The sequence below is a fragment of the Hipposideros armiger genome, unplaced genomic scaffold, assembly GCF_001890085.2.
Source record: "Hipposideros armiger isolate ML-2016 unplaced genomic scaffold, ASM189008v1 scaffold_150, whole genome shotgun sequence".
In the NCBI taxonomy this organism is placed as follows: domain Eukaryota; kingdom Metazoa; phylum Chordata; class Mammalia; order Chiroptera; family Hipposideridae; genus Hipposideros; species Hipposideros armiger.
Window position 1 is genome coordinate 2199004 of NW_017731500.1, and position 72089 is coordinate 2271092.

Below are 72089 nucleotides of genomic sequence, written 5' to 3' on the forward strand. Positions count from 1 at the left end.
TGGGATGAAACCAGGCACAGCAGGGGCTGGGGGGTGCGGGACCCCCGTCTGAACGCCCAGCTCCCAAGGTTCTCTTTATGACCCTGGTTCAACCTGCCTTGATATTCCACAGGGAAGCCGAAGTGGAAATTAGTCTTTTGGAAAGGGACTTTCAAAGTAGACTTCACTCAAACTTGGCAAATAATTAACTTTTCATCTTCTCATAAAATTGCGACTGTGGCTGGTTCAAAGCCCAGGACCCCGGGCCTTAATTGAATTAACTCGGTTTTCCATCCTTGGGAAGGATCATTCCAAATCATAACATTTAGCAAGGGCTGCCCTTCCTGGTGAGAACATAGCGCCCATTGAGACGAGGCCCGCGAGTCAGGACAGTGGCACGCAAATTGGGCCTGAGTGGAAAACGGGACGTTTTCGACGGGGACAAAACCCTTTCTGTTTCCTACACTTGAAAGTTCAGTTTAAATGCATCTCCACGCAACTTCATCTCCGCCAAGGCAAAGAGAGCAGCCCGTCCAGTCCACCTGGCCGACCAGCCGCGGCACACACCTGGCTCACTCTGACTTCGTGACTTTTCATCTATTATTTTCTTCACTTGGAACGAACGCTTTGGCCTCTCTTCGGCCCACCGCGGGCTGCCCATTACCTCCTTTCAGATCCAGCTTGCTCCCTCTCCTCAGCTCTGGCTCCTTGAGTCTGGCTTCCACACGTGTCCCCTGTGCTGCACTTGTGACCCTGGCCTTCTGAGAGGCACAGACTTCGCCGGCTTTAGACGGAGAACAGCTGTTCCATGCACAGGAAGTCCTAAAGGCCAGTGACCTACGTCATTCCGTAAGATGGAAGCAGTGGGAGGAGGTCATTCTTCTGTTAGTTGATTGGGTGTCAAACGACTATACGTAGAGAGTAGCTAAAATAATCAAAGGCAGCACGTGAAACGAGGGGCCCCTGATTAAACTGTAAGTCCCCTGAGGGCAGCGAGCTGTCTCCCCTTCACTGTGTCCCCCAGGGGCCTTTCCACACTGCTATGTAGGACCCAAGTGCTCTATAAATACTTGGCTGATGACACACTGTCTGCAAGACAAGAATAAGACGGCTCCCATGCCTGCAACCTGGCAGAGTTTAGATGTGAAAATATGGCTTTAAGTAATTTTAAATTCTCGAAAGCTAAATTATAAGGCACTTGAAAGTGTTTTTCTTTTCTTTCGAAATCTTTCTGGTCTTGCACGGAGAGGCTTTTGCCTTTGAGGTAATCCCTTAAAGGGCACTAAAATCTACTCAACCACAGAACACTCAGGCACGCTGAACCCTGGAATCAGTGATCCGCCGAAGGAAATGTAGAATTAAATTCTAATATTGAAGCTGACACTTCGGCTTCATCTCTGGGGCTGTGCAGGGAGAGGTCTTTCTGTGTGGGATATGAGCTATAATTTGTGATTCAAGGTCAGTGGAGGAAAACCCCTGGGTTTATTTTATTTGGATTGTGTTTCCACCATGTCAGTGCCGATCTGAATTTTTTTATGTGCTCCAGCTTATGTGGTCTATCTCGGTGAACCCCGTTTTGAAAGACACTGTTTTGATCTAGGAAGCCTTTGGAGGTGATTCTTCAGTTCGTACAAGTGTAATCAGAAGGGCTATGTTTGTGGATTTCTAATAGTGTGTTTTGTGTCAAAGTGGAGTGCCTTTCTAGGGCAGGACGGGCTCACACATGGAAACTCGGCAGGGCATTCACGGTATCAGGCCCCTTTCCCTGTTCTGGCCTGCATGCAGCCTTCTCCCCAGCCGCTGCCCCTTCTTCTATGTAAGTCTCTCACTGTTACCCCATGTAAAACACCTTTACTGTGCACTCTGGTTCTGAAGAACTGTATGTTGCCAGGCTCCATTTTTGCCTGCCGCCCCCTCCCCCCCAAAAAAATTTTCTTCAACAGTTCATCAGTTTAAAGAAAAAGTAGATGAAAATAGAAAGAGTATGTTGAAGACGGCAACCTGACGCTGTATAGAGAGAAAAGAGATGTTTATAAGAGATGGTACCTCTGTGTAAATCCCAGATAGCCGAATGTGGGTGGCTGGCACTCCCAGGTAGGAGCTGTTCATTGTTTTCATGGAGAAAAGAAATTAGAGTTGAGACTAGCTAGAGTTTCAGGATCCTGTTCTCTCTGCTTCTGCTTCCGACGAGAGAGTGGGGAAAATAAGTCCGCTAGCTGTTGGTCACATCTGAAAGCAAGCGGGAAAGCCAGTTCTCGCCTGCTCACCGTGAGCATGTCCTGCCGACTCTGCAGAAATAAGAGGGTGTGAGTCTTAGATGGAGGAGGCAGGTGGAGAGGCGTATCATGGGTTCTAGGAGGAGGGCTGAAAGGTCATGATGATGGTGACAACTGTCCTATGCTGAGTCCTTTCAATAAGCCAAGCTCTTTCACATGCTTTGTCTCATTAAATCCAGACAACAACCCTTGGCAATAGGTTCTTACCCCAACTTCACGGATAAAGAGGAAAGTGCTTTTGTCCAAATTCCAGAGCCTGGGTTCACACTTCAGTCTGGCTGACTCTAGAGCTTACATTCTTACCTAGGATGAAATTTAGGGAGCCCACGACAACACTCTATCCTCTCACTTTCTGCTTCAAGTTTTTCTCATTCTTTTTTTTTTTTTTTTGCATACCTTCCTACCTGAACCTGACTGGAGTCTTTGGGAATAAATATGATTAGAGTAAAACTGGAAAGTGTAGGGAGTGTCTGATGGCGCAGGCAGTCCTTTCCCGGGAACAGGGGTAGAAAGGCCACGCCTGCAACCAGCCTGGCTCTAAGGAGGGGCGGGCATGGCTGCAGGCATTCCCTTCCTGAGCTTCACAATGTTTGGAAAGCCGCCATCTTAGAATGTTAACCCTCCCACCCTGGACATTGCTGTGGGAAACGCTCCTCCCCATTCTGGTTAGCTACTATCCTCTCCACCTGAGATGGACATTAATAGAGCCCAAGGCTATTTCTTGATTTTTCCACTAAGAGAAATAGACTGCCCTGGGACAAACACCCCATCTTTCCTGACTTTCTAAGAGGGTGCAGCTGCATTGGGAGTGGCTGTGTTTGCCGTCATGGAGTTCAAATCCTCGTTTCAAATCTTATCTTCTCCGAGCCTTGGTTTATGCCTGACTCCATAAGCTAGGAGTAATACTAACTACTTCAAAGGGTTCTTGGGAGGACTTAAGGAGATTTCTTTATTTGAAACATCTCTATGTAAGTTCCTGGCCTATCTATCATAGGCACTCAATGAATGTTACATGCTATTACCATTATTATTATTATTATAGTTGTTATTAAAGCTAATTTTAGCCAAGGTTAAAGATACCATGTGGGGCCATGGGCTACTGTGACGGTTCTCTAACTAAGGTGACCCACCTGGATCATCAGTTTAATCCAGAAATAGGAATGCTCAGGTGCCCCCACAACTGCGAGATTTCCCCTCTGAGAAGCAGCTCTGAGTAACCTGCCTGGCTGCCGTGCAGTCGCAACCCCAGCCTTCAGATGACAAATGGCGTCTGCAGACCAATGGTAAGTGACCAAATCCTTACCCCACGCGCTGATCCCAACTCAAGGAAATAACTGCAGTTCTGCCCTTGAACCTCTTGTTAATCCTCGGCATGTACCCAATTTTAACTTTTCCTAGGACTTTTATTTTCCGAGATTGATTCTTTTCAGCAGATGGATGGGGTGTGTGTGGCAAGGCGTTGCTCGTGGAACCCACAGCTCATATTTCATTAGATAAATACACTGCATGGTGTAATCCAGGATTCTGCTGGGTACCGGGTCCTGGGAGAAGCTTGGAGGATAGAAGCCAATCAAGTCTGAGGGAGGAAGGGAGGGATACAGACACTGGATTTAGTGTCGTGAATGCACACAGTGCTGGCCGGCTCCTCTGTTTATTTACTCAGATATTAGACATGTGGAGAGTCAGGCTACCCACTTAGCTACACGTCTGCTCTGAGATACTATTAAGTCTACATGGGAATAACGTCCGGAGAGAAAGAAAGCATAGCATTCACTTTGTATATAGTCAAGGACAGATTGTGGAAAGAAGGCGAATTACGGATGCAAATATTTTTGTATCTTGACAATTTTCTTCAAATGGGCACACATTTTTTTCTTCTTCTTTCAAATGTAGTTCTGATGTCTTTTTTTTTTCAGGTAGTATGGGGTTTCTCAGGATGGAAAGCTACATTGCCTAGATGTCACTCCTGAAATTCATGACCTGACTAATGTAGGGTCCGAGAGGTCTGCCATGACCGTGTTTTATCACATTCAGCTGCCGCATCTCCGGTGCTAGCATTGTGGAGAGAGAAGGAATGATAAATGCAGACAAACAAGCGTGTATGTTAAATACACACACATGTGTATTAAGGCTGTATGTAGGTGCCGTAGGTAGAAGGTAAGACCAGGTGTGTCAGCAAATTAAAAGGAATGCATGGCCTCATTTGCAACAGATAAACAGTGCCAACACTTATAGATCTTGATACATAAGAGATCTTAAACAAATCCACAAACAAAACCCCAAGTGGTAGAAATATAGACAAAGAAAATGAACAATTCACAAAAAGAAAAATACACATGACCAAGAAACACATGAAAAAGGTTCAGTCTGAATAGCAATTAAAGAAATGAAAATGAGTGGTTGAAAGCTTCAGGATTCTATTCCAACATGGCCTAAGCCCACTCTCCAAACAAGACCACAGCAAGGAATGATAGACGGAGCTGCACCAAATTCACAGAAGCCCAGTAGAAAATCAATGGAATATGAGGAGGCAGACAGACACAAGGCCTCACACAGCCTTACTAACAGAGCCTGGCTCCACAATTTAGCAGATGTCAAGGAAAATGAAAATACACTTATTCATATCTATTTTAAGTCATTGCAGATAGCAGTATTGACTGATTCAGGCAAAAATCAATGGATGTGTGATACTGTGATTTATAAGAAATATACGTTTGCTCCTCATGTACAGAGCCAAAGCTCTTGGAATTTCCTGTGATGAGAGCAATAAAATGATGCGTGTTATGTTAAAGAAAAGAAAAAAGGAATGAAAATTAACATGGCATTCTGTTTTCACTTATCACTGGAGGTTTTAAATGATTTTTTTAACTTCGAATTTCAGTGCAGGCTGACTAGAATGAGATGGCTGGTTGTCTACTCTTGCACTAGCACCAGTTTTAAAACTTGTTATGGCTTAACCATGCACTTTGTTATCTGGTAGTTCTCTAATCCAAGCTGCTTGTATTTTTCCCCAGAGGTATATCGGTTACTCTTTGTACCTTTTCTCCCCACCCCCAGATAAACTTTAGGACCACACTTTCAAGTTTTAAAGTGTCACTTTGGTGTTTTCATTGCACAAGCATTAATCATGTATGTTAATTATAGGTTCATTTAGAGAGAAATGACACATGTACAGTTTTGTCCTCCATCTTTAAAGCACCCACATTGCTGGTCTGAGCACTGCTTGGTCCCCCATCTCCTCACCCACTCCAGAGCGAGGGGAACCTTAGCATTAGGGGCATTATAGGTCCAGCTGCTGTGGACTGACACATCACAGCACATAAATAGTTGTTGAATAAATCAATTCACTCATAAATGAAGGCATGATGCAAGCAGCAACAGCAGTGACAAAAAAAAACCAAACCTGAGTTCATCTCACATGTCTCACCCTCGAGCTTCTGCCTGTCCACCAGGGATCCAGGCACCCTGGGACCCCTCTGTCCCTGGCACATGTCACGTCTTCCTTCGCGCCTACCTGCTGTCCTCTTTGGCAGAGTCACGTCCCTCTACGCGCTCCACCTGCAGCGAACTTCGCCTGTCTGTTTCCTATGTGACTGTCAGGCCTCCGCTTAGAGTTACTTCCGCCAGGGAGCAGTTACTGATCCTCCCCTTGAAATTAAATGAGGCACCCACCCCACACCATCAGTATTTCCCTGTGATTAAACAGGCAACCCCTCCTCTCGCCCAAGCACACACACTGTTTTCTAAACGACAGCCAGGTTGCCTGGGTGCACAGCAGCTCTATCACGTGCTGGCCATGACCTAGGAGGAAAAGGCTTCGTCTCTCCCATTTGGAATTCAGCAGGGGTAATACAAGTACCTTCTACATAGGGTCATGATGGGATCAAATACGTTAATATACCTAAGAGGTTTAGAACAAAGCCTGGCACATAGCAGAAGTGTTTGCTCTCATTGTTACTTACTTATTCTTATCCAAGCTATTCTTACAGAAGCTGCCAGAGCAGTCTATTTTATTCACTGTTTTATCCTCAATGACTACAGCAGTGCTAGGTATATAATAAGTACTCAATAAACATTTGTTAAACTAACGACTTAGTATATTAGATCTGCTTTGGCTCTGCTCCTCTTTGAGGCAATGTTTTATTGATTTAAGAGACAATTTCTTTATTTGACCGTTCTGGTAAAATGCTATGCTCTATTCTTGGGAACTTGTTTAGACTTTACATTGAAGGTAGGTTGGAGGCGTTTTTTAGGCCCTTCTGGGTTGCAGCTTTAAAAACTTAACGCTGTCTAACGGGCTGTTTAGGAGGGAGTGAGACCCTCCTCACTAGAGGCATGTAAGTACCTGATAAGGGGTTAGCCTGATGACTTTTCCAAATCTGTGATTCTATATCCTTTGTTCTCTGGGCACTTAATAAGGGCAGTTAAGTGGAACACTTAGCCTAACTGGTTTTCCACCTAGAGCTTGTATTAGGTTAAATGCATTTCGCACATGTTTAAGATGCCTCTTACAATGGTAAATACAATCTTACCATTTTCCTAACTCTCCCAGGGGATTCTGTGACGTCATGTACTGGAAATGCATTTAGCCGCCTTCCCCCCAACCCCCAAGCAATCGTTTGGGTGACTTCCCACATATTTTACCAGTCATTTAACTTGGTCAATTTTTAATAATACAAATACATTGTATAAAGCGACATTGCAATTTAAACAAGGGCACATACTATTTTGCAAACCTCAAATTTGGAAAAGAGAAAGTGCATTCCCCCCCCCCACCCCTGCTACCCACAGATATCAAAATAAAGGCTTTGGGAAGGATTCTGGGCAAGAAATCAGGAAAACTGAGTTCTAGCCTTGGTTTTCTTATTGATAAGATGGGAAGAGGGCTTAATAGTTCTTCTGCACATGGAAATTCAAAGTGCAAAGTAGCCTCTGTGAATTATTAGGATCTAAGAGCCACCTGGAGCTGGGCCCCTCTGGCATAACGTCACTCACAGCAGACCTCCGATGCATCAGGGGGCCACTAAAATAGTTCCCAGCCCAGCTCAGAGACCCAGGACTGGAAGAAACATTCTTCCTTGGTCTGGCTATGAGTTCAGAGCTGGGAAAAAAACAGGATGTGGGCTCCTGAGAACCGAAATGAAGACCGAAAGCGTTTGTCTCAGCATCGGGTTTCTGGGTGAGGTTCTGCTTGTCTGTCACCTGGGTCCCTGCACCGTGACATGTACACAGGGAATTCTTCCCATCTCATGGCATGAATACAGTGACAATTTAGATACCTCGTTTTGACTTCCAGTGCAAGTCGTCTCCATCTGCTCTCTCGCCGCTGATTCTGTTTTCTGCAAAGAATCCTGCATCCCGTTCATCTAGAGAGAGAGAGAGAGAGAGAGAGAGAGAGAGAGAAAAGTTCTTTCACAGGACAAAAATGAAAAATCCAAGGAAGCAGTCAGCCTCCACTCCCCCCGCTCACTCAGTGGTCTTGTGCACCACACCTATGTGAGTTTGAGTCTCATGGAAAACAAGATTTTTGCAACCGCATTGCCAGACCTTTGCTGAGACCTTGGCCCACCCCCTTTATCTGAATGAGGCCCCCACCCCAACCCCACCCCTTTTATGCTTGCATGACACTCAGTACTTTCTTTCTTTTGCACTTGACACAGTTTGGGTGATTATTTGCTAACTGGCTCTCTCTCCTGCTAGATATAAAATCCCTAAAACCAATGAGCGTGTATGTCTTGTTCACCAACTTTTACCCCCCTGGCAGCGAGCACTCTCCTTGGGACAGTAGGCACCCAGGATCTACCTGGCTCAGACATTTATTCGGGTTTCTGTTTTGGTTCAGCACATAGCAGTACTGGGTTAGGTGGGGGTGGTGTGGGCATCTGACCCTGAGAAAGTTCTGATTGAAATAAGACTTCGCATTTCTCTCATTGACGTACTGGTATCAATCACGCGCCAATTTTCTTGGAATTCGTCTTGCAAGTTTTCTGCCAATGTGAATATGGGCACAGAAGTTTTTAACTATTGGACAGTTAAACGCATTGAGGGGGAAAAAATGTACAATGCCTGACCCTGACATTCTCCTGAAATGCAGCAGGTTTCAAGAGTGATCAAGCCTGTTTGTTTCCTCAGGATCACCTACGAAAATGAAAAGTATTGGGGGTTTAGTCTGAATCAAGCAGAAGAGAGCACAGAATGGGTTTTTCCATCCCTCTTAGGTTCAACTCATGGTGCTGCAGGTAGCTGGGGTTTGATCTGGGGTACGGTCATTCATTGGTCATGTTGTGGAGGGGCTGTGCTTAAGCCACACACATTGCATTATGGTTAGCGAAGGGATCAGGTTGGGAATTTCTTGACAGTCATTGGTGGGAATACCTTGCTTCTTTCCTGTATCATAATGTAATTTTTCTCTTTTCTTTTCTCCTTCCCCTTCTCCTCCTCCTTCTGTGTTGTCATTTTCTGGCTCTATAAGACACGTTTTCTGAGATGTCCCGCAATGAAGAGACTTGACCAAATCCATTTTGGTCATTTTCGGTCAGGATGGAGGGGGTTTGATTTTCCAAAGCAGATGGCATTAACAGGCAAATGTATGTGGAGTCCATTCAATTCCTTGTTAAAGAGCCAGAAACAGGCAGCAGGCAGTTAGAGCTTTCCTTTATTCTGTTCAAGTGACTGCAACCACCACGCTAAACTAATTATATCATTTCCTAATTTATTTGGAATGTGTATTTGTAGAGCTATACATGTATACGTAGCTCTCTATACTTTTGAGGAAAATGAAGTCAATAGTTACCATTTTTTTTCAAAGTCAAATAATTCCAAATGCATCGGACGTTTTCCAAATGAGCAAGAACTCGAGAAGGGAGGATTTGTGTGCTCCGAGGGGTTGATTTTATAGCTCGCTTACTTCACTCTACCTCCATCTCCCGGCTGGGATTGTACCTGATAAGGCGCTCGGGCAATTGGTTCTGGTTTCAACTTAAGTCTTACAGTCCTGCTTTATTTATTTAGATTGTTTTGGTTAAATATTAGAGTCCTTGCTAATGCCAAATTCCAAGATGAGATTTATATTTTCCAGGTTTGCTGCCTTTCTGTTTCTGTGGTTTGCAGATTGATAGGGAAGAGTTATCCTGAAATAGGGACTGTTGGTCCCACTGGCAGATACACTGATACACGCAAAATAGAGCTTGTCATGAATCATTTGATCATAAGACCTTAAGGCATAACCATTGTCTCCAATTGGTCTAGCCGGCAGGATTCTGTTAGCATTCTTTTCCAGGTTCGAGGCATTCAATAGTCTGATGGGTACAAATGAGGTTCCTATGGCATTTTATAAAGAAGGGTTTATTTTTTGGATAGGAATCAAAATAGTCCTGCTTGTGTTGAACTCAGCTTCATATAAGTTTATTATTATTATTATTATTATTATTATTATTATTATTATTTTAAAAAAGCTAAGCAGTATTGGGTCTTTATTGTCTCTCTATATTTGAAATCATGGGTAAATCAAGAAAGAGTTTAATTCAAATTCCAATTCTTCGTAGGAAATATCCCACTTTCAAAGGGGGTTGGGCAGAATGTAATGCCCCTAAGAGCCTGTGTTCTCATATTCCCCCCAGGCCTCCCTGTCTCCCTTCTTCCCTGCCTCCTTCCATCCCTCCCTCTATCTCTGTTATCTCTCCTTCCTCTCTTTTCTTTTTTTCCTTTCTGTCCCTACAAAAATGAGGAAGAAGGAGAAAAAAGTCATTTGGCTAGAACAGACTGGAACCGAGTAAAGTTGAACAGCCATGATTCCTCCACAATGAAATGTAAATTTGTCTACGCAATGATGCCAAGTATCATTTTTTTTCCTTCCCAATGGTAGCAATAACAGAGGAGCATATTGGCCCAGCCATCGGGAGGGAACCTTGCCCAACTCCTGGTCTTAATGAAACAGAGCCTTAAAAACAACAGCAAGCTTCTCGCAAACTGGCCGGCGTTCAGCATCTCAATCAGGGCAAGGCTGAGTTAACCTCTCCCCACCCTCCACTTTCTGCTTCCTCCTCCGATTCTTGTTCCCAGTCCTCTCCTTTCTCTTCCTCCCTCCTTTCTATCCCATCTTCCAGCCCCCTCCCCCTACTGTTCCCTTACTGTTTTCTGGGTGAAATTTGCTTGATATTGATATTTCTCAGTGAGGTGATCATTTTGACATTAGAGCACATCAGATCCCAAGTAGAAAGAATGGTGCCTGCTGGTCAAATTCACCTTCCTAAGGTTACCAAAGGGTAAGTAAGGACAGAGAGCCTGCATCCTGACGACTTGAACTTCATCTGTGTACTCCCCATCACCTCCATGCAGGACATAAACTGAGACTTTTGATTTGAATAAAATGAGGTTTTGGCATCCTGATGAGATGCCATCGGTCAACACACCTGGCTGACACCCAGAGGTCTGCACCCCTGGCCTACACATCCCACTGTGGCCACTGTGTTGGGTTTGCTTGCGTCCCCTGGGCTTGGCTATGAGAAGATCCTATGACCTAGATGTTGGTGGGGAAATAGAGCAGGTATTTTGCTTGTTCCTAACATCAGTTAGAATGTCCAGTGACATGAGGCCCCTGGTGATTTGATTAAGGAACAGAAGGCATTGATATCCAAAGGCAGTGCCACTGGTTTTCAACGTTTCTGAAGTGGTAGGTCCCTCAGCTGCGTTTCCTAAGCTCCAAAACACCAAAGTCTAGCGGGTAGATGTGGGTAGGTGATAGAACAGAAATGAACACCTTCATTGTAAATTAACCTGAAAGACCTTTGATATGAAATTCAAAGAATCTCAGAAAATAAAGCCTCATTCTGGCCATCCTCATCTGCTTAGTGAGAAGTTTACCCCAGTCATTATATTTGAACAATTATTTACTTTTCTTTAAAAACAGTTCTGGAAAAAAAATGTGGGGAAATAGTTTGAACAGATTTCTTTGGAAATTTCTTCTGACATTTGCCTTTTGTAGTATTTTTTTTTTAACTGGAGTATCTCATGCTTTAACGCATTATTTTTCCCCTTGAAATTGGCTTATTACAGCTGATGAATTGGCCTTCCAAAATGTTAATTCAACCTCACCCCTGTTTCTTCCAGCCATCAGTCAAGCTGAATTATATTTTCCCAGTTGATAATTTCCAGTTCCAGTTCTGTGGATCCAGTCTTCTCAACTTGTCATCACCTAAAATATTAGTTTTAAATTGGATAATAAAGATGCATTACATCTCTATCAAATGCAGATAAAATAGTATGGCACCTAATATTTTTGTAGTCTTCTACATGAAATGACATTAGGGAACTTTTCAAGACTACCTTTTCTCTAAAATATAGATGCTATGAGTCATTAGAGATCACCTGAGTCATCCTTAATAAAGTGAACTATGTCCGAGTTTCTGGGTCTCTGTTTATATATTGGATAGGCATCTTTAGTCTGTATGAAATCTGTAGCCCGATCCCTACCCACCCCACCCAACAAGCAGAAATTTCAAAATAGAAACTTTCTTATACTGTATTAATGGCTCCTCCTTTTTCTAGCCTGTCTTCTCTTCTGGGGCAGAGGGCTGAGGGAGGATTTACTTGCTGAGCTCTTAAATTTGGGGCATAATTCCACTGGGAGTTTCCTTCTGTACGTGGCTGCCACCATTTTGGAAAGCCATTTCCAATGTTGGCTAAGAGTTACATGGGGGAGAAGGTTGTAGAAGCAGGGAAACTTGAAGGGTTCTGTTCAAGAACAGAATTGGCTGGTCGAGGAAGAGAGCTGAGGCATAGATGACCAGGAAGAAGGCATTTACCTCCTGAAGCAAAGCTATGGAGTCAGCATAGATGAATACATGGCATCATTCTTTTGAGATGCTGTGTAACTGAATAAGTTAGAGGACCAGCTTTGGAGCCAGGCTGCCTGGTTGCAAGTTCCAATAATACTTAACAGCTGTGTGATCTTGATCAACTTACTTTACTTCTCTGTGCTTACTTTGCTCATCTATGAGAGGATTACGCTTGTAGGGTTTTGTGATAATGAAATGTTGATATGAATATATATTGGCTCATAGTGAACATTTGACAAATGTTAGCTACCCATGGTCAAATGGACCTTCTTAGTTTCCCCTCCAGGAGAGTAATTCACTCCAAGTCAGGTACCGAACTATAGAAACTAACGATGGTATTAAATACCATAGTTATTTAATACCACACTGACATTTATTTCCTCAAATAACTTCAATTTGAACATTTTATGTAAGAAAATGGACCTTATAAGAATTAATGATTTGAGTTATATTAGTAATCCATAATCTGTTCATCCAATAAACATGAGTAGATGATTTACTCTGTTCCCAGGCCCCAAGGGGAAATAAAGATCAAAAGAACAAAGTGCCCATGAAGAAGTCAAGGCAATGAAGATGAGTGGATAATGAGGGGATTGCCAGATAAAATCCAGGAAAGCCAGTTAAATCTTAAATTCAGATAAACAATTAATCATTTTTGAGTGCATGTGTGTCTCACATATACTTTTGGGTGATTTGATGAGTCCTACTGCCTGCTCCCTCTCCTCTTTGATCGCTAAAGACACCATGGACACTCATAAGACTGGGAAGGCTGGATGTACTTTAATAACTGAAGCCTCAGACCAGTTCTGTTCCTCATGACAGAAGATGAGTAAATCGAGAACGCCTTAAAGAAGTTCTACGAATTATAGACCAAAACTCTGTAGGTGGCAGAGATACTTTCCTGTCTACAAAATCTGCTGTCTATCACTCCTTTCACACTCAAAAATATTTTCAACCAGCAACACTTTCAATCAAAATGAACATCTTCCTAAAATGAAAGTATTTCTAAGCTTTCCACGAGTTCCCTGTGGGAATCCATGGGGAATCTATGCAGCGAGCACCAAGACATGTAAAACATGTTTTCAATGCACCCCTCATGTATTGACGTACATGTATATACATACATATATACTCATATATACATGTATGATATATATACAATCTATACATGTATATACACAGCAGTGTTTGTCCCTTGGAGACACGGTGGCTGCTTGTTCACTTCCAGCCATGGTTGGGGATGCACCGAGACCTCTCTTGCTGCCTCGCAGGTCTTGTACCTGAGTGAGTGTGTGTGCTCTTTGGGGATCTTAACCGGATCCTCCCAGACTGGGTGGTTTCCTGTCTGGGTTGAGCTCGCAAAACAAGGGAGCTGCCGGAGCTGAAAATAGCACTTGGCCTGATGGCTCAGGCATTGACTGAACCTGGAACAGTTCTGGATTTGGGGGGGACGAGAACACCCCAACATCAACAAAGCACTGAATGAACTGAATAATGATGTCACAATCCTAGGGAATGGGAGGTAGGATTTCTCTGTTGAGCTGCTTCCCTGATTTTACAGAGGCTCCATGATTTAGTTCCTTGTTTTATCCTGCGGTTCTTATACCTCCCACACCCAGCTCTGTCAACACCCACTGCCGGCAATGCTATGCTGTGGCACTGCTATTAAAAAATACTTGAACTGACAATTTCAGGAAATGTGATGACTGACATACAGCTGATGTTCAACAAACGTCGGATGAACTGTCCACTAAAGAGTTCACCACTATTGCCGCTCTATGTTGGTCGAAGTTGGCTACTATGAGTGCGAAAATTACCATTACATGTCCTAAAACTACGTGGGAAGAGTCTCACTAAATCCACGCCCCCCCCCCAGAAGATGAGCTTGTGATAACATACGGCACATCTGTCAGATTTAGTCTGCCACTTCCCTAAGTACCTTAAACAAAGGGAAGGTCTTTCCTGACAAAGTGCCTCAGTGGCCTTTATCTGTTGTAAAAGTTCTTAGGAGATTTCCATGTCCCAGAACTCTCCCCAAAATGTTACATCCTAAGAAATAACGAGGTTCAGCAAGGCTCTGATACAATATGGGGTGCAACTGCCTTAGGTGTGTGTTGTGGGTCCTAATTAATTGTCACTTGTAAAATAATTTGCGGTCTGGACAAGAGATTCCATGAGGATATATTTTTTTTCCCTTCCACAAAATTTTCCACTGAATAATGACTAACCTTTTTATTTCAGTGGAGCCACTGGTAACTGATGAAATGGGAAGCCAGGCTCAGCAGCCTAGATTTTGGTGCTATGGTCTTGAGCTGTTTCCACATCCTTTTTAGAAACATCAGGCCTCAAACTTTTTTCGTCTGCTGAAAAACTCTGGTTTGTTATTTCTTCTTTCACCACTTCTGGGTTATTTTTTCTTGTCCACAACTGAAACTTTTTCATACTAGGCTATGCTAGAGGCGATCAAGTATTTAAATGAGAGAGAAGAACAACAGATAATTTTTGAACAGTAAAGCGAGTGACAGGTTGTAATTTGGGGAGTTATAATATAATAGATGAAATGATTACTGAATATTAAGAGGTCCTTAAGTCTTCACACACTTATGATAACTTATCAGTAAGATCCTTTCTGTGTACTTATTAATATGAAGAATAGCTAGATGTCAGTGGACCCAAAGATAAGCTGAGTCTCAAAACTCTTGCTAAGGACAGATAATAACAAGGGTTGGTGAGGATGTGGAGACACTGGAAGCCTTCTGCATTGTTGATGGGAACGTAACATGGTGCAGCCATTTTGGAAAATAAGTTGATAGTTTCTTACAGATAAATATACCATATGATCCAATAATTCCACTTGTGAATATTTACCCAAGAGAAATGGAAACAGATGCACACACATACTTATATGTGAATGTCCAAAAATGCATTATTCATAATGGCCAAAACATAAAAACAGTCTAGATTTCCATGAATTGATTAACAGATAAACATACTATGCAGTATTCCACATAATGGAATACTATCCGGCATTAAAAAGAAACAAAGTCCTCATGTATAACATGGATGAATCTTTATTATGCTGAACGAAATAAGTCCTATGCAAAAGACATATAGAATCATCAATATATCATTCTATTCATGTAAAATGTCAAAAAGGCTAATGTATAAAGACATAAAGCAGGCTATTGGCTGTGCATGCTATTACTTCTATAACCCTGGCATAATTCTCTGTTGGAGTTCACCAGCCAGCAGGATTCAATTAGCTCTCTAAATTAATGAGATTCTTTGGGTTTCCATGTGTTTGAAAGCTTTAGTGGGGAAACTCTTAATAACCCAATTTGCTTTGCATACCTAGGTCTTGATGAGATTTGCCAAGTGGAATGAAAAAAGAAAATGCCACTCTGCTATACACTTTCATAAACAAATAGACCTTATTATGATCTGACTGGCTTTGGGTCTCCTCCTGATGGACAGGTTGCTTGGGTGATGTGGTCCCTCCCTACAGCCAGCGGATGCTCAGCCTATCAGGAATGGCAGCTGGCAGGTTTTCCTAGGGGCTTTCAGGCAGTGCTCCATCACCAGCTATGGCATTTTTCACTGGGGGTACTCAGGGGACGTCCTTCTTTGGAATAAATTTGTAGAAAGTTGGATTCATTAGGACAAGGTTGCTAAAACAATGCAAGATGAATGCTCCATTTATCTAGGAATTTGTGGAAAAGTAGTCAAGGACCCTATTTACTTCATTTGTATTGTGTGAACTTGATCTATGCTCTTAGTATCTTCCTGGTCATTGTATTTTATATATTATGCCTTATAAGATAGTTGGGGAGCGACATAGTGGGACCCAAGGGATAGGTCTGCTTTACTGACATGCTTTCACTGTCACAATGTCTTGTAGTAGTTTTCTGTGGTCACCGTGGGACCTCTTGATGAATGGTCTGAGTGTCTCTGCTTCAGCAGGTGGGAGACACCGAGGGGATCAGACAGCCCTATGCTAATCATGGATCCTCATAGAAAGGTACATCCTGAGACCTTTTTTTCTGATCATTGTACAGTGCTGTGTGCTCCTGGTTTTCATCTTCTGTCCAATTCAAGTACCCCTTAAAATAGTCGATGACGCTTCCTTGAATTGAAGGTTTAAAAATAGAATTCATGGAGAAGTTTGAGTTCTTCAAAGTTCAAAATTCAGCCTTGCTTCCAGGATGGTTATCATTTCATCTGCCTTTTCCTTCTTACAGATGAGGGTCCAGAAGGCCAAGCATGGTATGTGAGTTACCCCAACTCACTCAGCAAACGCCTAGAAGAAACAGGGCTTGAACGTAAACTCTTTGGCCTAATTCAGTTTTCTTTTTGCTGAAAACATGGCCTCCTAATCTTGAAAGTTATGGCAGTAATTATTTTGTTTAATTTCAGAGCTTTGGGACATTTTTGTTTCTCAGAGATAGCTGCTTGATGACATTTTTCCTTAAGCATAAACTTCCAAGGATCTGCTTTTTTACCAATAATCCAGTTAGTGCTTCTCAATCTCACTTAAAGACTGGGTATGCTTTTCAGTAACAGAAAATCAGGTGTCACGGTTTTGTTCGTAAATGCTAACTGAAGAATCTCATTGAAGACTGAATTCCTACATACAAGATCTTTAACCTGTACTGTAAAGATCAATCATTTTCTGGAAAATTAAGAACTCTGTCTTTCCAGGCTTACAGCATTCATAATTGTCAATCTCCTAACTTAAGTTTCTAGTTTTTTTATAGCTATGGTTTCTGAGGTTGGAATCCTGTATTAGATAACAGCATTTTACATGTTGACTGCAATACACTATTTGAGTGGTCTGAAAAGAGCTTTAGAAATTCTACACTTGAAGTTCAGGTTGTCAGGGATATCTTGTGTTTCCAAGTCAACAAGCATCAAAACCAAAACAGGTAGGTGCTAACTTAGAACAATTAGTTGTAACATTCCTTGAGGTTTAACCATACCCTATCTACCACAATGTGATCCATTTTACACCAGTTTTGTCTGGAAAGCCACAGGATGCTCAGTGGTTGCCAAGCAGAATAAAGGCTTAGTTTATTCTTATTTGCAAAAAGCAACTGGAGAATAAAATCTTTCCTGAGCTGGGAAAGAATCCTTAGGATGGCACACTTGCAAAGAAGGAAAGGGAATGAGGAACTAAGTTGAGACAAAATCAAAGAGGTCCTGCTGATTTGACAGTGGTCCAAAGAGCAGGGAACAAGGGAGTCATGACAATCTTCATCATACATGCTGGTTTCTGGGAGACTGGGCTCAGAAATGGGGTTCACTCAACAGTTCCTGAGAGCCATTTAGATCTGAAACTATGCTCCATCTCTTGGCAGTTACAAGAACGGGGAAGACTGGGTACCTATCCTAAAGGAACACACAGTTCCTGGGGCAGGTTGTAAGGCCCCCTGGGGAAGCATGAAAGTATATACCTGCTATGGGCTGAATTGTATCCCCCTAAATTCATATGTTGAAGTCCTAACCTTCAGTAGCTCAGAATATGACTGTTTCTGGGTCTTTAAAGAGATAATTAAGTTAAAATGAGCTCTTTAGAGTGGACCCTGATTCAAGGGCCCGAGTGTCCTTGTAAGGAGATTTGGACACAGACACACACAGAGAAGAAAGACCACGTGAAGACACAAGGAGAAAATGGCCATCTCTGAGCCAAAAAGAGAGGCCTCTGAAGAGACCAACTCTACCAATGCCTCAATCTCTAACATCTAGCCTTCAGAATTGTGTGAAATTCCTGTTCTTTAAGCTACCTGGTCTGGGGTACTTTGTGGCACCCCTTTCACACTCAAACAGTCCCCCAAATAACAAAATGGAAGGGCCATACTGGGAACATAAGTCATCAGCCGAGGTAAGAGGGGAACAGGTTATATTCCTTTTTGAAAGTCAAAAAAGAGCTTCATAGAGCAGAACACATCACAACTGGAAAGATAAATGAAATTTGAAATGAGCAGATTTACCGAGTGGATATTCTAAGCAAAAGAAACAAGATAAGTACAGCTTATACAATCCTGTAGGGTATTTGGGGTGACTGAGAACAATCCACATTAGCTGAAATCTGTTTGTTCAAGAGGAAAACCAAAAAAAAGAAAAAAAAGGGGGCGGGAGTGGGAAGAAGATGAAACTGAGAGGTAGATTAGACTAGACTGTGTTTGGCCTTGGACTCTAGGCTGAGGAACAGGGAGCATATATAGCTTTACACAGTGGATGACCAAAGGCTTATTTTGAATTAATTACTTAATTCCACAAAGATTGTTAAAATGCCTATGTTGTGCCAGGCACTGCCCCAAATAAGCTTGGAGTATTTTAATAGGCGAAATAAAACACACGACACCTCTGCCCTTGTGAAACAGACAGGTCATAGGTCGTACATATAATAAATGACATGTGTTATGTCAATGTAATATATTACTTCAATCACAATTATATTTAATTACAGTAGACTCTATAGTGTGTTGGGAAGATAAATCCTATGGAAAAGTGTGGAGCAGCCATGGAGTATCAGCAATGCTGAGGGGGGAGGGTTGGGTTGTGATGTGAATACAATAGTTAGAGAAGGCCTTATTGAGAAGATGGCTTTGAACAAATCTTGAAGGAGAGAAGGAAGTTAGCAATGATGCTACAGGGCAGAAGAACATTCTAGGCAGAGTGAACAGTCAGTGCAAAGCTGGGAGCATAGCTGTTGCATAATGGGGCCGGGTATGCATGTAGGGGAAATTATACACTTTCCCATCGACAGAATACAGGGATGTTGAAACTGGTATCAGAATGATGACAGCAATTCGGATATTAATGCCTAAACTGCATTCATTTCTACTTCTAAACACTTTTAAACTGACAGTCTTAACATTTTGCCCTTAAAAGCACCCTCTGAAGGTGGGAGGAGCAGACAGAATGATTCCTGTTTTATAGATGGTGAAGTAGAGTCCCAAGACTTGATGTGATTTTGCCCAAGGTCAAACGTGAGGCCTGGGAGTCGCCACACTCGGGGGAGAACAAGAACTCTCTGTTGGTGTGTGAAGCCTCTTCAGCAGGGGGTGTAACGAAGTTCTCAGACATGGAGGGGGAGGACCCCTGTGAAAAACAGGCCTGTGACGTCGACACTTCAGCAAATGCCACCCCACCCCATTCCATGTACTGCGTGGGGATTAGGGAACGACTGCTGTTGTTCCCCTGAGGAACTTCAAGTGCCAATGCTGGCATCTTCAATGCAATTCAAAATCCCGGCTTCCTACTGCTTGATAGGTGGTGGAAGGCATGAATGAAACTCTCTCTTCCTTGAACATTGGTGTTTTCTTGGGCTTGGGGCAAAACGTTAGATACCAAAGATGGTGAATCCTGTTCTTATCTGAGTAAGGAACTTTTATCTGATAATCCTCCTGCTATACCTAAGGGAGAAACAGGAAATCTGCAAGAATGTGTAATGACAAAGGTAAGCCACCTGGAAATACACATGCTCCCCTGGGGGAAGTGCTACCCTGGTTTTGACATTGGGAAAGTCCACACCTACCTCACCGCCTTGGGGGGCAGACTTCTCCTAAAAATGGCAAGTCATGTGCTCTGTGCTTTGGTCAGCAGGAGCTGTGGACAACTAAAGCTAAGTGAAAACGGAATCAGATCCCGGACTTCCAAATGAATCACAGAACATACACTGCCTTTTCTTGTGCTGTAACCCTAAAGCTGTGTTTGCTGCCCTTCACCATAATTTAATTATTACTTATAAGGGCTCTTCAGTGACAAGAAACAAAATACTTCCATTTCACTGTTTTCTGTAACTCTTTTAGCCAAGTTGGCTAGTGATAAAGACGAAAAAAAAAAAAAGCATTGTGTACATACTAACAACTTGATTCTGAAAAAGGATCTTCTTTTTGTGTCTTGCGCCCACCCCCCATGCCTCGCCTGGCTACTGGTGCCAAGTGCATTGCCAAGTGTCCACAGTGCAGCTTTCTTGTGAGGGGTGTGTAAAAGGAGAAGCAAAGCAAATTCCTCCACCTTTTTTTTTTTTTTTATCTTCTTCACAAAGACAGGCCCAAATCCCTTAGTTCCGCTTTAATCATCTATCTCATGACAAGTCTGTGGATTCCCCAAATAACTGTGTCAAATCAGATTAAAACTTTGATTCTGGTGATCTGAGTCCCTTCTCACTCTCTATTCTGAAGACACCTCCTGTGACCCCAATTCAAGGATCGGTGGCTGGATTAGAGAAACAAGATGGAAAACGGTTGTTGTAAAGGTGTCAACTGCTTGGAACGCTGCCGGCAACAGCACGCTGAAGTTGGTCATGGTGCTTGCGGGGAACAATGTGCTTGCACTCGGCGAAAGCATGGCCAGAGGAGCCACCCTGTCTGTGCTGAAACGGAGTTTCTTCCAGAAGACTGGGTTGCTGGGCTGGCTTCCTCTGCAGGGTTCTCTCAATAGACCAGAGGGCGGATGGCATTGGATTGGTCCAGGGTCACCCTTTTCCTTTGTATTAAAGCGTGGTCACCGTTGAGCTTCCCAGCAGGTTGTTGACACTGTGTTAACAATTGAGTCTCTCTCTCTACCTACCCACTCTCTCCCACTCGGCCTCCAAATTCTCAGGGTTACCTGTCCAACCACCCACTATCCTCCATAACCCGCTCTCTAAATGCCTGGGAGGGTGGCCCAAGGACAGAGTAGGATGCAAATAAGGGGTGCTATCACAAGGTAGAAAAGGGGTCACAGATGAAACAGGAAGAGATGTGTGGGCTAAAAGAAGTTCCTGTGTGCTCATCAGAACTCAAGGCTTTCTGAAAGCAGCTGCGTGTCTGTTAAGGTGCAAGCTACCTGATCGGAGCCGGGGTTCTGCGAGGGGGTTCTCAAGTATGCAGGTGAGGGCTGCCAGATGTAGCAAATAGAAACAAATGCTACCCAGTTAATTCTGAATTTCAGAGAAGCCACGAGTCTTTTTTTTTTTAATTGTAAGTATGTCCCACGCAATATCTGGGACGTATTTTTTTTTCCCCTGTATGTGTTTCATGGAACATGTGGGACACTCTTACATTTTAAATATTTATGTGTTGTTTATTTCAAATTCAAATTTAATTGGGCATCCTGTATTTTATTTGGTAAGCCTGATCCAGGCCCTGTATTAACAATATAATACAGTTCAATTAAAAAGTTAAAGAAAAATATTGTAGTATTAACTGCTACTGTATAGACTGCTCCCTTCTTTCCACCTCATGCAAAACAACAAGAAAAGAAAATGCTCTTCATCCTATTTTGTCTAACCCCGACTGTTTTCTTTTTCTGCAACTTGAGTGAGCATTCAGAGTCATTATCCATAACAGTGTAAATGTGTTTAAATAGTTCTCATTTAAATTCATGGAAACATTTCACATTCAGTTATGCAATCTTCCACCCCTTTCTACTTCCCCTCTCCACAGTGGGAACTTTGGCTACCTTTCCGTGGTGCTAATTAAAACCAAGGCCTGGGTTTAATCCTTGCTTGGGCTATTTGGATTTCACGGGGAAATTTTTTTGATCTGAATCCCGGTCAATCCTCTTGGAAACTCATCAGAGAAAGAATACGCAAGACTCAGTGCAATGGTTCTGCTGGAAAGCAGCTAAAAAGTGAACTTGTCCCGGGGGTGTTGGTGGCGGTGGAAGGGAGCAGGCGCACAGACAAGAACGGCACACATTCTTGACCCAATAGGCTTGGTACCACGTGCTTCCCACCAGGCAGGGGAGAAAACATGTCCTCCTCAGCCTCACCCCCAAGGCCGGGCATGTCCTCAGGCTTTGTCCCCCAATCTCATGTTGTGTCACATCTTTGACTAGAAACTTATTCTTATGTTTGATAACATGATGCTTTGAGTCTTCCCTTGTTCCTTAGTCTAGTGTGGGATGTACCATTCATTCACTCATTCATTCATTCACACACGAATTTCCTCCAACAACTATTGATTTAGTCTCTCTCAGGCCTGGGTCTAGAGGATGCGTCAACAAATGAAAAAGATACAGCTGACATTGTCAGGAGCCTCACATGTAGCCGAAAGAGACAAACAATAAATACATGAGCCCATGCAAATATACTCAGCAGATGGGGATAAATGCCCATGAAGACATGTCCATCCGAGAAAGAGAGTGAGGCCAGGAAGGGCAGGGCGCTATGCAGGAAGAAGTGTAGTGTCTGGGTGAGGGCCTAAGTTTCACTTCTGTCTCAGCATCCACAGATATGTGACCTTAGCTGAGTGGATTAGCTAGCCTGTGCCCTTGTTACGCTATCTATTAACAATGGAGCTTTTGATAATGCTACCTCATTGGTTTCTTGTGAGATTTAAATGAGTAAATATATGCCGAGAAGTTAGAATCTTGCCTGGCCCTGTGAGTGTTGGCTGTTCCTGACTCCCTCTGTCCTGAACTCACACCCCTTTGCCTGACGATGGCTGCAGAGTTCCTGCCTGATTCCCACATAATCTCCACATGCCCATAACTGACTTGTTCTTCCCTGAAATAAAATTCACTTCACATGCCTAGTGAGGAAAAGAAATTACTTCTAAGATGTCACCAATGCTAGGGTTTAACTCTGAAGATTCTCTTTCACAGATAATTTGGGAGGGAAGGGGAGATACTTAAAATTTTCTGTTCAGTTTTCTTTTTCATATGGTGCTATTATACTCAACCATGTAAAATTGTTCATGTTCATTGTTGACCTATAAACTCAGCAATTTCACATAGTTACTAAACAAGCAGATATTAGGCTGGATTCCTTTTTTGTGTGTCCAACTCAACATCTCACAGCATCGAACAGGTTTATTTATTTACTCATTTTTGATAAATAAGTGCCCACTGACCCTTTTCAGGGTTTCATGCCATGGCTCATGAGTGAAGTTAGGTTCAGTTGCTTTTGTGAAATCACTTTTTAAAAGTTCTCTAAGTGTGCATGATGCATTTTTCTCAATGTAATTATTTTTCATCTTTAAGTTACACTTAAACTTCGTTAGGTAACCATTCGTTTATTTCCAAGTATAGGTAAGGCTGTCAGAAATAAAATGTGATTAGTATCATTGACCATAGGAAGAAACATGAGTATAACTTTTTTATCTCATAAATAAAAACTACACACACACACACACACACACACACACACACACACACATATACATACATATATGCATATGGACAGGAGTTTTGTCACATCTATAACTTCCATTCCCGACTTTATTATCCTAATATTTAACTCTTATTTCTTATAATCTTTTAAAATCCTTAATAATAAAGGAAAGTTATGTTAGTCTAGAATTAATCATTTAAACAAGATGACTAAGAAAGTGTGAAAGATGGTTTCTACATATGCTTACATACATCTAGATAGACTTTATGAATATTTCTTTGTTTAATGACAGTTTACTCTTTGTGTTTATGTGACTGTGTGTGTGTGTGTGTGTGTGTGTGTGTGTGTGTGAGAGAGAGAGAGAGAGAGAGAGAGAGAGAGAGAGAGAGAGAGAGACTTCAGTGAAAGTCTAGAAACTTCTATCCCAGATAACTGCCTTTAGCTCTTTGTCTCTGGTTCTGGGTCTCTCAGGATCTCTTCCTCTTTGTCAGTGTTTCTGTGCCTCTCCTGCCCTCCTCAAAATTCCTGACCAGAAAACCCAAAAGGTTAGAGACCTGTGGATGGGCAGTTGATGTGACACGTAAGCATCTCAGAGTCAGAGTGGCAGGAAGTGTGACCAAACAATTTATTAACCATGTGTTTTCTATCTCAGGGGTTAGATGGGTTACCTGCCAGCCCCTAATTATCGGGTGTGAAATATCTTTGTTACCTCAGGCTAGTGGGCTAAAGTTAAGACTTCATTCTTACTAGTGATTGATGGAAAAAAGAAGGTCCGGAGGAACAGCATAGCTTAGGGAGAGGAGACAGCTGTAGTGGAATCTTCCTCCGACAGTCACACAAATATTTCTGTATCTGGAAACAGCCTGTGTATCTCACTAAAACAGAGCCAAACCTGAGACTAAAATTGCCTCAAAACTGCCTACTATTTTGACCAAGTCCACACCCTTAAAACCAAACCCTTTTTCTTTAAGTTAGCCTTATTAAAATTAGGAAAAGGTAAGAATTTAGCTTCTTTAGGAGGATTCTTTTTTCTCCATTTGGGCTTTTTAGATCATTATTAAAAAGAAATTATTTAAATTGTTAAGAAGACCTACCCTTACATATTTTAAATAACCAACTGATTTAAAAAACCCCGCCTCATTCGGCAGGTATTTACTGCATTCTCTTTGGGGGCAATGTGCCAGGGCCCTCTAGATGATGTCATCACTGGGTTTTCTTTTTGTTGTTTGGCTGGTTTAAGTCTGTACATCCCTATCTCACTGTCAACAATAAATGTGCTCCTGAAAAAGTATGTGTAAATCACATTTTTTGTAAGTTGAGTCCATTTAGAGTAATAATTAGTGACGTCCCCGGTCTGTTTTGTGTGTCCATGGATTATAACTTTTTGAGTTAATGACCTAGATAATGCATAGGTAGAGGTCTCTCCTGAGTAGAGTTCTCAACCTTGGCTCTACAGATATTGCGAACAGACTGATTTTTTATAATATTACGGGGGGCTGTTCTGTGCACTTCAGAACACTGAACGGCATTCCTGCGTCTACCACGGAGATGCTGGTAGCAACCTCCTGCCCCAGTTGTGACAACCAAAAACGTCTCCAAACATTGTGAAATGTCCCCTGGAGGGCAAAATCACCCCCAGATGACAACCACAACTATAGAATAAAATGTATGAATGTAGAAATAAGAGTAGGTAGGGGAAAGATTCTTTTAGTGCCACAACTAGAAAATAACTCTCAGTGAGCAAAACAGCCCTTTGCTGTATTTAAATAAGTACACACACATCTTCAGTAACCAAGTTAAATAATTGTAAAAGTGGTCTTTATTATGATTAGACAGCATCACCCATCAATTTCAGACATTTTTCGTCGTTGTTCTAAATTATAGCAATCAGTCTGGAATGTTTGATTGTCCAATAAAAATAAGAAGTCTCGACATATGTCATCAATTTTATCACTCATATAGTCACAGCCCCTCTCTAAGAGATCATTAATGTTTTAGTTCTTTGCCCTGCAGCTTTCTGAGCTGCTTGGAAAGTGGGTTTACACTGGCAGGGGAGAACTGGTGGCAAGGGTACTATGCGGAGTTTCATGCCCTCTCATGTCTTCCAGCACTTGACCTTTCACAACCAGAACTTCCTATTTCTTTCCTATGAAAATAAAATTCCTCTAAGAACTCATGAAAATAGACTTTTATGACTACGGAGAACGCAGAAGAAGACATTTGCGTTAACTTACCTAAATCTAGTAATTGCCTGCATTTTAAATAGTCATTAGCTAGTGGAGAACGACCACAAATGTTTCTCCTAAACTAATGTTCCATTATTACAAGACACCTGGGAATGGAAGTTTTAATGTTCATTATAGTCGGTCAACAGTGAAAATTAACTCAGTTGTATCTGGCTTGATGGAACTAATGGCAGAAGACCAGTTAATAAACCAACACATTCCAATTGTTTGATATAAGAGGTTGGTGGGAGTGTGACTTTTTTTTTAAGGCCATTTAATTACATACCCTGATGTCTTCACTCAGCCATTCTCTAAAATATATTTTCCCAATTTCAGCATATGCCCCTTCTCTACTCTCAATTAGTATTGCATTGGGCCTTCGCTTCCAAGCCTCATAAGTAATAGTAACTTAATTTTCCAAGCCATAAATCAGGTAGACTTATGCTCCACGGCACATGTTCCATTTGTTTTTAATCAGGGGCGGCCTGGTTCTCAGAGGTCGGAAGCTTTAATTCAGAGGGCTCCTATGCCTTTTGGAGGGAGAAATCTTTCAGTTTTCTAGAATTCCCTTTGTGAATGTTTAAGGGTCCTCCTGGCAGAAGCTGGAATATATATAGCATCTCAAACGGAATCTTCTTCAATTCACTGACTCGTACACTCAGCTCTCAGTACATTCCCTTCTACCTCAGCTCTAAGATTAAAAGAAACATTTAACAACATTCCTATACTTATGTATTCTCCTCGTTTTTAATGGCGTACTTTCAAATGAAATGTAGTCGCAAGGAAAATGGTCACAAGGAAAGGAGTTAAGGGATGCTAGATTTCTAGAAACCATTTCAATGAAATGGTTCTAATAAGCAGTGATATCATTGGGATACTTTATGTTTGCTACTGTCTTGAGAAAGAAGAAAGAACCACACACACACACACACAGACACACACACACACACACACACACACACAAATCTTTTAGTTTATAAAGACTCAGAGCTCCTAGCATACTGTTTTATAACTGAAAAGGATCTTAGAGACACTTACTAGAACCTCCCTATTTCATGTATGAGGAAAGGGGAAATTGATGCTCAGAGGAGTTTTCAACCCAGAGAACAGTCCCGTGCCTACTAGGGCGGAGCTAGAATCAGAACTCAGTTTGTTCCATGGCCTTTGACATTAGATCTAAACTAAAATCCAATAAGTATTTAGTCATTCAACTGGCTTATCTACCCAACATCAAACATCCAAACATTTAGAAGTTTTCTTCATCATTTACCAACTTTTACTATTTCACCTAGATATATTATATTACAATTTTATAATGTCGAGAACCGAGAGAAAAATCCTGAAAGCTATCAGAGTAGAAAAAAAAAAAGATTATCTCCAAAATGGAGAATTGTACTGACATAAGGGTTTTCATCAACACTGAATGTAAGAATACGTGATCATTTTAAATGTTGGTCGGAATTTACATTTTAAAATGCTGAAGGAAAATTTCTTTTGGCCTATAATTCTAGTGCTATTATTTAAGCATGAGTTTGAAAGGAAGATAGTTACCTATGTATGAGTAATAAGACGGTTAAACTCCTGTAAGTATTCTGAAAGAATTGCAAGAAGATATATACGAGCCATAAGACGATGAAGCCAAGAGGAAATAATGAGATAGAAAAACCAAAGGTGAGCAAAAATATTAGGAAAACTTAACGCTAAGTTTAATAAACTTTCATTGTAAAAAAAAAATAAATATCTGGAATTAAATTTCCAGAATATATCAATGAGGAATTTAGTGGGGGTAGAAAGGGAGGATAGTAGAGTAAAAAGAAAGAAAATCATTCAGTGGATTTAGTGTTACTGAGGGTATAGAGAAGTAATTTTGTTTGTAAATCAATTTGCATGACAATTTTTTAGAATTTATTAACATGTAACACATGCATTTCCTATGACTTAGCAATTCTTCTTCTCAGGTACACCCTTAAGAAAAACATGCATCCGTGCACAGGGATGCATAACTGTCCAAGGATTTCCTAACAATTGCTCCCAATAGTGAAAAAACAAATTAGAATCCACTTAAACATCTTTCGGTCAGGGAGGAAACTACAAAACCTGGGCTACATCTGGTCTATGGAATCCAAAGCAGTAATTAGAAAAGCAAAAAGAAAAACCAAAGACCAAAACAAACAAACACAGGCCTGACTCCGAAAGACCTGTAGGGTGTATATTTTGGTAAAATAAAATGCAAATTGCATTTCCTAAGCAAATATAAAGTATTGTATTTTATGTGGATTTACCTGTACATTAGATTTTATATGAATTGTGTCATTCTATATACATACGGAAATGCCCAGAATTACGTGTGAGTAAGCCACTGGTTTGCATCAGCCATACTAAACATCCTCTCCATTTAGCATCGCTGAATAAGTCAGATGTTCATTTATCTATTTTTTTTCACCAAATACTTAAGCATTTTGAACACCTTCGTTATCTATGTCTTATACTATGACCTAAAAATGTGGTCTATGCTCTCCTTGTGATTATTTTATATGACAGGAGCCAAAATACTGACTTATGATGTCAATAGTTTACAACAGCATGCATATTATAAAGCATAAAGGAAGATACAACCAGAGCGGAGGGAGCAGTAGCTCCATTTGAAGGACTTTGGAAGACCTTACAGACTAGATGACCAAAAGGCTTGGCCTTTGAAGGAGTAGCTCTTTGCCAATACCAGCAATGAAAGAACATTCCAGAAGGAGTAACAGGAACTTCAGTGGCATATTGGCACAGATGTACACAGCATGGGTGGGGAAATGTACGTATCCCAATGTGTGGAAAAGGCACCTATTAAAAGTTTTCCATTTTACACTATAGAGAGAGCCACGAAGACAAGAAATATAATTAGATGTTTGTTTTCAGGAAGACAACTGGATAATTTGGAAGCAGTGATGTTAGAGGAAAGCAGAACAGAGGCAAAGGTTTTGCTAGAATCCAAGTGAGATGAGGAAAGAGTCATGAGATTGGAGAAGAGGAAGCAGAGGTGATAGATACTTCAGAATTTTCAGGACGAACTCGAAAAAATGTTGCCATCACATTTAGGGGCAGTTTTCAAGTTATTTCGCCATAGTTTTCTTTGAGTCTACTCAGCCCTTTTCTCTTTTGTGTCCCAGTTCCCCTGGGGTTGGTGGAATCCAACAGATTAAAAAAAGAATGGATGGTGGGTGGGTCAGAAGTCTCCTCTTGGTGACTAAGGGTTTCACAGGCTTTCATCTGAAAGATACAGCTGTAGATACTGGGAATAGGGGCAATGATGAGCAGCATGGGTAAACGCCAGCTTGAGGAAGACTCCTTCCAGCCGTCCCCAGGAGCCCAGGGGTCTCTAATCCCAGCTCCAATGACATCCATGGAATACACACCCACAAACAGATGCCTTCACCCACAAACAGATGCCTTCAGCCACAGGACGGGGACTCCTGTACCTGGTTACGTGTGGCATCCAAGGTCTTACCACAAGTTGGCAGAGGCCAGGCACACACAGAGAAAGACGTGTCTGTGGGCCTGAACCTCTCCAAAGCCACGGTCTCAAAGCCAGTGGTGGCAACTCAGGGTGGAGGGCCTGTGTGAGAGCCCTGGAGTCACCAGGAGGGAACCTTGAGAGGGCTGAGGTTTGGTTTGTAGTTAACACCCCGGTTTGGCTCCTCTGGCCGCTCTGCTAAACCTCAGGAGGGTGAATTACAAGGCTGGACATGTTACAGGAACAGACCTCCTGGGGACAGAGCTTTCCGTTCCTCCGCTGGACTGTGGACTCTGATCTTTATGTTCTGACTCTCCTCTGTGCGGTCCCAGCTCCTGGTCTACGGTGTGCCAGGATGACAGGAAAAATGTGAAAACAAAGCTAGTCTTTATTAGTGCTAAGTTTCTTACACCTCTTCATAAAGTTCAAAATTTATATAAAAGTAAGGTCAGTTATTGGTGTCTTTTTGTGCATTTTGGTTTTTTATCCTGATAACCTCACTCCCCTCTGGTTGTCCTTTGCAGGGGGACAGAGGGCAGCTCTCACACAAAAGGCAGACCCGTGTGTGAGTCTATGATGTTTCTACATGGACATGTGTGCTGTTCACAAGAGTTCCCATTAATATATGGCCCCCACTGGGGAAGATTCCAGGTGCAGGTGAAGAGCTGCGAGACACAGCCCATAACAGTGACCCCACCCACAGACATCTCACATCCCTACCACTTCCTTGGTCCTCTGCAATCAACACACCAACACACAACTGCCTTAACTTTTTCTTTTCTTCCTCCTCCTTACTACTTCCACGTTTTGCCCTCCCGTGTTTTGCTTTTCTTCAATTTTCCTCTTTCCTGTGTTTTTCCCCTGCCTCAAGACTGATTGTAGACACTGAAAGTATAAGAATCGATGGCTTAGTTAATTATTTCCCATGTTTCCCAGTGTGTGGATTTTCAAGAGAATACGTGAGTGAAACACAATGTGTGTGTGTGTGTGTGTGTGTGTGTGTGTGTGTGTGTGTGTTTGTGTGTGTGAATATGAGAGTGTGCTTCTGAGTGTGATGTGAGTTAGTGGCAAGCGAAATATACTATTCATAATAAAACAAAATGAAACCCAAACGGATCTGAGGACAGTTCTGCCTTCTGAGGGTGCTCATACAGTTTACATTGGGGAGATGGCATTTCATATTCTGCTTCTTCACTTACAAAGACTGGTGGGGACGCTTGGTGTGCTTGAGAATTTGATCATGGGAGAAAGGAAATCCACCTTTGTTTCTTGGAGCACCCTCACTGAGTTTGGGGACAGGCTAACAGGGGCCAGAGCCTTGACGGGGTGGAGGGTAGGAGCAGTGCTCTTTTGCTTAAGAAACAAATCAACCTGTGAGGGAAGAAATGGAGGCTGGCCTGGAGAGAAAGAAGGAATGAAAGGACAGGGCTCTGGGTTGAGGCACAAACCACAGAGACAGCCAGTGAGAAATGTCCTGACAGGGGCATCAGCAAACGGAATTTTAATGGCGGACCTGCTCAGTCGGGGACTGCAGTGTCTTGCCATGAAACGACCTTGTTTCACTGTTTCACTTCAGACTTCCCCTGATGCACGGACTTTGCAGAATGGGCTAAGGATGGGTGTACCTCGGGAAAGTCAAGGCAAAGCGGATGTGTTTTCAACTTTTATACCGGGCAGGGAAAAGAGAGCACTCAGGTGAGACTTAAAGTTCAGAGAGAGCAGGAACTTGGGGAAAGAAGTGACTACGAGAAACATGAATTCCTTCAGAAAACCCACCTTGTTTAGGAGAGAGATCCTTGCCTCCCTCATAAGATAGAAGACAGAGGCAATTTTTGTAGATATTCTTCAAAAAGGCGCCCTCACAAAGCTAAAGGACATGGGACAACCGAATTTTTCTGGTTATTATTACCCAATAGGCCATGGGGGTGAGCTGAGCTTCCCACAAGGTCCTGAATGGATGAGAAGGACCCAAAAACATATGGAAAATATGGAGAATAGGGTATAAGTAATAAAAATAAAAATAAAATAAATAAAATAAATTGGGAATGCCAGTTTCTGGTAATGATTTGTTTTCACAGTAACTGAGAACTCCCTCAAACCTGCGATTAATCACACATTTATGGTGAGGGTAAGCTGGGAGAATTAGGGGGCTCGTTGGGACCTGGGTTATTAGTGCAGCTGCTTTTCATTGATGAGATCTGAGTTCAAATCTCAACCAATGTTACAAATGAAAATGTCATTTTGAAAGTTAATTAGCTCCATGCAATAAATGCTGGCTACTTGATTGATGTACCTAAAAAAATCACTACCCGGAAAAAAATTATATATATGGCCCGTTAGGAGAGTCAAACCAGTCAAAGAGTCAGACATTATTTAAACAATTTGCTTTTCTTAATAGTCCAACCACCTGCAAGTAAATAGAATTTATTAAAAGAAGGTGGAGTTTCTAGTAGTCAGAGCACGTGAAAGAATGTCTGAATGTATTAAGAACTGCATAATTTTAGAACTAGAAAGAAGTTTTTAAAGCCATCTAATCTAATCCTTGCTTTTTCTTTCTTTCTTTCTTTTTATTAGAAGAGGGAATCGAAACTTGGGAAGTTCAATGACTAGCTGAAGTCATACCTTTAACTAGTGGGGGAGCAGGGCTGGTTTCCAGACGTCCTGGCCACTGTGTGTTCTCTGGGTCATTCCTGGGGAATCTCAGCTCGGTTCTTCCCTCACTGCTCTCAGGCTTAGCCTCTCCCCATAACTCATCCATAGGACCTTTTCTTTGGTGTGGTCTGGGCTTCAGAAAGTTCTGTCTTCTTCTATTAAGAAAACTCAACATTTACTTTTTTGGCACTTTTTAAGACATGGGGATGCCTCTATCAGTGCAGTCAACCCTGCTCACACAGGTAGAGAATAATCAGCAATACACACAACTGTGCTCACTTTACACTGCACAGCCTACAACTGAATTCAGAGTGAATGTGGCCAGAATTAGAGATGTGTAAGATACTATGGTTAGTAAGAGAGCAGACAGCTATTCCGCCTACAGCAGTATTCTGTAAAGGGTCCTGTCTGGACCAGAGAGACAGGAGTTAAGTCATGGAGAGGTCTCAGGTTGCTTTGCTTACATGTTTACGGTTGAAGGTGCTCCTGATCTTGAAATAGTGAGTGTCTTTTATGTGGCATCTCATTCGGTGGCAAGATGACTTTACTAAGACTGGCAAAGGCAATTCCGGCGAGAGCTCAGGGAGAAGAGAGGAGAGCTACTGAGGGAGCCTGTCACCTCAGAAAGTGTATGTATGTACCCTCGGACAGATTGCTGGTGGAAACAGAGGTGCGAAAGGCTCTTCTGGAGAGATCTGAAATGCAAGTGAGGAACGTGTTATTCGAAACTGCAGGAAGGGCGATCCTTGTTATAAGGTGGCAAGGGGCTTGGTAGAACTGTGCTCTTGTGTTTTGTGGAATGTAGGACTTGTGAGTGATGAGGTTGGGTATTTAACTGAAGTGATTCCTAAGCAAAGTGTTGAAGGTATGGCTTGGTTTCCCCTTCCAGTAAAATGTGAGAGGACAGAGGTACACTGTAGGTACTGTTAAGCAAAAAGGAACCAGAGTTTGAAGATTTGGAGCATTCTCAACCTCTCCATGTTGCAAATACTGAGGAAGCATGTTCTGAAGAGAGCACTACGGCTCCTTTCTGGAGGCTTCGAGGCAGAGCCCTTTACTCTGCTCACCCAGGTTGGGGGAACTCAGGTCCTTGCAGCCGTAGGACTGAAGTCCAGTTTTTCTCACTGGTTGACCGCTGAAGGTCCTTCTCTGCTTCTAGAGGCTGCCCTCACCCAGCTCTCTGCTGCCTTCCCCACCTTCGACTCCAGCAATGGTGGACAGAGCCCTGGCACCCTTGGAATCTTTCTTGCCTTTTCTTCCATTAGCTCATCTCTCTGATTGAGTTTTCCACTTTCCTCTTCCACTTTTATGAACTCATGTGATTAGATTGGCTCTACCCATTAAACGCAGTGTACTCTCCCTACTTTAAAGTTCATAACATTAATTCCATTTGCTAAGTTCCCTTTTCCATATTACGTATCACATTCACACGTTTCAGATATTAGGGTAAGGACATTTTCAGGGCACTATTCTGCCTATCATAGAGATGAATATTCATTCAAATTTTACTTTTTATGTCACTAATTATTGACAAATATTAATTATTACATATAGTTCTGCTGAATTATATACTACTAAGAACTGTAAACATAACTCAATCCACAAAACATTTATGGTCACAGGAGATAAAATAAGTTTTAAAATTTCAAATTAAATTTTGTTGTAGACAAACATCAAAAAATAATAAAATTGGAGAAGTATAAAATATATTGTATTAGGATGACATATATGAAAGAAGGGAAATAAAAATACAAATTCAAAGAGAAAAAACTAAGTATAGTTTCTAAATCGTAAAGAAGAGTATTTTTTTAAGTGAATGATGGTGTATGTTAAATAATTCTTGGATTTAGATTACATTAAAAATGTAAAAGACTGATATAGGTTTAGTTTCAGATGTCAATATTACAGTACTGTAACTATTTAAAGTTAAGAATAAATAATGTTAATGTAAAATATGAAAGTGCAAAGTTAGACCACTTTTTTATTGATAAGTGAGCAAAAAAAATGGCAAAATTAGTGTTTCGGAGTATGTATTTTCTTTGACTAAAACTTAATAAGCTTTAATTAAAACTTGAAAACTTGAAGATTTTTTTGCCAGTCTGATGGGAAAATAACATGAAATGTTTAATTTGTATTTCTCTTTTTGTTAATTGCCTGATCATATACTTGACCTACTTTTCAGTCAGCTTGTCTGTCTTACTGGTGTCATTGTAGATGCTCTTTATATATTTCTTTTCATGTTACATGTTATGTTTTCCCAGTGTTCCTTGTTTTAAAATTTTGCTTTCTAACAAATTTTTTTAAATTAAAAAAAATTTTAATGCATGCGAATGCATCCATATATTCTTTGATAGCTTTTGCTTTTTGTTTCTAGTTTACAAAGAATTTTCTTATGGTAACATTTTAACACTTCCTTTTTTTAATGTTTAAGCATTTACTCCTTTCCACATTTACATATTCAGATTGTGAGGAGGATCTACTTTATTTTCTATCCCTAATGACCAGCCAGTTGCTACAACCACATATTCAGTACTCAATGTTTTTCCCACTGTTTAAAATTCTTTGAATATCATGTACACATTGATTCTCGAATATTCTTCTGGTCCTCGTCTCCTTCCAGAGGTTCAGACCTTTACAGCCAAATATCTTTTAATGTCCCCTCCTGGATGTTTCCAGATACATTGGAATAAATGTGTCTAAACACAACTGATCACAATGTTTAAGAGTGCCTACTAAGCGGCAGTCACATGAGCAGACATCCTGATGAACACTAGAGGGATCATTTCACATCATTCTCATAAGGTGCATCCTGCTACCATCATCTCTAGTTTATAAATTAAGAAAACAGCAGTCACGAAAGTTGAAATATTCACCCAAAGGGATCCAGTTAGGTTTGAACTTGGGCAGTCAGAGCCAACGGTGCATTTTCTCCATTACTGTGCTGTACAGACCTTTCCCTGGGAGCCCGCTTCTCCTCCTGGCCTCACCCCCAGGGTCCGTCATCTCAGACAGTGGCAACACTAACCAACCACCCCAAGCAGTGGTCCAGCCTCACGGGCTCTAACTCCCAAGTATCTCTCCATTTCTTCTACTTAAAACCTTGGGTTGCTTCTCAATGTCCTCATGACATGACCCTAACTGCCGTCAGAACCTACTCTGCTCTGAGGATCTAGCCTTTTCCTGTCTCTGTAAAGCCACTTTCCTTCCCACCTTCTAACCGCTAATCCTTCCTTTTATAGAGAACAGCCTTGCTTCCTTACAGACTTAAATGATCACTACACATCCTTTGGATCAATGAACCCTAACATACCAGTTAAGTTTATATCCTCTCTCATGTGTGGCCATCGCACCCTGTCCTTCTGCCACGATGGCGAGGACGTGCCATGGTTTCCTCAGTGCTGATCACAGTAGCTGAACAGTATAGTCATACTCAGCAATATTTGTCATATAAACTAATGACTACATTGAACAAACAAAGGCCACCTAGCACAACAGGGCATATCTTTGGTATAGTGGTATATTGAGTCAGAAGAGAGAAAACTAGGTCAATAAAATACAGATTGCCAATGATATTACTTTTCTCTCTCAATTGTTATTGCCAATATATAGAGAATGAATTACTAATTCTGTATATTTAACGCTCTATTTCCCCCAAATCTTTTATTGTTTTTAATTTCCTAATTGTGTAATCATATTATCCACAAATAATTTATTGTTCCATGCAATAAATACTGCCTACTTGATTGATGTGCTTAAAAGATCACTACCCAGAAAAATATTATATATATGGTCTGTTAGGAGAATCAAGCCAGTCAAAAAGTCAGACATTATTTAAACAATTTGCTTTTCTTAATAGTCCAACATCCTGCAAGGAAACAGATACTCATGTCATCCCCAAATAATCATACCTTTGTAGCGTCCTTTTAAATATGTGTACCTTTTATTTTGTTTGCCTAGAACTTTCAAGATGTTAAATAATAGTGGCCCACTTTTCTTGTCCCCAACTTTCATGGACATTCTCCTAGCCAATCTGGATGATATTAGTTATTGGTTTGGGATAGATATTCTTCAGGTTAAGTGACTATCCATCCATGTCTAAATAACAAAAAACAAAACAAAAAACAAAACCACAAAAGAAATCAACACATAATGTTGAATTTTATCAAATGTCTTTTAGGTATCTTTCAAGATTATGTTTAGGTTTCTCCTTGCTTTTTTTTTTTTTTTAATCTATGGATTTTAACACATTAACAAATGACCTAATCTTCACATTTTAAAGGAGTCAGGGTCTTGCTCAGCTGTATGTGTTTCTATAGCTTCAATTTTCATTTGTAAGTGATTCTATACCCCTATTGAAAGTCTTGGAAGGAAAGTAGTACTTTTCCATAAGGGCAAACCTTTACGAGTGTCTCTTTTAAATTCACTCTCCATTCACAAAACACATTCTCATTCCTCCTTCACCTCCAAATTATTTCTCCATAGGTCAAATTCTATTATAGTAAACTTCAGGAGGTTTCTCAAATCTTAAATTTGTAGTAAAGTCAATTCTTTCCATGATAATTTTTTTAATTCTTTTTTTAAAGTGTTTCAGATCCAAAGAATGCTTACCGAAAGCTAATTATCCTCTTGGTTTTGTGTTAGGCATTTTTACTCCTAATGTCAAATTTAAGTTATTGGACTATTCAATTTTTTTATTTTTTTTTTAACGTGTTTGCTTTTAACTGGGAAGAGGTTTTCCCTTCTGGAGAGTAATCATCTCCCTCAATTTCTGCTTGTTGCAAACTCCTCATGACAGGGAGATGCAATCTTAATTCTTGAGGTGTTGCTAACAACAGTACTCCTTTGAAAAACACACTAAGGTGTTTGAAGGGCAGTTACGACCATTGGGTAATCCCAGAAGTTTGTACCTTGAAAGAAATAAGGCTGCGCTTAAAAGAAACTAGGTTGATGATTCAGATGGAAATTCAAAGTAAACTCATAGTGCTTGAAACTGTATATTTCTATACTGCAAATGCTCTCTAATATCTGGCGGATTGTCCACATCACTTGTCTCCCTAATTCAAATTCCTGATCAAGACACATTTCCTGAGTAATTTTTTTGTACTCCGTTTCATCCCATAGCGTTAAGTATCATTAGGCCCACTGACTTAGAAATGATTCTGCCCGATCTTAAATGTATCTCAGATCTGCCCAGTCCTCTCCATCCTCAGTGTCGCTGCATTAGTTCAGACCTGCATCCTTTTCCCCTTGGATTACTGTAATTGCCTCTATTCTGCCTAAACTGCCTGAAGTCTTGTCCCTTTTCCTACATCCCTCAGAATTTATTTTCAGCATTGCCTGAATAATCTTTCTTAAATGCATGCCTGAGCATGTCATTCCCTGCTTAAAATCCTTCAATTACACTCAATTGCATTCATAGTACAATCCAAACTCTTTAGCAAAAGTCACTTTAAATCCTTTCTGGAATAAGGTGGGGGATGTGAATACAAACATGGATACATGCTTACCTGGATTACTTAGCAGGGCACATAGGAAAGACCTTTTGTAACCTGGCCTCCGCCCTCTCACCCCTTCTCTCCTCATCAGGTCCACACTGTGGGCACCCTGCTGTGCCCCCATGCCTGTGAATACTTTGGACTACTGCTCCCTTGGCACAGAACTCACCCCCCTGTCCCCCGAGTTCTGCCACATCCCTCGTTTTTCAAGCCTTAGCTCAGAAGTAACCTGCACGGGAGCCTTCCCTAGGAGTGAGTTTGAGACCCTCCTCTGGGTTCACCTAGCGCTCTGAGCATTCCTCTGCCAAACACTTCTCCAGCGTTGTTTTCATTGGTTTACTTGTCGACCACCAGACTGGATTTATTGAGAGCAGGAACTGGCATTGCGTTTGGCATTTGGTAGGCATCCCAGTCAGATGAACAGTTAGCTGTCTTGTTTGGAAACGCCACTCTGAGGTCTTCTACATAAACTACACATTCCTTATCATAGGCTCCTAATGAAAGCAGGGGGACTGCCTGGCCCAGCCCACACATCTAGAATGACGCTCTTTGTCTAAGGCTCACACCCGTGGTCATCCAGCACCCACTTGACACCGTGGCCTAAAGCTACCGTATTTTACCATCCCCAGCGGGATTGCAGTGGCTTCTCATTGACTTCTTCAGTCGTTTCCTGAAAGGACTCTGGGGGAGGGTAGTCTCTGACTGTTGCTCCTCCCCAAGTACTGAATTTACATAATTGTGAAATAGGTAAAACATGTCTTGGGCAACTGCCTATTTCCCCTTTTCGTTTCCTTGATGTACTTCTCTCAAGATCCTCAGGGCCCCTACCTGCCCCAATTTCTTTATTCCCACTTGGGTTCCTTCTTTTTGGTTTGTGCGTGGGGTTTATATTTTACCTTCTTATACATAAATCTTTAGGACCTTTTGTTCCCTTGGAAACATTCAGGATAGGAAAATTCACAGTCAGTGGTTGATGACTAACAACGATTTAATTCTCTGTCTACATGCTCCTTGTATGTTAGTGGATTTTGCTGCTTTCACCTGACGAAGTAAACCTGCAACCATGAAATTTCAGATGTCAGAAGTGGATCTGTGGGGATTTTATAGGTGCCGGGGCCGTGGTTCTTCTTCTTGACATCCCTGCTAAACATGCCACTGGGCTTCCATCTATCCTGCTGAGGCGCTGATTTGAGACACGCATTGATTTGGTATAAGGTGAGAAACAATGCAAACTGGAGCATGAGATAAAGCAAGCCCAGGCCTGATTTAAACCAGGAGCAAGCGATCTACTCTGATGGGGGAAGCCCGACAGAAAGCACTGGGGTTGTAGGGACAACGCAGGCAGTTGGCGGGAAGCTTCCTGGTTGTCAGGGGAGCCTCCCAGGGGCTGGCTTGGAGACCCATGGGTGGTGCTGACTTCTGCAGGGAACAGGAGCCATGTGTTATACAATCATGAGGCCGGTAAAGAAACAAAAAAGGAGTTTCTGCCTTTTTTGAAATCTGTGGATTCAGCCAGTGACAGTCATCCTCAGGACATTTTCTAACTTTTGTTTTTATCAGATGTTTTCCAGTCTTTCCCCACTTCCATTCTCAAGGATTCTTCACCTTAGTGAGTTGTGATTTTCCACACTGATAGGCGCTCTGGCAGAGCTCCCCCTCCGCTTCTTTCGGTTGCCAAGACCCCGAGGGCTCAACTCCGTCCTATTGTGTTTCTTCCCTGGGATGGTTGAGGGAGAGGCTTCGCAGGATCCTCTGGCTGGGTTGGGACAGCAAGACTCATTCCTGGGCCTTTGTTTCAGCTTGAAATATACCACAGATTAATGGGGCTGATGGAGGTAATTAAGATAGTCACTTGGATTGTGTGCCTTTCCTCTGAAAAATTTCTTTAAGTTGCCAGATGGAAGCTTGAGGTATTGAAATGTGAATGATCAATCGGCCTTTGAAAGAAGCATCTTTCCTCTGAATCGAATTCATAGCTCAAGAAAATGCTTAGACGGATTAGCACTCACGCTGTAGCTTCCTTCACATACTACTCTCAATAAGAGCACGCCATTTAGCATCACATATGTCTCAAGTAATTCAAGGCCAAACTTTCTGTAGACACATACTGTTATAAGGACAATGATTTCTGGTTTCTAAAATGATGTTGGGGCTGGCTGAGTGACTCGGTTGGTTCAGAGCTTGCTCAAGAGTGCGAGCTCTTGAGCAACAGGGTCGCTGGTTCGATTCCTGGCCCGAGCTGAGCTGCTGTTGAGCTGCCAACAGGTGGCAGGATGGCTCGGCCAAAAAAATAATAAAATAAATAGATAAATAATAAAATAAAATGATGTTGTAGCAGAGAGAGAAATGTTATGGAGTGTTTTCTGTATCAACGATCAGAGAAACACTCAGTTTGGAGCAGAAATAAATGTTCTGCACAAACAGGAGTAATCTGTAAGTCATGTCTGTCAGGAAAGGAGACACAGGTGAGCAGCATCGCGCAGCCAGGGCCCTTTGGCACGCCGTGCTGGTGGTGATGGTCTCTAGCACCATCATATTTCTGCTGACAAACCATGATACTATCTCTGCTACTAAGAAGAACCAATGGTATTTCTTGTCTGTGCCCTTTATCAGGCACAGGCTTCCTGTGCTTCTCATCTTAATTCCTTTTTGATGCACATGCTTCATTTCTGATCCTAGTTTTGACATTTCTGATCATGAGCTGGTTACCTGATCCTCACTGATTCCTTAGATTGAGAAGTCAACTTGGGAACGTCCCCCACCCGACTTTGGGGTTCCCACAATAGCAGCTCAGGAGAGGACCCCAGTCTCTTTACCCTGGTAGGTGAGTGTTCTCTAACTGCACACCAACCCTTCTCTGTTCTCCCTTAAACTTCAAATCACTCTTGGTTGGAGAAGAGTATTAATGTGACCATTTAAAATAACCATTGTCGAGTTATATATCAATACAATAAAATACACCTATTTTTTTCCACTAAAATTTTTAAATCTCTTTAAAAAATGTTTGTTTTTAAGTGGATCAGGGTGTGAGAAAGTTTGCAATTGAACATTTAAAAAGTAGTTTGAGCTAAGCAGAGCAGATCAGGATTACTGAAAGGTAACGGTAATGTTTGATATACAGTTTGATGCGTTTTGATACATTTCTATATTCTTGTAAACATCACTGAAATATACATGGGACATTTTCATCTACTCCCAGAAAGCTTCCTAAGGCGCATCCCAGCCAATTCTGCTCTAAGTAATTGTTGATCTGATTTCTATATTATAGACTAGTTTTGCTTGTTCTAGAATTACATGAAAACACTCATATTATATACTCTTTTGTGTCTTATTTCTTTCATTTAGTGTAAAGATTTTGAGATCTGTTGTTGTATGTGACAGTAGTTTGTTCATTTTAAATTGCTGAGCTTATTCCATTGTATGAATATATCAGTTTGTTTATCTCTTTACTCATTGATGGACATTTGTATTGTTTCCATTTGGGAACAATTACAGAGAAAGCTACTATGAACATTCACACATTAATCTTTTTGGGGACTTAGGTTTTCACTTCTCTTGGAAAAATATCTAGGAGTGGATTCTTGGATGACAGAGTAGGTACATATTCAAATTTATAAGAAACTCTCAGTCTTTTTTGCAAAGTGACTGTACACTCTCACCAGCAATGTATGAGAATTCTAATTGCTTCCAATCTTTGCAACACTTGCTATTGTCAATCTTTTAAATTTCAGCCATGCTAGGAGGTATCTGGTAGTAACCATAAAGTACTCCTTTCTGGTTTTAATTTGCATGTCCAGGGTTTCTAATAAGCACTCTTATATGTGCTTATCAGCCATTCATACACCCTCCTTTGTGAAGTGGCTCTTAAAACAATTAAGATGTGTGTCTTATTATTGAGTTGTAAGTGTTCTTTATATATTTTGGATACAACTCTTTTGTCAGATATATGTAATGCAATTTTCTTCCAGCGAGCTTCCCGTAAGTTGTCCTATCTTTGTTCACTGTTCCTTGTTTAGCCTGTGGAGTCTTCTCCTAACCACACAGAACCAAAGACACAGTGGACGCCTCTGTAGATTTCTTGGACTCTTTCTATGTAGATCCCTCCTTGCTGGCACGCAGCCACACAAATTCCAGTTGCCTCGGCCTCTTCAAACTCTGACCCTTGTAGTTTTAGCTAAGGAGACTGCTATGTTCTGCTTTTGTTCCCCTCTCTGGCAGAAATCCAGGGTGATCACGTACCTCACCTTCCTTGTCTCCCTTCTGGTCGGGACCACAGTCCTGTACTACTCATCGCCCAGTGTCTGAAAACTGTGGTTTCATACATTTTGTCCAGTTTCCTAGTTGTTTATTGTAGGAGGGCTAGTCTGGTAGTAGTTACCTTCCTTCATGACTGGAGGCAAAAACTTTTAGATGTTACTTGGAAACTAAATAAAATAAAATAGTAACAGATTACGGGATTTCTGAAAAGTAATTGAATGCAGCATTAATACACTCTAAAGCTATGTGGCCAAGGAATGACTGAAAGTTTTATACTTTAATTTTCTCACTTTATAAGGGATTATTCAGCCTATTCTACTGAACGAGTTACTAAGTTCATCATTGTTCTCTCATCATATTTTGGTTTCATAGCTGCTTACAAAGGAACAAAAAATCCAAAAATAAAACAAATGTAAGCCTTACAACTGAGTTGATATAATTATTTGCTCCCACTGGAATGTTGTTATTCCCTGATTGAGCACACAGTGCATCCTATTCCTTTACTTATGTTTCTATCTTTTCCACTTTCTGTATTCAGAAATTGGAGAATCATTAAGGACCAGATGTTTAATCATGAAAAACACCTTTTTTTTTTTACTCAATTATGATATGACAATAACATGCTAAGTGATTTATCTTTTTTTTTAATTTTTATTGGGGAATTGGAGGAAGGGGAAAAGACAAGTTGCTATCCTTTTATTCTTCAGTCTAGTTGTGGAGGACGTTGCTTCACTGGCCCAAGTTGTCACCATCATTGCGCTCTTCCTGGGTGAGGCAGATCAGTCGCCGGCTTCTGGACGGCCGCTCACTATGGCTGCTGGCAGTGTCACTGGCCCTCATATGTGGGATCCAAACCGGGGCCCTCTGGCGTCCCAAGCCAGCTCTTAACCATCGCGCCACTCAGCCGGCCCCTAAGTGATTTATCTTATTTAATACTCATAACAACCCACAGGTGTAAGTATGATTTTACGGCCTCAGACAACTTATTTAATCATTTTAGGCCTCAGGTTTCTCATCAGCAGAATGAGATAATAAACAGACAACAGGGGTGTGAGCCCAGGTCATCAGATTGCAGAATGTGGATTACTTGTTTGCTGTTTAGGAAGAATTCTCTTGATTTTCTGGCTAAATATTTTTTGAACATGTATTTGAATATGTGTAGTACATAGGGACATTTCTGAACCTCTGTTCTGGTGACCAGTTCTTTGCAGGTACATCCTGGCAGTGGATTTATTCTCAGAAAGCTGCTGGAGGATTCTAAGAGGTGCTGAGGAGAAAAAAATAATTCAAGAGCTGATATGAGAAAATGTTCTAGAACACAGTTATCTGGAAACTGTTTGAGCCTCTGGGGTCATGCTTTGTCAGCTTTGTCAGCAAGACCCAAGCAGCACATAGTTAAGGTTGATCTTACCTTTCTTACTCTACCTGATGACCTGTGAACTCTGAGGTTTTCCTTCTGACTGGTGGGAATAGGAACTACTCCTGGCCGTCGGTGAGCTCTAGCGATGGTTCCCTCTAACCCTCGTAGGTGTTTCTTTTCCCCCCTCAGTCTCAGGTAGTTTTCTCAAAAGTATGCACTGATCAGCTAAAGACTCTTGGTCCCTGGAGCTCCGCTCTGCACATCTACCCTCCTGAGGGCTCTGCCCTATGAACTCTAGCTGCCTTGACCTTCCCAGAGAACCGTTTCTGTCTCCTCAATGTCAGATGGTGGAGCTCCTCCTGGGTTCCCCAAATTCTCTCCGGGAAGTAAGCTGGGTACATTGTGGGGCTCCCCTTGTTGTTTCCCTTCTCTTGGGGTTCACTGGCCTTTGTTGACTGATGTCCAATGTCCTCAGAAACACTGTTTATGTATTTTCGTTCCAATTTCTAAAATTTGCTTCATCTTGGCCAGAAGCAGAGCTCACACATGTACAAGTTTTATAAAATTAAAATGACATAAAAACACCATGGCCTCAGTCATCATTAACAAATGTCCAGTCTTTTCATATACGGCTGAAGCTACAATGACAAAGCCTCCATGGGTTTCATGGAGGGAACCAACTTAGGACCCTCCCAGTGGTGTCAGCTAGAAAACTGTCTTCTCTTTCTTCCTAGTTGCTACTTTTTGAGGGAATTACCATTTCACTGCAGGTTCATCAACAATGTTAAGGATAAAGGAGACAGTGTTCCTTTAGCAAATACTCCGATGCTTTCCAGGTAATGCGTTTAACCTCTCCTGTCCTTGGGTTCTTCCTCTGTAAAATTAAGTTGATTCTATCTCTTTTGCTCGATCACTATGAGGATGAACTCTTCATAAGAAAACTAGTGCAGAACCTGATTCCTAATAATTTTCAGAAAACATTAGTTCATGCATTCTTCAGCATATCCATAAAGGCTCAACAGTGATAGGCCTACTGCTTTCTCTTGCAACACTCGTGTGAAAACCTACCAACTGTTGATGCTGTTGACGGATCTTAAATGGTTTTCTAGTGAATACAGCTGGCTCCTGAAGCATACTGTATTTCATTGCTCTACTCCCCACTAGCAACCAAGGCACAGGCCTCGGCACACCAAGAGGGCAGGCCTGCCACGAACAGGTTAGTCTGTAAGGGCGATGCCTGGGTGATGCGCCCATCTGAGGGTAGCAGATCCAGGCCAAGGATGAGGAAGTATACTGCTTCCTGCGTCTCTCAAGCAGAGGGCTTGGGGTTGGAGACACACATCCATTGCAGAAGATCAGCTGCTTTAGCAGCTAGTGAATGAGAGGGGCTCCGCATGACATTTGGAAAGTTCCTGCGCGAGCAAGGCTGCAGCGAGAAGCGGAATAACATCCTTACGCTATCTGTCACATCGTTTATGTTCACTTCTCTTGGCCTGGTCTCAGCACACCGCATAAATCTACAGCTGCAGAAATCGAAATCTCATATAAAACTGAAGGATTTATTTGGAGGTATTGAAAGGTTTATAGCCGAAAAAGTTAAAATTTGCCGAATCGGCATTTGGAAGGCTCTCCTGCCCCTTTTGGCTCTCCAGCTCTGTTGTCTGAATTCCTGTCTCTATAGGGAGACACGGAAGCCAGGGGAAAACAGCAATGTGGATGGAGGTGTCCAGACTTTACCTACGCTTGGCCTTTGTGGCATCATATTTCAACTTAAGTCGCCCTTGAAAGCTGTCATTAGGATGCTAAGACCCATACACAAGAAAAAGAAAACAATAGTTCCATTCTGCTCTGGTGCCTGATTGCATTTTGGACTCCAGAAACTTCCATCAGCATTCACGACATATTTTAGAGTGCAGCGTTAGGCTTTCAGTGCCCACTCCCCTGCCTCTTTACCGCTTTGGTGGGAACCAGTTGGCAGCTGGCTCGGGTCTGCAGTTATCTATCACCCAGAATCAGGGCTGCAGCTATTACTCCTGTGTTTAATCCAGTCTTCAGCATTTCCTCGCCTGCATCCTGCAGCTGCTCCCTAGCGACCTGCTGGGCTTCTGGCTTATGGTCTGGCTCACTCCTCAAGCTAAGAGGGATAGCTCTTTAAATCTTAGGATGCTTGCAGATGGATTGGGTATCTAAATTAAAAAAATATATAACGGTAAAATAACTATCTGTGTACGTGCAGTGCCACGAAGGCGGAGGTTTGGGAGGCAGTGGGGTGCTCTGGTGAGGCTAGTGAGCAGACACCCCAACTCTTCAGATCTGGTGCTGGGTCACTGACTTTTCTGACTATCTTGGGGGGGAAATTACTGGCTCTGATTGTTTCATCTGGAATGGGTGAAATAGCTCATTGGTAAATTAATAAGGACACACACCTCATCTATCTTCCAGGGACTTCGTAGGAAATGAGTGAGATAATACTCATAGCCTTAAAAGCTGTAAAGATTAAAAAAAAAATCAGACATAATGACTACCTGTAACGTCACTTCAGTTGGTTGACTATTGCTTTTCTTCTGACATCTACCTCCCTCTCCCCAAATCATCAGCGGTCCCCTCTTCCTTTGCTCCAGCACTCTCCAATCCATGAGAGAAGGAAGCGTCCTTATATGAAGGCCACTGGAGTTCCCTGAGCTAGTACTATCTTAGATGTGTCTGCTGCTGTAATGGCACTTTTCGGGGTCCCATATTCACAGAAATAATTTCAGAGGTGTGTTTGTGTTGGATCAGCCCTGACCCCAGAGTATAGTAGTAGCAGGACGTGACAAGTGGAAAAGGCCTTTAATCTGCAAATGAAAAGTCTAGCGCTGGCCCCTGGCTGCCCCGACTCCGGTGGTCTCTTCTGGGAATGGGCTCACTTTTTAGTTGAAATACAACTATTGAGGATCCTCTACAGGACAAGCGGCAGTTGAACTGTGCAGTTCCTAAAAAGTTGGGGGGGGGGGTGGAGGAAGGTGTCACTCATGCTGTTTCGTAGGCATGCATGTCTGAACTCTGCAAAGGCTTCATGTTTTCTGAATTCTCCCTTATCCTGTGAGAGAAATCTTTTTTACCTCTCTCTGCTCAATGCCAGTTCCAACAGCTGTAACTATTTCATTTTTAATTTGCTCCTTGCAGCCTTGTCTCTGCTTAATCCATTAAGACAACTTTGAATGTTCCCGGCTCATATATTTATAAAGGGGGGAAAAAATGAAGGAAAAGGACTTTGAAAAATGGTATCTAAATTGTAGCCAAATGTACTCAGAACTCTCCTAGGTTAAATTGCAAATAATTTTCTTTCAAACATCACAAACACTCTCTCTAACTTAACTCAACAAATTGGACCGAGGGGTTTCACTGCTCTAGGAAACATGATTCATTCTCTGTTTCTCTCTGTTCCTCTTTCTCTTTCTTCTCTTTCTCGTTTTCTTTCTAGAAATTTTACTCTGGTTGTGTTCTAGCCACAATGCATAATCTCTAGGTTTTCTTCCTGGAGCTTCCACGAAAAATGTGCCTGTTGAGAGAGCCGTTTTTTGAGACCTGTCCCATCCTGACTGTGCTGGGAGAAGGGAGCCGTGGGGACAGAGGGACGGCTGCTTTAAATCAATCAGTTGACACTAATCTAATGTCTAATTAGGTCTGGGTGGGCGTGAGCTTTGATTATAGGAAGTGCCTCAGGCAGTGACTGGAGTTTGAAGGGCTGCTCCGCACATATCAATCATCCTTTGACAAGGAGATCTGGAAGAAACCCTCCCCCCAAAACAAGGGGGGCACATTTCTCCCCATCATCTGTTGATTATCTGTTTCCAGTGGTCCAGACCAAGGCTTTGAAGCTCATCCATTTGCTCTTAGCAAGGAGTGCCTGACCACAGAAATAGAGAAACTTTCTAAAGTCAGCGAAAACTGCCAGTTTTGTCAAATAATTACTTCCGGTGTCACAAAATACCTAATCATATCTACTGACAGTTATGTGCGTTTTTTTAAATCTAAAGTAAGTGCAGAAGCTCTACAATATTCAGCTAAACCCTAAAAAGGAACAATTCATTATTATGGAATTATTCCTGTTTATATTATAGTTTACATGAAGTGACTGATGACTGTGCAAGAGGCAAAATCTTTAATTGAAATAAGAAACTGATTTCACTGAAAATGGCATGCCGGTAATTATTTTCTGATTGTCTTATTTTCTTTCTTTTTGTGCATAACTTTATTCTTTTCAAGGGACAGATGGTTTAAAGTTTCTCTAAGAAGTGGCTTTGACCTATTGAAATGCTGCTACTACTGTTACTATTTCTAGTGGAAGAGGGGAGGCTGCTCTCATTCTCGTTTGCTGTGTGACCCAAAGTTACAGGATGACGACGAGGCCAGAACTAGCACGGCAGTTTGGGTTTTGCCTTCCGGTTTTTAAACAAAGGAAAACAAATATAAAGGGTTAACTTCACTCTCATTCTTATTGATCATGAGACTGACAGAGGTGTTTTAAATAATATTGTTTTACTTCAGATCTTTTTGGTTGGCTTGTTTGTGTGTGCTCTTATTTTTCTAACTATTCAGGCTGTTGACTCGGTCGCACACAAGGAGGAAGAATGATAATAAAAGGGACACTTAGAGAGATGCGTGTGCAAAGCCTGGTGTAGAACACAACCTGGGGCTCTGGGGAAGGACTGTTAGGTTTAAGTCCTGGCCATGCTACTTACCAGCTGTGTGACCTTGGGCAAGATACTTAACCTTGGTGAACCTCACCTGCAAAATGGAATTCACTACAGTGCCTACTTCACAGGGTGATTATGAAAATCAAATAATAAGATGCATGTGGAGTGTTTAGCACATGGTAAGCACTCAATAAAATGTTAACTGTTATTGTTCGTGTACATAAGTATTTTCCCAACAACCCTGGCTGAGTTTAGAAATCCACAAAAAGCACATCTTTCTTTGGAGGTAGAGACTTGAAAAGGAAGGTCTCCTAAAATTTGATGTGAGGACCAAGCCGGATACGTAGACCAGTGTCTCATGCATGGGCATGGGGGCTTACAGGAGCACGGCATTATTGGATGTAAAATAAAAAACGGGTTAAGGTTATCGACCCCTTTGAGTTCAGGTGTTCCTTTCTTAAGAATTTTCATAAGGATAAAAACCTCTTATAATATAGGTGAAGAAATTCTGGTTTGATAACGTTATTCCGAAACTCCCATTGGAATGCCGATTGGAATACTCCTACCTTTCCTACCTCCAGAAAATACCCCTCTCCCTCCTTCTCAACCTCTCTAAAACAAGACAGAGTAAAAGAAACAAATACTGGTACATTGCATCACTCTTTTGCCCTCTAGAACTTACTGCTTTCAAATTCTGTCCAAGATTTGAAATCAACAGGAAATGCAAATGACTAAATTGTGAACTTTTCTTTTGTGCTGTTTTATGTCTAGCAATGGGATGCATTTTAGAAACTTTTGTCAAGTTAATGCAAGAAAACATGCATTTTAGTATAAAATGATTCTTGAAACCTGTATTTTTTTTTTCAAAAATGCAGAAAGGGAGACTATCATGAAAGTAATCATTTTTTATTTCTTTCCTCAAAGCATCTTGTTGGCCAGCATGTGCTCACCACCTAATTAAAAGTCACGTAAGGAAGTTATCCGAAGCATAAACTCAGGCTACACATTTCCAGGTTCCTTGCTGAAAGACCGCTGAGGCTCCATCACCCCGAGCACATTTTGAAAAGAGAGTTAAAGGGAATGAAAACAAACTGTAATGCACAGAGGCATTCTATTTCATTACATTCAACTACTAATAGGAACTTAAAGTAGGAACAATAAGAGACTGCCAACAAGAGGTCCTGTCCCTTATCTAGTTTAAGTAACAGACGAGTAAATAATGATGCATAACTCGCATATTATACGGTACCTATTTTAATAGTTTAAGGATGTAGATTCCAGATTTCCAACATTTAATCGATTTCCTAAATCTCTTCAGACATCTTTCAATATAATGAACATGAAACAGGAAACGAAGACTTAATCGGATTTGTGTCACACTCATATCAAAAGCTGACGCAACTGTCTCAGTCAGGGGGGTGTTTGCCTGTCTTCAGTATTGTGTTTACAACTAATGAAAATCCCCCACTAAATGTCCATAAGCAGAAGGAGGAAAAGAACAGCCCTTGCCTTCCCAAAGCCCCAAGGCCCATTCTCGCCTTCTGTTCTGATCCACTCTGATGTGAAAATCCTTGTTAAAGTGAAGACGATGCCGGAAGGAGCGATGCCGAGGAAGCGCTCTTACGTTACTCTCACTCAGTGCTCTGAGGCTGATAAATAGTTCTCTGCTGCTGTGGGAACATGCTTTTAAACTGTGGTGGGAGGGATTTTGTCTAGACTGTAGACAACGCTTTCTCCATGAGGGTTATGTGTCATGGGAAAGCGCTATTACAACGGGGGCTATAGAACTTCCTGCTTTGGGAATTGTATAATAAGAGCCAGGCTGGTGTCACTTCACACAAGGCCTGCCCGGAAGTAGGGGAATGGATAAAATGACCTTTGCTGCCTCCTCCAAGGGCTGCGACTGGTTCCTTAATGAAAACCTGGTACCGAGGACTAGTTCGGTATGGTACAATGCTTTTAAGGCCAAAGTTTAATTTCATAACAGCAATCGGATACTGTAGAGAGATGGATTGCACTCTTCGGAGATGGATAAAATGGCTTGGTCTTTGGAGCTCATCCCAAGGGGCGCTTTAAGGAATATTCTCTGGGAACTGCATCCTGTGCTGGCAAAGACATTACTTGATGATTTAATGGGTCTTTCCCATTTCCAAGGCTGATGATGTATTCTGACCACCACTGACTGGCTGCAGTCAAACATTTTCGTATCCACGTGGTAACGGATACCAACCAAACAGCTTGACCATCAAACTTCAAAATGTGGTCTTGTTTCCTCATGCACAGTTCCTCAGGACGGTGGCTGCTGTACTTCTTTCTGCCTCTCCTTTGAACTTGGGTGTGTTCTCCATTGCTGTCAGTAAGATCGGTACGTGAGTTATTCAATTTCAGACTCCATTCCAAGGAGGTTGCTGTGAAAGTTTATTAGTATTGCAGTCTATTCTCTTGGAAGTTAAAAGTCCCGGCGCCTTTGATCTCAAATCTATTTACTTTCACAAAAAGTAATAGATATGGTCTACTTGGGGATACCAAATATGAATAGTTTTGAATTAGGGAGAGAGAGTGTGTGTGTGTGTGTGTGTGTGTGTGTGTGTGTGTGTGTGTGTAGCTGACTCACACTAGTAATGCTCCACCGGCCATCCAAGTAAATGCTCACGCTGTTGCCCTCTTACGAGCTCTTACATGCTGTGGCTCTGAGGAGAGATAGGGTTGCTACACTTAACTATTGAAATAGGCCACTGGGCAGGCTTGGGGAAGGAAAGAGATACAAGAAAGTTTTCTGGCCTGCTTTCTGTATGTGTTCATGTTGAATGCCGGCTACTTTGACTTCTTTTCTGCTGCTGCTGAAACAGAATAAGGTGGCAGACAATGAGGGCTGCAGGAAGGGAGAGGCCATGGGCAGCTCCCCCAGCAGGTGCAGTAACATGGCCACCGCTTTCCCACACATATCAGGCAGTCTCAAGTGGCCCTGTGCACTCTGAAAACGCAATGGCCGCGCGGATCGAGTGTCTGCCAATTAGAAGTTGGAAGCAAAAGAGCAACCAGGTGGAGGCAGAAGGGTGAGGAGGGTGGAGTGCGGGGCGAGGGGCTGCCGGTGCTCCTGCATCTTTGTTCTTCTTACATCCAAAGCTTGGATGTGAAATCCTATCTGTGTTATTTTGCTTCCAATAACCATGCCCCACTGAGGTTCCGAGATGGTATCTGAGTGATGAACACAGAGCGCAGTTCCATTGTTCCTCCCTTCATCTGTGCCGAAGAACTGCTCCTAAGTGCCTGCAGGTGGGACCGGGAAGTTCCCAGGGAAGGCCGATGTGCCCCAGGACCTGGAGTGGGGCTCCCACCGGCAGGCTTGCCTTCTGTGCCAACACCTCCGCCCTCTACCTCATATATCATTCATATGTAATGGACTGATAGTGCCTGTCATATCCTTAAACCTGACCTGAAATTGTGATACTCACTTGGAACAATTTGAGATCAGACAAGTAGAAGACATGTTTGTGGTTAAGGAATTATTTTCAGGGGCGTCAAAGTGTTTCCATATGAGGCTAATGCCATTTTCGTAAGGATCAAATGCAAGAGACACAATAAATATTATTTAGTTTCCTTTGGTCCATTTTTTTTTTTTAAATTCTGATTGTGGAAAGAGGCATTCACAGGGAGATTGTTCCAAGAGCAAGTAAAATGTACTGTTATCTAAGCAAGTATTTTTCTTTTGCCATATTTTGTCTTCTTTTTCAGACTTGAGGTTTGTGGGGACATCTTTTTTTTTAGCTCAGCGGCAGCTCAGCTCGGGCTCATGCGGGAATTGAACCGGCGACCCTGTTGCTCACAGCTCGCACTCTTGAGCGAGCTCTTAACCAAGTGAGCGACTCGGCCAGCCCTGTGTGGACATCTTTAAATGATCTATGTTTTATTTAATTCATTTCCATTTTCTGCATAATGGGGTATGTGTGTGGGGGTGAGAGACAGATTCTCATCATTCCCTCTCCAAACTTGTTTGATTTCTGTACTATGTCTCTTCCGTTAGCCCCATCTAACGACTTTCTCTTTACATGTCAAGAGCTTTCACAGCCCTTGATATCTGCTACTCTATCCGCGTATGTGGAGTCCTTTCTTTCTTGTTGCTCTTTGGTGATTCCTCCTTATTTTCCGAGACTGGGACCCCCTGTTCCTTCTCAAGCGTCAAGCCTTCTCCAGGCCCCTTAGGCATAATGTCAGAGCCCTTCGCTTCTTGGCCCTGCTCCTTTCTGTGGGCTAATGCAAAGCATTCATGCATGGTAATTATTTGTGAATACGGCTGTCCCCTCTCTGGGGCAGGAGACTTTTCTCCTTTCTTCCATGGCCGTCTGATGTGATGGCCCATAAATACTGACTGATGAGTCCAGGGATGAATGGGGCTTTCAGAAGTGAGGATGAGCCTGACGAAAAGATGGGATTCTCAGTCCCCTGTAACGATTTGCCATGGAGGAGCATTGGAGCCCCAAGTTATGGAGGCAATTCTCCATATAAGGAATTCTCCAATGAGGATTTCTCTAGGAATTCCTTTCTTAGTAATAAGCATTTTATGTGATCTGTAAAGTTGATGTCAGATTTATGGTCAGACTACTTTATATGTGTTTGGCTGCATATAACATGATGATGATGATGATGATGATGATGATGATGAAATGATATAACAACATCAACAGCTAACATTTATTGAGTGTTTAACGTGTGCGAGACACTATGTCAAACAGCTTTAGATGCATCATATTTTTTTTTTGCTAGCAAGAACACTGTGGGTTATATACTATCACCCTCATGTTGTGTGCAGGATACTGAGGTAAAACATGATTACGCGATTTACGCGGGATTCCACTATCAGTGAGGAGTAGAATCTGGATGTGACCCAGGAATGTGACCCTGGTCCCAGAACACGATACAGGTGTGTCAGGATAAACCAAGGGCCACGAGAAACATGGAGATGCAGTAATGGTCCTGAGCATTTGCAGGTATTCGGCCTGTGATTTCTTGCATTTCTAGAATCTGAAAGGCACCCAGAGCTTCCTGTTTCTGTATCACCTGCGCATGTCCTCTGATCTTCCCAGAGTTCAGGGCTGCGTGTAGGTCCCGTCCATCTGAGTCTCCAGACTGGGTGAAGCCAGTCGGCTGGGATTCTGGTCATGACTCCAGGCTCAGAAGAAACTTGTGGGATGAAGTGGTTTTCTGGAAAATGTTGGCCCCAAACCACAGTCAGCCCAAATTGCTGCACGGCTGAAACACATGGGTTTTCTTTGTTTTGAATAATTCCAGTGGTGGCCTTAAGCTTTTATTTCCTTTGATTTGTGTGGCGTCAACCAACATAGCTTTGTGCAAGCAAGTACGAAAACACACATGCACCTTGTCCCTGCACTGCCAACTGGAAACACTCTCAGGGCACGTGTATAACAACAAAAAGCTTTTAAATGCTGAAGACATTGCTTATTCCTGGGTGTCACTGTCTTAGATTTAGTTACTTTTCAGTGTTCGTATTTTCTCATTAGCTAGTATTTCAAGCATTGTACTTTTCTTTTTCTCAAACGAGAAAGATTCAGTTATTTTCTTCAAATGTATTTTTAATTGCCTCCGCTGTTCAGACGTGCCAAATTCTAATAAGGGAGAATATGGTTTTAAGTTGGTAATATTATATTTCTGTGGTTGATGATTGGAAAATTTCTAATTGTTTACCTTGCATGTTTAAATGATTTGAAGTTTTTGAAATGTTTATGAAAATATTGGCTATAAAGGTAAATCTCTTTCCTATAAACACCACCAGGATTCATTCTAAGATGGAAATGAATGTTCAATATCTGTATGCCAATTATATTTTTTTCCTGTGGCAAAATGTATATGAACTATAATAAACATTTTATCTTATTTTTATTTATCAGCTACTTCTTTCAGATGACATAGAAAATGAGACAAGAATTACCGAGTTGTACTACCATGTTCGACCTCCACTACTTCTCTCCTTTTAATCATATTAATCTACTTGGGTTTAAAGAGTCTATTAATAGCAAGGTGGGATTTAAAAATGACTGGTGAGAGTAACTACAGTATTATTAGGAAACATTTGTACGGAAAAGCTTTCTTAGTATTTTTACAAGCATAAGGGAAGGAAAGTACTGATAAAGTTTTTATGGAATGAAATTAATCTTTATCTGATGTAGCTAAAGATTTGTCCCTGGTGAAATCTAAATTTGCTCAAAGCCCCTTGCTGCTGCCAATCTATGCTGGATAACTTGGATATGTTACTTCTCAGATATTTTGAGTACTCAAAATAGTTTTTAAAAAGTATATTCTAAGAGTTCAGTAAGTTATAGAGGTCCAGCATTATTCGTGAATGTTGGTACACTGAGTCGACCTAAAGTGACAGAACTTAACATTGGAAGATGCTTTAGAAAAGTAGACTTGTGGGTTTTGTAGAAAAGGTAATTAAGACTCAAAAAGACTAAGTGATCTACAAAGAAGAGCAGGCAGGTTGTATATCATCTCAAATTTTTCAAGGATATCTCCAGAATTCAATTGTGTCTCGAATATTTTAGGTTCCAGACTATGCAAGGATATCTACTTTCTCTGTATGATAACTAGATTAGGAGCGATTTCAGATTAGTATTTGTATACCTTTAATTATTATGAAGGCTTCTTCACCGTTAATACAAAAGTAGGTAGACAATAAATGCTACAACAATGAAGTTGAGGTTCATTAGACCCAAACTATGGTTTGGCCAAATATAATACTGAATGATGGTAAGTAGAGTGGATTACATAAGAGAAAAAAAAATCAATGGAAGACGATGTCTATGAGAAATTATATAACACTATAAAATAAATAAACACTTTTTTTTCCCTACCACCAGAAAATACAGATCACACTTTCGGCCATATCAGTGTCTAAGTACAGTGAGGCAGATCGATTGCCAAAATGTTACTAGTTCTCCATGCCTCTATAAATCCATACACTTCGCAGTGTGACTTTTTAGCTTCTTTTAGCAAGAGATCATCTCTGGTTCCCCACTCCTCAAACCTGGACTTGTCTTGCAACTCGCTTCACTAGTACAATGTGGTGAAAGTGACGGCATGCCAGTTCTGAGCATGCACTGTAAGAGGCCTCGTTTGTGTCTCTTCTCACTCAGAACCTTTCTCATCTGCCGTGAGAACGAGCATATGCTGTTCTCCCAGGTGATGAGAGATATTTGGCTGTGTTGCTTCTGTCACTTGAGTCCCCAGGTAATGAATCAGGGGACATGTAAGTGAGGCCATCCTCCGCCAGCCATCTCCCAGCTGGTCTACCAGCTGACTGCACATGCATAAGCAAATGCAGCTCACAGCAACCAAACCTGGCCCAGATCAACAGAACTGTCCAGGGGATCTGCAGACTCCTGAGCAGTAATAGGTGTTTATCATTTTAAGCCACTGAGTTTTGGAGTGGTTTATCAGACAGCAATATTGTGGCAATAGATGACTGATAGAATTTATCTAGTCCAATATTAACGGTATGACTGAAGCAATGGTAGGCTCAATTTTACAAACCACATATAAGATCCAACTTGACTCAGATATAGTCAAAGCAATTCTTGTTTTCAGCTGTTACTTGGCTCACTGCTCCATTGATTTGGATAGCCAGGTGATTATCTTTCTCTAAAATTCCTACAAAATATTAGTTAAATTGGGTTCTTAGAAGTTACTCAGTCCTCCCGCTAACTTCACAGAAAAACCATCAGGGCCGGTTGAGTCAGCGCACAAGCCTACGGCTGCTCCTCCGGTTACTCACAGCGCTGGTCCTCGACATTTTTGCTCCCTAACATTGGATGCCTTCCTTCTGTTCTTAGCGAGACATAATTCAAAGACAAATATCATGTGAAGTCGTAACTACTGCCACCCTATCTTTCTAAAAAAATAATTCAATGTTTCCTATGTTGATAACCGCATTCAGCCACTATGAACAGCAAAACGTCTTCAACCTTGGTGTGGGGACGTCTGCCACACTGCAGTCAGCACACCGCGTCTACCTGCGTATACTTCTCAAGCCGAGTGTGGGGTCAGGTGGTGATTACTGAATAGATGCAGCTTAATGATTCTGGTAGAGAGGCAAACCTTTTCCTTCTAGATAAAGGCCTCATTTACCCTGCCACTTAGACATTTTAGCTTGCAACATCCTCTTTCAGCATGCCATTTCTTGGGAGTATTAAATGACTGCAAATGCAAATGTACACTGAAGTCTCCACCGTGCCTATGAAACATGGCTCTGAGCAGTTTCCTATGGGGAATAAACTGTCATTTTTCACCACATTAAATTTTATAAGTTTCAAGCAAATGGAAAATGGATTTTATTATTTTCTCTCTCTCTCTCTCTCTCTCTCTCTCTCTCTCTCTCTCTTTTGCCACGAATGTTTTATGGCTGCAAAAACAGAATTTGTGGTTTCAACTGTTCAAGTTTGATGCAGAAAGCTATGGAACCTCTTATGTAACCTGATGGCCTGAATAATTATCAAAATATTTTGCTTTCCACCCTTTCTAAGCTTTAGCAGCAGAAAAAAAAATAGTGTATGCAACCTTTTAACCACAAAACAATAATAATGAGAAAGCCCCTTTTACAAGGTCTGCTCCTACTCATACACTGAAGATGCTGTGATTCGGGGAAGGCCAGGGCTCACGCAGCCTGCGCCTGTGTCCCGGCTCTTATCGCGGAACACTTTTTGCGAAGAAGGAAACAGAATCAATGAGAAAGAAAGCCAGGCTTAAGAGGAAAGAAAGAAAAATAATAATAATTGAATGGAGGCCTCTTGGTAGAGATTCGGAGCCATATGGTGTCTTATTCCTTTGGAATCCAGAAATCATGGTATGTTGATCCCAAAAAAATTATGGGTACAAAAAGTGTGTGTGTGTGTGTGTGTGTGTGTGTGTGTGTGTGTGTATTTATACGTGTTTCTTCTGGCTTCCATAAAACACTATTTCTCAGCGTCCCCTGAGAATAGCATGTGCTCTTAGCTTCTTCAATATGGTGTCACCGCAGACATCTCTTAAATTGTAGTGGGCCTCACTTTATGAAATCTGACATCCAGAACATTATGTTGGTGAATCAAATACCACTGAGTTCTAACATATTACATTATTATATATTTATAATATTATATGATTATCTATATAAGTCTTTATGTTATACATAATTATGAATTCTAATATATAAAAATATACATAATTATACATTTATGATTCTATTTTTTAACTTCAGAAGTTTTTAAGCTCCATTGATTTAACATTGGTTGTAAATTAGCAGTTGTTGTCCATCTGAATTTTTCGTATTTCTTTGTAGTAACATTTCTTTATCGTTCAAGATCCATATACACCCACATGTATATGACCTATAAAGAATCCTGCTGTAACATAAATACTGCCCTCCACGCCTCACCCCCCAAGATGAAAGAGAAATCTGGTTTGTAATTTCAATGTAGATCCTTTTCCCCTTGGTCACATTCATATATTCACAAATGCCTGTATTAGCATGGCATACTCCTTAGGAAAAGAAAAAGAATCGAGCTTATTTTTTCTTCTAACCAGAACATATGAACTAATTTGTTATTTAGTTTCCCATAATGTGCTGGGTGTGTGAGAAGTGTGAACGCCATTTGCAAACTCTGGCTGCACTGATCTGTAGAAGGTACCTGAGAGCAGGGACTTTGCCATCCTGTCCTGAGACGTTAGCCGTGGTCTACTCCAAGCCACCATGCTGCTATGCCATAGAAACTCAAGAAATGTTTGCCGAATCACTGAATTAACCCACCAAGCTCTGCTTCTAATAAATGGCATACAATGAGAAGATACTGGCTCACTTCTCTGACTCAGAGAACAAGGGGCGATGATGAAATACCTGGCTTCCAGTCTGCCAGGTATCACGGGGGTGTTGGGGTTCCATGGTAGAAATGGCACTGATTTTTTTTTTCATTCAAAATATCTTATTATAAGTTATTCAAACCCTCAAAGCCTATTTCCTGATGAGATGTGTACCTACTTCATGGCATAACCTCTTAAGAGAGACTGCGTAAGGGAGACAGCTAAATAGGATTCACAGTACAATATAAATCTACAATATTATTACAGGAATCATATAAATCCACCACATTTGACTTAGCCACACCCCTAAAGAGGACTAATGGAAGAACATAAACGAAAATAGAATTGATAGTCACTACCAATGATTTCAGCTAATCATCACCTGAGACGGAGCCACAGTGGCTGTTCGCAAAGCCTCTGTGGGGTTTGAATGGATATGCTCGGGCTTTTGAGTCTGACAGATGAGGTGTGAAATAGCAGCTCCATTAATTCATGGAATATCTAAACTTGAACAAGTTAGTTAATATCTCCATGCTTCAAACTCCCACCTACGATGTGCTGAGAGTGCCTCCCTTTTGGAATGTATGAACAAATGGGGTGATTTTAAACTGTAGGCTCTAGATTGAGATCTCCTGGGTTCATATTCTGGCTCTGTTGTTTACCAGTCAGGTAAACACGAACAAGTTATGCAACTTCTTAATGCCTCAGTTTAGGACAGTTTTGGGAGAACTGAGTTAATAAGTAAATAATGTTGAGCATTTCCTGAAACATGGTCAAGTTTGAATACATTTTAGTAACCATTATTGTAATTGCTATTGTTATCACCTATTCAATGGAAGCTATTTTATCACTTCCGCTAAGCCATTAAGAATAGGCAATTCCATTGGGAGAAATGAATAATGGTTGTTGTATTTGTTTCTTAGAAGAGACATTTTGTCATACTCAGAAAATGATTCTAAGGAGGGAACTGGTTTATTTCCTTGGTAGTTTCCAGAAGCGAAGCCTCCTTCAGTACAACAGAAGAGCGGGTGAACTGCAAGAGGAAAATGGTGCTGTGCCAGCAGATTCCATTTCTTCTTATTGGATTAGCCCCATGCCCATCAAATGTAAATTCTAGTGATTAGCCATCCATGCTGCTTGGTTAGTAACAGTCCGTCTATTCAGTGCATATTGAGTTTGGGGGCTGATGGAGTTACCTTTTCAAATCAACTCGTTTGGAAATCCTTCCGAATGGAACCGTGTTCATACAGCCAGAGAACAATGCAACCAAATAAGCCACCAGCTGGAGGGAGAGAGATGGCAGAGCTAAAAGGCCTATCTCATTCTGGGGAAAATTAACCTCCCAATTTTGCCCAGTAATTGATTCCATCTGACTCGGGGGCTTCAGTCTCGATTGTGACTGTCATTTGGATCTCTGGGAAGCGAAGGCCTGTAATTACAGTCAGGCAACCCTGTTATCAGAGCCGGGGAGGGCTTTCGTCTCTTCCTACCCTGGGTGATCACAGGTGAGGCTGGCCAGGCAGGGAGAAAGGAGAGAGGGAAAGTAGGGTGTGGGTTCTTCCTCCATGGGAAAGAGCCCCTAAGGCAAGCTCAACCAGGGACAGAAGGTCAGAGGTCTTTGGGAGTCCTCCTAAGTATTCATGATATGAACATGAGGAGGCTAGAGCTTCCTGCTTGCTGCACGTTCTCTCCAGGTGATGCTCTGCCTGGCGATAGCTGATAATGCCCTGTACTGTTAGGATTGACAGGTAGTTGGGAGGATCATTACAATGCTATCTATAATATGCTAGTGGCAGCTTTTTACGGATAAAAGTATAAAAATAATACTTTTTATTATGTTCTGATAGGATCTGTGAACTGACCACGGGAGCACTAAATTTTACAGGACACAATAGATGAGATAAATTAAAAATTGGATTTGTCCTCACCTTCCGTATATGTGTAAAGCAGGTATTGTTGAAGCGTCTAAGCGCTGTTTAACTGTCATGATTAGATGAAGTACAACATTACTGCTGTTTGTAAGTATAACTGCTTGTCTTATTAAAGGTTGAGAAAAGGCTCATAAAAATCAGAATGATCTGTTTGAAAAATGTGCTTAGTGGACTGAAGAAGCAAACCTTTAAGCACTTTCTCTAGAACCAGATTCTGCCCCTTAGTAATGGAAAGAGGGTTTTGGAGTGATAGTGCTAACGTCAAGATTCAAACAGAACTTGTACACTTTTTTATTCATTCACTTCTTTGATGAACAAGGGTTTTTGAAAGACTATTGGCCTTGCGCTTTATATACCTACAAGTAATACCCGAGAAATTAAAATGATGGCCTTCATTAACTTTATATGACAATTAAGTCATAAAAAGTAGGTTTCATAGAAGCTATGTTTACTGTTTTGAAAAGATTTTGGCTACCTTGGCAGACAAAATCCTAGTGGCTAGAGAAGAATGACTCTTTTGATACTATTAAATTAACTGCAAATACAGATATATATATATATATATATATATATATATAGTTGCAATTATTGTTAACAATATTTATGACTAATAGTTGTATATGATTTTACAGTTGACAAAACACATGTATTGCTGGTATTACTTAAATACACTTAGTTATTGGTTTGAAATTGGAGGGTTTGAGCAGTTTAATTTAAGATTAATTTCTTCATTACCTACCAGGTGACAAGTATGTCTTTGGTGATCCAAAGTTTTCACAAATGGCAAAAGTTTGCAAGGAGACATACATTTACAGTTTGAGTGTTCTCAGAGAGAACAATGCGTGATGAAGATAAATGTTGTTTATGATCCATTTCATGGAGGAAAGAGAACTTAAGTTCCATCTTAAGAGACACTGAAACATTGGCTGGCTTTCTGAATATCAATTATATAAAAAAATCATCTTCCACTTAAAAAATAGAGCTCCAAATCCTCTTTTAAAAAATTGTGATCTTAAGTGTATAATGGATGAACTTATGCAAAAAGGGTATCGGGAAGTTTTTTGATTAATTTTTCCCACATAGGGACTTAAGAAAAAATAAGATACTTAGGTTCCTCCACAACATTTCTTTAAGAAAGTACAAGACACATGTCAAGGTTTAAAAGTGAAATAATGAAATATAGGCCTTCGCTTCCTTTTATTAAAGAAACAAAATGATTGCTATTAATCTTAAAATTGAGAAGAGTAAAAAAATGTATTTTTTATATCAAAATTAAATCTTGAGGTGGTCTGTGTGTTAGCTACTATGAGTCAACACAAATTCTCCCTGATATTAACCAAATTTCTCCTTTTTGTGCTCAATATATTCATTTGTTTAAAAGAAAGGAGAGATAGTGATACTCATCTTACAGGACCGCTGTGCATGTTAAATGAAAATATATAAGATGGTCTGACCTGGAGAACATTTCATAGCTATGCACATAACATTTCCTCATTTCTTTTATAGCTGCATTTCTCCATGTTGCACGAATAGGCCATATTTTTATTTAACCAGTCAGGGCTGCCATTAAGTTAAGCCCAACTTTTGCTATTATAAACCATGTTGAGTATATTAACCTGCCCCACTGTCCCCGTGTTTCCTCGTGAGTGCTGCTTTATCTTCTGAAGATAAGGCTGTTGGTCATTGGAAAAGGTCCAGGCAAACAGCCTATATGGCTGTTTTCCATTTTACTACAGGGGATTGGAAGGGAACGTAGGGCAGAAAGCCACAGAGTGGACATTCGGGAAGTCTCATTATTGAGGTCAGGCAGCACATTCCTGGGACCCCTGGAAGGCTGAGTGGCTGGAATATGGAAAAATCCCAATTAGATGATTAATTTAGGCTCTGGGTGTACTTTTAGCCTATGGCCATGGAGTTGTGAAAAGAAACAATTACCTCTCAAATTGCCATGCTGGACCGATTAATTTTTAATTGAGTCTTGTTAAAGGCATGGAAAATTGTGACATATATAACCTGGAGAAACAGTGCTGAGCCAGTGGGAGCCACTCTTCTCCCCGCAGGAACCCACAGATTTAACCAGAGAGGAAAGTGATTCAGATAGAGCCCGGAGGCCGGCGTTGGCAGTGATGTGGAGAGGACTCAGCTACCATGGAGAGAAAGCTGGACTTCAAAGTAATGGCAAAGGCACGACTGGCTTTCCTTTGGGCCCTCCAGGGGCCTTGCCATGAAGTGAACCCTTCTTCACATCACTTGTTGTCTAAAATGACAACATTCCTTAAATCTCATGGCTGTCTTGAAAATTCAGATTAGACTGGAGCCCTGATCGCTTCTGTTTCTTTGGCTCTGTGTAGCATGGGGAGAAAGAGAGACAGAGGGGAATGTCTCATCCTCAATGGAGATTGAAGCCGGAGATTTTGGTCTCGGTGGAGAAACACATTGAGTATTGGAGGAGAGGTGTAGAGGCAGCATGGAGTGACTTTAAGGGGAAATTAGATTTATATCAGGGTGCTACAAACCATGTGGTATCCTGGAGTTTCTGAGTTTTCTAAGGATTGGTGGAGGTAGAACCATTAGGTCATGGGATCTCATCTTCAATGAGCATCATCACTATGCTAAAGATATTCCACTTAAGCATTCCTTGGAAATCTCAGGGACTACATTTCCAGGGACTAGAAACCTTTAGGGTGTGTGTGAATAGATTCACAAGCTCAAATTACGCACATTGATCCACTATATACAGCTTTTATCTAAATTAATTAGCATTATTTCTTTATTATGCAACTTTCTGTGGAATCTGATTAGCATCCTTAATTTGGTTTCAAGGAGATACTAATAAGTGAAAAGAGGTATTGGTTGTGTTACTTAAATTTCATTCTTCTAAGCCAGGATCAAGCTGTGGTCTAGTACAAGTTATAGAAGCATGTGAAATAGCCAGTTTCAAAGATTAGCACAGACAAAAATGTCTGATATATTAACAAAGTGCTGATGGTGGTAAATTAGAATGTTGCTTAAGAGTATCCACTCCCTCCTGTCACTTCCACAGGGGGAATGCACATCCAAGGAAACTGACTTTGGGCATGGCCAAGACTTTCAGCTTCGTGGTGGGGAGAGTGCACTTCTCCAGCCTTCCCTTTGAGCTCAGCCGTTGGGTTGCTTTGGCCAATAGGATTTGTAGAAGTGACAGGGTTCACTTGCATGGCTGGGGCTTGCTTTCTCGCTCCTCTTGCCACTGCCATGAGGCGTTCATGTCCTGTCTAGACCCCTGCTCCAAGTAGGGTGAGAGAAACAGGGAGAAAATTCAGATTCAACTTGCATCTTGTACCGCCCAGTTGAACGTGGCCTTGCGATCGACCTAGACAGTCAATTCCCAGCCCTCCTGCTGACGCACCAGCAAGACTTACACATTAACCACTAAGCTTTTACGAGAGGATGCTTTGCAGAAATAGACAACCAATATACTACTGCAATTCATTGTAGGCGTACGACAGCTGTACAACCCACATTAGCACTCACCTTAGGATTTATAGGTGAATAATACAGGTTCTAATCATTTAAAGAGAATGTCTCAACACTTTCTTTTCTTGAGATGGTCTGCTTGATGCTGGGGCTTACCCTGTGTCCTTGGGCAAGTCACCCAGGCCTCTTTGAGTCTGTTTCTCCATTTAAGGAAGAAAGACATTACTTGCCACCTACCTTTCCCCAGGGGTCATAAATTAACAGTTGAAAAACTCTTTGAGATCTCCCATGAAAGGTGCAATTTAAGCAGAAGCATGCCTATTATTTATTTTTATTATCCATTTTAAAATTGAATACTTAGAGCAAATAGATTTTCCAGCCACCAAAAAGGAAGTCTCTCCCATGCCACAACATATTATGCATTGGGCACTCTCCAACGATAGACTATATTTCCCATTTATAGCACTAATTTAGATGTTTATGGGTCTGTAAATGTATTCCATTTCTCCTGGGGCTTCTGAATACCTATAAGAGTCTAATATTTTGGAACACTAAATGATGCCATGGGCAACGTATAAAATAAGGGAGCAAGAAAGGCAGGGAAAGAATTGGGTAACAAGGGAGACACTTTTTAAAAAATAAAATCAGTTTAAACTCCCAGAATTACTCTGCAATGTAGTCCAATTTGTGATTACTGTTTCTCCCTCATGTTACAAATTATCACTTTTAAATTGAGCGTCTACTGAGTGCCCAGCACACCACTGTTTGTGTGCCAGGATACAATCAGGCCAACGGCTCACCCTTACAAACCTTCCCCCTGTGCCAGGCCCTGGGCTGGGTGCTGTTTTAAGCATCACATTTATCTCTCTCACCAGCCTAGTGAGATATGCATTATTGTTACCCCCCCCCCTCCATTTTAGACACTCAGAGAGGTTCAATGACTTGCCCAAGGTCACACGGAGGTGGAATCAAGGTTTGAATCCAGACTCTTCTATCAGGGAGAGAGCTCAATGGCTTCATCACTACGCTCTACTTCATTCACAGTGGCAGTGCGGTCCTTGCTTACAGCTTTTGGGGATGATGAGACCAGTGTACAAAGGGCATGAGGTATTTAGCATCTGTAATGGAAACCATTGTGATGTCCTCAAAATGACTGTTGGGAAAGAGCTAGCAGGAGAGAGCGGGGAAATCAAAGCCTGGTGTGACATTTCCGGGTTATCTGTGGCTTTGGTTGATTTTTGTAACCCCTGTTACAATACTGATGTAGGTAATCAAGTTTTTAGTCTCAACACTAACTAAACCAGCTCTCTCTTGATGGGCCCTATGGAATTTTCTAGGCAGCGATGTTCTTACCCATAGAGACTTGTTCTTGTAATGTGAAAGATAGCATCATGAAGACTAGTTGCATGAACAAACACACACTAACAAAAAGTTTGGAATCAGAGGAAACACCAAGGATGAAGGACTCTTTCTAACTTGGGTTCCTGCCCTGGGTCCTAGTCTGTGTCAAGCCGTAGGAAGCCAGTCCCTTTTTAGGACCTGGAACATTCAAGTGACATTTTCAAAAACATCTCCATGTGGCTGAAATCCCCAAGTGCAGGAGTCATGATTTCTTTACTCTCATCTACCTTATACAACGTTAGACTTGAAGGGAGAAGTTGCTTCTAGGCATTGAGCTTAGAACACACTGAACTTGGGAATAACTCTGAACTTGGCTCCCTTAATGTGTCCTGGGGGCTCATGCCACTGTTAGCTATGCTAGCTTTCAGGGGCTGGGCGGAAGCCAAATGCTTAGGCTTCCTATCGGGGTGAACAATTCCAACTTTGGCCATACATTAGATTGGTATGTACCACGTCATCTTATAAAAAGGAAAAATCATTTTGAGGACACATTTTAAGCTCTCTTGTCAATCAGCCATGCATTGCCTACCATCTCTACACACTGCTGTGTGAAGAGACAGGAGCCTCTGGTCCTCCCTGATGTTGGGTTCAACGTTCAAGTCCTTCAAAGCAGGTTATCCAAACAGGATCAGCCACTGCCTTGACTTGGGCGGGCAGAGGCAGAGTGAGAGGGTGGATGGAGCTGGAAGTCTATTCCTTCTTGATCTTAATCCTGTTTCTGCCACTTTCTAGCTATGTGACTTTGGGCAAGTGACTCAGCTTCCTCAGTTATATAACCTGGATAGAACACCTAAATATGAGGCTATAAGTCATCGACCACATGGAAAGTGGACAGCACACTCATTCTACCTATCCATCCACCCACCCACCCACCCACCCACCCGTGCACCCACGCATCTCCATGCTGTGCTCATCAATCTTTTATCACTGTAAGTGCTTGAAGAGGTTGTGGTTCAGCTGGGAGAGAGAAACATACTACTTAGGAAGTAGTCCAACCCCTCACAAAGTATCTCCATTTTTATCAAGCCCTTATTATGTCAATACAACTCTCTATATGAGAGAACACCTTTTGAGAGTCTACAGGGGTTTCTTTCTTTTTTTTTTTTTTGAGTTCATAGAGAAGAGGGCAGGGAATATAGGGATACCCACACGTGGGAAAAGAAACCTATATATTTTCTTCTCTCAACTCCTACTAACTAGCTGGATCACAACTTGGAAAAGAGGTTTTTAGTTCAGTGGCTCATAGAATGAGAGAATAGTCCCTGTACTAACCCTGGCAGGTGTGTCACCTTCACCGAACACCCACTGGGGAGCGTCACATCTACCTCACATGGGAGTGTTCGGGTCAGCTTTGGCATTACAAATTCTTCCCTGTGCTGAGCCCAAATCTCTCCTATAGCCCCTTCCTTTTCATCGTCTGAATTCTGTGCTCTATCACCACAAAGAACTAGTTACTTCCCTAAAGAAAATCCGACATCTCATAACTAATGGCAAATGTGGCTCTTAAGAAAGAGGACTTATTTATGTTTCTGGAGAAAATAATAATGGTACTTATCCAGATTGCTTTCCCAGACACCTTGGTAAATTGTGCCTTCCAAGGGCAGACAGCTCAATCTTTTGGTGGGTGCCAGGTTGTGTTGGTGCCACGCTGAAAACCACCACATGCTTCACTGAAGGGGGTGATCTAATGAGTTTACTTCTCTGCCCAGGTTCCAGCGACAGGGCTACGGAGTGACTTCACCGCCATCAGTACTGCTGACTAATGCTTGTATCAACACCTACCGCCGCCACCCCCGGCGCTTCAGTGATTTTACGTTTAGTTTGATTTCTCCAGACAGAACTTTTCCACATCATTGGAACTAATTGAGGTAATGGAGAAATTATTCTGGTGCCAGGACACTTTTACTTTCTTTCACCCACTTCCCCCCTTGGTATTGAAAGACAACAATGATCGCAGTCTCTCAGCATTTCTTTACAGCAAAAGGGGGAGCCTGACCATGTCGCCCTCGCACCCGGCCCACCCCTGGACAATGAGGGCTGGAACGCCTACTCTGACCTCCATCTTTCTTTGCTCCCCTTGGCCGCAGGCTTCGGCACTGCAGCCGTGCCGTGCTCCTCAGCGGCTTCTCAGGGGGGCTTGGAGAATCCCTCCTGGTCTCCAGACTGACCACAAGAAATCTTCTAATAGTCACTGAAACAGCTCGCAGATGGAAACAAACATTTATAAGAACATATTCCACCTTAATTATATGCATTGTCTGCCAATGTTTATAGCGTCTCAGAGGGAGTTTGGAGGTAAGACCGGGCTGGCCGAATATGGTTTTGATTACAGGGATTTGTATCAAAGGTGGAATGGAGCCTTTTACCAACTCCCCATCCCCCCCCACTTCATGTTCCTTACTCAAGAGGGTTGAAGGAACCATTCCCCAGAGAGCCTGGACAATGGAAAAGTCCCTAGTTCTGCCCATGCCAATACTTAGGAGCTCAGTAAGCATCTGGGGTGTAACGCTGGTAGGACACAGTGAGCTCCTGCACTGGAGGGCCTGTCCGGCGTGGATTTAGGGAGCTGCCCCACAGTGTGGGAGGGCAGGACAGCCTTTCGGCAGTTCCCAGACCTCTGCCTGGTGCACGAAATCCTGGCTCATCAGCAAGGGTGCGAAGGTATAAAAGACCAGTAGGAAACATGCGTGTTTATCTGAGACTGGAGGCAAGAAACTAGTACATTCTAAATAATAATTATTTTAATAATAATATTTAGCTTGCGGATTGGGCCGGTAGCCCTTTCTCTGCTTGCCCCTTCTCTCTCCAGTTGCTAATCTCGCACCGTTTCCCCTTATTTATCTGTCCACCCCAGGGGAGTGGCAGAAATGATGCGATTTGAGCAACAGATTGCAAATTTATCTGGGTGACTATTGGTTAAGCTGCTCTGGTCGGCGCTGGTGAAGCAGTGACTATTAGAGCTCAGAGCTGAAATGGGTGTTTTGCATTACTCGTCGATTTTATTTCTCCAGGTCACCTCTGACCCCTTTTGCAAAGTTAATTGAGAGTTGGCCTTTTTCAAATTGACTGCAGGAAATTGACCTTTGTGTTCACGCTATGTTAGGGAAGGCCTGGATGAAGAACAAATCAAGAGGCGAACTGGGAATGATTTGGCCCCGTGGCCATGCTCCAGCATCCTGTGAAATGAGCAGACTCCTGGAGGCATACGCACAGGCAGTGGTACCTCAGGGCTGCACCCCTACAGAATCGAACCACCAATCAGAAAACCCCATTTTAATCTGCAATATGCTCTGATGGCTCAAAACCCTGAAAGCACCTTTTAAATTCATGTCTGATACGTTTATTCGGCTTCAGCTGGAGCCTGTGTCCCCATTTATAATCACTGATAGAAGAAGAGAGCTGCTTGGGATCACGCATATAGAAATCTAACCCTGGGGGTTGTCTGGCACGTAAGCATCTGTTGCTTTGGTAAAAGGGAAGGGTAATTTGAAGGGAAAAAATGCACGCATTTTGACCTCAGCAACCCTGGGTTCAAAATTTGACTCTGCCACTCATTCTCTGAGTTACTTTAGGAAAAGTATGTAAAACCCTGAATCTTAATGCGTCTCCTGGACAATGGGGCACTCTGTAAGAAGTGAGATTGGGTGAGGGCTAAGTGAGTGTTTTTAAGAATTTAGCCCTTAGACACCTAATACCACCACTTGCTCATTTTGTCTTCCTCCTCTGTGCACGGGGGACCCAGGGGCAGAGGGAACAGCCAAGGGCCTGCCCTCGGGAAGGTTATGCTCTCTGGGAGCTCCCTTACACTTTCTGGGGATAACGAGGACTCTTGCTTAAACCAGCAGTGGTTGCAATGCAATAGGAAATGAATTGTTATTTTTAACTAGAAAGGCAGCATGTGAAATGGCTTCCTAAGTCTCACAGCTGGATTAAATAACTCTGGGTCAGAATCTAGATTTCATGGTCCGGTGGTGAGGTCGGGCTGAGCTTGCCGGCAGGGTGTCTGAATCACGGCTCCACCCCAGACAAGTCCCCTACACCTATCTCAGTCTTAATTTGTGTTTGTTTTGTTTGTTTTACCTATAAAATTGGTATAATAATACTTTCTATCCTCATATTAATATACATATAAAAACAGATAAAATGTGAAGGTGACATACAAAGAGATGCACTCATACATTCTAATTTTATTACTGAACCCAGGTACAGACTCTCCATTCCAGCAACTTAATTATATTGACAAATTATTCAAAGCAAAATGACAATAGGCAGTTGTGGAGGAGTCTTCAAATTTCAATACAGTGACACAGACTAGGCCTTGAGTGGACACAGAATGAGTGCTTTCCTGTTCTAAGTATGCGGGGCAGTGAGGCAGGGAAAAGAAAGTCTGGAGAAAAGGGGGGACCACTCATGAGATCATTAACTGCACAGTGGAAACAGAGGAAGCTTTGGAGACTCACAGGCGAGCTAGACCTGGGTTCAAATCTTGGCTCTTTCACTTTCTACTGTATCAGTTTAGCTACTGAGTGTAACGGACTTCCCTAAGTGTCTTTAAACACAATCATTCTATTCGGTTGTCAGAAAAGTCATGACACATGTTTGTGACGGATGGCATTAGTTCATTTTTGGAAGTACTAGAGTCATTCGCATCTATGTTATTCCTATATCATTTGACAGCTGACAGTTCTAGCTTCATTCTAAAACCAAAAATTGAGCGATTTGGTTGAGTTTTGGAGGTTTTACAACAAGTTGAAGATGGAAGACCAAACTGTGCATTTTTGCCATATTTTACTGTTTTACTTCCATAAAGGGAAGAATGCGCACGAAGTTTGTGAAAAGTTGCATAAAGTTTACGGTGACAATGCTCTATAAGAACATCTGTGTCAACAATGGTTCATGAAATTCCATGCTGGTGATTTGATCTCAATGATGCTCCTCAGTCAGAAAGGCCTACCGAGTTTGATGACGACAAAATGAAGGCATTGATTGAGTTAAACCCACATTACACAACATGAGAGATTGCAGAAACATTGAATATCCATCATTCAAGCGTTCATGACCACCTGAAGAAGCTGGGATATGTAAGCAAGCTCGATATTTGGGTTCCACATGAACTCAAAGAAGTTCATTTGACGGCGCGTGTAAACATCTGCAATATGCTAATTAAACATGAGGAAAACAATCCTTTTTTGAAGCAACTGATAACTGATGATGAGAAGTGGATTGTTGACAACAATGTGGTGCATAAACGGTCTTGGTCCCGATGTGATGATTCGCCTCAAATGACATCGAAAGCAGACATTCATCAGAGGAAGGTTATGCTCTCAATGTGGTGGGATTTTAAAGGTGTCGTGGTTTTCGAGATCCTACCAAGGAACCAAACAATCAATTCGAATGTGTACTGTCAGCAATTGGACAGTTTGAACAAATCCATCATCCAGAAACGTCTAGAGCTTGTTAATTGTAAAGGAATTGTGTTCCATCACGACAATGCGAGACCACACACAAGTTTGACCACCTGTCAAAAATGACTGGAGCTTGGATGGGATGCGTTGCCACACCCACCATACGCGTCTGACCTTGTGCCATCAGACTTCTACTTGTTTTGCTCTCTTTAAAACTCCTTGCGTGGTATAACGTTCAATTCAGATGAGGCTGTAAACCAGCACCTTGTTCAGTTTTTTGCAAAGAAAGACAGGTCCTTCTATGAATGAGGGATTACAAAGCTCACTGAAAGATGGCAAAAGGTTATCAAACAAAACGGGCAATATATCATTGATTGATCTTTGTTCTTTATATAAATAAATCACCTTTGAAAAACATAGACAAAAGATGTCTTGGCTTTTCCGACAACCCAATATATGGGCCCGCGGGGCGGTTCTGCTGATCGCGGCCAGGCTGCCTGACCTTGGGTGGGTTTGCTCAGGGTCGTCATCTGCCTGCAGGTCAGCCATAGTCAGGCTGGCGGGGGATGGCCTCACTCCCCTTTCTGAGGTTGAAGTGCTGGCTGGGATGAGGGATGTGCCCGGGACACTCTCTCATTACCCAACTTTCTAGCCTGGCCTTCGGGACGTGCTCGTGGGAGGAATGCAAAAGAGGCAGCTCAGGTGTCCCTACATCACAGCTTCCACATTCTTGTGGCCAAAGAAAGTCCCAAGACTGGCTGAGGAAATAGACTCTACGTCTTCATGGGAGGAGCTTAAAAGTAATATTACAAAGGGTGTAGATATAGGGAGGGGTGGAGAATTGGGTTGTTTTGTAATCAACACCACTAGTCTTTACACTTGGATGAGTTCCTCCATTTCTGGAAGGGTAGAAAGTACCTTGCAGGACTATTGTGAGGATTAGAGACACATGTAAAGCCTTGGATATTGTGTAACAACTATAGGTAGATGTTACACATGGTAGCCATTGTTATTTTCCCCTTTAGTTACACAAAACTGACAGTTTTGGTAATATACATCACTGTAGAATGATTAAAAATACATGTAAAATAATATTTATATAATTTATAATAGAAAGTACATATAAAAGGAAGAAAATAATTAAAAATCAGTGAAATCAACAATGCTGTCAAGATCATGTAAGATGCCAGACGGGCACTGGACTTATCAGGAGGATCACATCCTAGACTGTGTAGATGCCTGACCAATGAATGCGCTATACACCTGAAGCTGAAGTAGAATAATGTTGAATGTCAACTACAAATATATAGTCACGGGAAGTGGAGTATAGCATAGGGAAGAGGGTCAATGATATTGTAACACCTATATAAGATGTCAGAGGGGTAGTAGCTGGGGCGGGGGAGGGCGGTTTTCACTTTATGAGTTTAAATGTCTAACTATTATGTTGCTTTGTACACCTGAAATGAATAAAGAAAAATCAATCCCTGAAATCTTCTGTCCAGCTCTAAGTACTGTAAACATGTAGGTACCTTAGAAATTTCTCAGTTAGCCATCTCTCACACTGGCTTCCACAGCCTGGTTGCTTCACATGACCTGGCAGCTCCCAAGTCACCGCAATGTCAAGCCTGCGCTCTGCATCTGCCTGTCGCCTCCCCCGAGTTGTGTCTACCTATCTACTCACCCACTACAAGCTTGTTTTGTTTCTTCATGATTTCATCCCTTTGCCTGTTTATTACTGGCTCCACCACTGCCTGTCCCTCGGACCTCTCTGACCGCCCGATTCCTACTGCTTTTCCCTCTCATCCACTCTGTGGGCCGGTGCCGGAGTAAATTTCAGCTCTGCGGCTCCGCCCTCGCAGGTGCTCCCCTCCAGTCACCTTTGGGACAAATCCAGGTTCCTTCCGTGAGGAACCAGGCTCCTCATGGTCTCCTCCACAGACTCCTCCTCTCCAGTCCTATATTTTGTCTCCTCTGTGACTCTATGCTTTACATTCCTTACACCCCAAAGTGTGCAGACCTTCTGAAACACACGGTGATCCTCGCACATTGCCGCGCTCCCCCCGCGCGCGCGCCTTCTGTCTGGGAGCTCCACCCACCTCATAGTCATAGCTAGTCAGTCTCATTCTTTAAGGGTTGGCTTGATGATCACATTACCTGTACAAATGCTCCATGTGTGAGCCACACAACCTTCTCTGGTCTGCACTACATTACAGCATGCCTCACATGGCAGTATTGATGTATATAACTTTTTTTTCTACTACTAGACCCTGCATTTATCAAGTGAGGGGACAGAGGCATGGTCATTCAGTCACTAAACAAGCATTTGCTAAGCTCCTCCTGCATACAGACAAGGCAGTGAGACTGAAAATGAAATGAATGAGTCACGGGATAATCTGCAGACCCTCCCACCCAGCCTGCCATAACTCTCCATGAGCACAGCAGCTGACGAGGGGCAAACCTGTTGCCTGAGGCCACAGAACAGGGGAAGTTGGTTGTTTCACATGGGCATAGGATGCCTTTCCCTCATGATGTTTTTCTATCTCTTGGAGTTTATGGAGAACCTAAATGAGAGCTCAGCCTTGGTCTCAGCACGGACTCACCAAATAAATAAGCAGATGTGAGGAATGGTAAATACCCTGAGAAGCCCATTTAGTCAGTCAATGTCAAATCTAATCCATTCCGACT